Consider the following 70,092-nt stretch of genomic DNA (forward strand, 5'->3'; position numbering starts at 1 on the left):
TTGGGGAACTAGGCACTTCATTTAGCTAGTAAACAACCACCAAAGGTAACCCAAAAACTTCCGCTTCACCCCCTTAGCCAAAATTTCAGATTTGTTGCAGCTTTTGGTTCTTGAAGTTTTAGCTTGTCTTGGTGAAACATGTTGGGTTGCTGATCCTCTAAGCTAATGATTGATGAAGCTAGAGGTGTTTTATGTGCTATATGTGTGAGAACCCGTAAATTGCATTTTCTAGGTTTTCGCATTTTTCATGACTTGTTTTCTGCACTTTCTGTATCCGGAACATTTTCTAAATAATTTTTATGAGTAAATATAGTTTTTAGATGATTTTTCTAGTATCGAATAGATTTTGAGAAATTAAGAGCGTATACCGGACGTGGGACCCACTAGTGTGAGAAGTTCGGAAAAATTCGGCCAATTAGGTTAAGTTTCGGATACTGGTTGAAATTTATCGGGTGTTAAGAGAGAAGTAGAGGTTGAGATGTGATTGATGTGAGAGGGACTTAAAGGATAGAGATGTTTTAAAGGAAGTGACAAGTGTCACCTTAAGAGTGGTTGTAACTTATGACAACTATTCACCTTTTTGACTTATTTGACCAATTGATTAAATATCTCAAAAATTACCACAAAAATCACCATTTCTTACCTCCATTGTGGCCGGCCACCTTGAGCAAGGAAGAAAGAAAAACTCTTCAAAGTTTGGCATCCATCTAGTGCAAATCATCCAAAGCAATCACTTAGACTTGTTTCTACTGCATAAAATCTCTTCTTTAGGTGTTAGTAAGTGGTTTGGTGAAGTGTTTTGGGAAGCTAATGTGACAAACAACTCTTCCTCTCTTGTTTACTAGGTGAGTGGTGATTGAACTTTCTCCTTCACTTAATGAAGCTTAATTAGTGCCTAGTGGTAGTTAAAGTGATGAATTTTGTGGTTTACTTCTTGGTTTTGGATGAATTGATGAAGTTTCAATTTATTGATGAATTTTCTGGTTTAATATGAATGTGATGTTGTGGCTATCCTTGATGATGGGAACTGATGTTTAATGACTCTAGGAGGTGGAAAAAGTGGAAGATTGCAATTAATTTCTGTTTTGGAAGAAATCTGGAAAATTAGGGTTCTTGGTTCTTCATTCTGTCCGAAATTTTTGGTCCTAGATAGAGGCCGAATTGGCCTTACCTCAAAACATGAAAGTTGTAGGGAATGACATTTTAGAGGTGCCTACAAAATTTCAGGTCAATCGGAGTAGTGTAGAGTGAGAAAAGTCGAAATTACTATTGCTGTTCTGGTTTACCCGAAATTGGGATTTGCGACTGTAATTGGTTGTTTTGGCTGGAATTGCTTCTGAATTGGTTGTTGAGGCCTTCTGATGAAATTTATCCCTGTTTCTTAGCTTTCAACTGGTTTTGGAATTTCTGGATTTGGACTTGTAGAGCCTGAGTTATGATGTTTCCGCTAGAATGCGTTTTGGTGAATCTGTTTTACGTTGTTGATGAAGTATCTTGCATTTTTGACCTGTTTGCACTCAAAACTGGGTTGAGTGACCTTCTGTGATGTTGTAGCCCTGTCTTTTAGCTTCGAAATGGTGGGTCTTTCACCCTCATCCGATAATCGTGGTGCATTTGGTTCTATTACCGCAAAGTAAAGTCAAAACCTGTTTTTTTCAGGGCCAAAGTTAATTGCATGTCCGAAATTTCTGGTTTTCTTTAATGTTTGTATATGTTTATGGAACCCTATTGGGGTCATACTTGGCATTGGTTTATGACTCGTTATCGAGTCTCCTTATACTTGTTTGCATGTTTTAGGGCTTGCTTTCATTCCGGTCATTTCCTAGCTAACTTTTGTACTTGTACTACTTTGAGCCTCGTGAACGGCTTTTGGGAAATGAGATGACTTTTGTGTGAGATGTTGGGACTGATTTGAGGAAATAATGAAGCCTTAATGGCTGGAAAAGTAAGAAATTTAGGGGAAGTGCTGCCCGATTTTCTAGGCCGTTTGGTTCTTTTAAGTTGGATTTGCCTTTTGGTAGAAATGAAAGGGCTTTTGGGTTGTTGAACCTAGGTCTTCATGTTATCTTTTTATTCCCAAAAATCATGTTTTGTACCCTTGCATTTGTAATTATTTGGCGAGGCATACGACTAGTAGTCGAGCCTCATGTGCATTTTGTTTACTCGATTATGGATGTGAAACCTTCAATTGGTTTATTTTGATTATTTTAGGGTTTCTTGGCGATTAAGGCCAATCTGAAGTAAAAACTTTTGAAGTTGAATCGGTGAGTGTATCACTCCCCTCCATTGTTGTTTAACTTGATTTCTGCTCTGCAATCTGTTTATTTGTTCGAGACGAGGGTGTACTTTATCACACTCGTTCTCTTGTCTGTTTATATGCCAATTTACTATGCAAAATTTGAATCTGTTATCTGTGTCTGCATCTGTTCGGATTTCTATGACCTATGAGCTCAATCCTGTGGCTAAGTTATTCGAGTCGGGCCGGCAAGGGCCTGGACGATTAGATAACGAACCACGGTAGTCTGTTCGGGGATTTTGGGTATTGAGACCCTTGATTCCGGGTATACTCGAGTATTACCATTTATGTTCGAATACGGTGAGCGGGCCCGGTAAAGGGGTGTTTGGTGGACGGAATTCGGTGCGAAGTGAGGTCTACGGACGCGTTGGTTCTATATACGTTGACGGAGAGTCAACCGGTTTGGATCAAGTATTGCGCTGGAAATTTGGCTCCTGAGAGCCACCTGTATCCTTCTGATTTGAATCATTAGTTACTTTACTTTACATCTGGCATGTGTATCTGATTTGTTAAATGTGAAATGCCATGATTTGCTACTATATGTTTGGTACCTCATTGAGCGCAAGCTCACCCGTTTCTGTTCCTTTTTGTTTTCCTTACAGGAAAATAAATACTTTTGGACTGGATTTGACAAATGGTTGCCGAATTGAACTAGTTAGACATATCTTTTGTATAGCTCATTGATTTAAACCCTAAATATACTTTTGGGTCCGTTTCTCTTTTGGATTTGGCAAACCGTACATGTATCCACTTTTGAATCACTTTGGTATGCCCTTTGGGTTGTATATGCTAACTTTTGAGATGTAAATATTTGCTTGACGTTTGGTTGGGTTTTGTCATGTCGGTTCCTATTCATGGCCGACTCCGATTTCGTTTTGTTTTATTCTGGGATTTTGACTTGTCTATGCGCGTTGTACGGTCCGGAACATATTCGATCGCTCTAATCTGAACCGTTAGTCCTGGCGAGAGCTGGGCAGGCGGTCCACCGAACCCTTTGGTTCGCCTTAGGGTGAGGTGGGGCTGTCACAATATGTATGTTTTGAGGTGGTTAAATGTTGGAAAAAGTTTTTTAGAATGAAGCTGGGGTGCTGCCGAGAGAAGGAAAATTTTTCCAGATTTGTACTTGTTGATGTTTTGCAAATTTCGCTTAGGTAATGAACTGGATTGTTTGTTTGGGGGCTAGACTAGTTAGTGGTGATTGTTAGGGACTTAAAGTATGAATTATAAGTTGGAAATGGTTGATCAAAAAGAAGAGAAAAATTCTGCTCTGCAACCGAACCAGCAGGCCTGTTTTTCTTCCAACTTTGTCCAGATTCTTGAACTGGATTTTGTGAAGTTATTGAGCTATTTAAATCATGTATATGTTCACCTATATGTGTAGAGTAGTTTTGGTGAAAATGCAGCTTTGGTACAATGGGAAATTTCATTGAAAAATCAAAGAGAAATGCCCTTTGAGCTACCCGAAAATTCTGGAAATTTTCCAGATTTTGGTCGAATTTTTGGGGGTTGATTTCGACAAATTTGTGAACTATTTGGGCTGTATACATGTTTACCAATATGTGTAGTATTGTTTGGGGGAAAATGTAGCTTTTGGGTAGTTGAAAAGTTTTGGACAAATTGAAGAGAAAATGGACTTCTTGTACCAAATGCACTTGGAAATTTTTCCAGCTTTGCATGAGACATGTTAAATGATTTTCACGTTAACATGAACCCAATTTGACTTGTGTTTAGTTAAGGGGTGTGTATAGCTCAATTTGGGGCAAAAATCTAGTAGAGTTTACGTCCAAAAAGTGGACCAAAATTTTATTCTTCACGACGCTACCCAAAACAGAAATTTTGTTTGAAATTAGAAATGATTTTGACGTTTGGATTTCGTTTTGGTTAAATGTGGACTAAATTGTCCCGAAAATGTTTTCTAGCATTAACCTTCGTTACTAGGTCCACTTCGAGTCAATAATCTTGAATTTTATTAGACCAAATGTCCTATTTCGAGAAATATGCCAAATTTGGAAATTTTCTTGAAAACTCAAGTTTTTGCCTTCATGAAAATCCTTGAACCAAGTTGGTCAATGGAATTTGGCAAACTTAAGGAGTTTCTATTTTATAAAAATTCCAACGACTAGTTTTACTTGGTTTATATGATTTCCTCTTAAAGGAATTTCCTAAGATATTTTTGGGGAAAATTAGAGGGGAAAATTCTTCTAAATAGTTAAATGTGATTCTTCTCAACTTGTGACACCAAAGTGGTGTTAATTGCTTATATGACTCTAGAACTTGGTTATTGGAATATTTGACGAATTTAGCAAGTTTTTGGTTTTAAAGAAGCCTTAAAATTTAATTTCCCTCGAAATTGTGGATTTCACTTTGAGAAAACAATTAATGCTAGGTTGGGATTTTTGAGTGAAATTAAATGCTAGTTGACTCGAGTTAAATTCGCCAACTCAAAAGTGGAAATTTATGTGAATTATTTGTATGATTTTAGGAGTTGGTGAAGAGCACAATCTCGATCAAAGTTTGGAATTCTAGACACTTCACTTGAGGTGAGTGTCTCTTGCGTGAATCGTGTTTAACTGCTAGTTGAACTACTTGTTAAAAGTACTTGCTAGAGATATCATGAAATGTTATATGCTATGTGATTGCGTGAAATATCACAAGTACAAGTGTTGCAATGTCGATTGGAGCGTGGTCTCGTCGACTAAATAAACCAAACGGATGCACGTACCACGCTCTATTAGGGTGGGAGGTACCTCTCTGCCGTCTTGGTAAAAGTGCTTGCAAAATTCGTGTTGGAGTCGGGCCCGGAAATAAGGGGGAAGTCGTTGCTAGGAGACAAGTAGAGTAGGAAATATTCTACATGGAGGTTAGGTAGTGAAAGTTGACGGAGTGTCAACTACTAAAAATTTCCTGATCAAGCACGTGGACTTTGGCTCCTGAGAGCCCCGTATCCTTTTCTTGTCATGTTACTTCGATATCCTAAATTGTTAATTGCTTACTTGTCCATTTGTACTTGTTAAATTGCCCTATGTGAATTGCATGTTTCGAGGCACCACTGAGCTATTGGCTCATCCCTTCCAATTTGTTTTCCTTGACAGGTTCTGAGTTACATGAAGTCTTGGAGAACTAGAAAAGAAATGTTATATTTTGAATGCCCACTTTTGTATAGGTACTTAGGGAAAACTTTAGTATCTTTTGGATGACTTTTGTGTCTTTGGGAAAATGTGAATCCTGTGGTGCTTCTGTGCCCTGGATTAGGAACTTTAAATTGTAAATTAAGTATTTTAAGCTCGACGTTTTCGTTGGTACTTGGAATTGTATTTTTGGGCTGTATAAGTTGAATTGTATGATTTATTTAACTACTTAACTTGCTCGAGGAGTAAGGTTTATTTTCAATTTATGTTTGGTGATATTAGTTGCTAGAGTGAGTGAGTCCTGGCGAGAGTTAGGCAGGCGACCCGCCAACTCTTTGGTTCGCCTTAGGGGGAAGTGGGGCCGCCACAACCAATCCTAGCACCGTACTTTTCTAACTTTGTAGTTTCGTAATTATGGTCTTCTATCATTTTAATTTTAATACAACTAAAAGCCTTCTAGGTTGAATTTTTATTACAAAGAATTTATGATATTTGTTTTGGAACTTATTCATATCTCTAGAATTTTCAATTGTATTTGACTATTTGGTTTATAGAGGAGCACAAAAAAATTTTACATGATTATCTAATTAACCAACCAATATCGCCAATTTGACAACTAAAGTATGGGAAAGATGTTTACTTTAATCAAACTACATTCATATTGTCTTGTACTTCAACAATCTGGATCAGCTATCTCTCTCATAATGAAGATAAATTGGTAGCATTAATAATTTTAGCTGTCGATATTCATTTGACCTAGTTGCCTTGAAAATGGACAAAAACCATTTATTTATAAAATTGTCTAAATGTGAACAATTATGTATGTAACACTGTAGTACATCAATAAGAAAATTAATTTTCTTTGGATTGAACCTTATTTGCAAAATATTATTTACTTGCATCATAAGTACATTTTTCAATTAGGTTTTTTATCTTTTCAACCCGCTTTTTATCTCGCTTACATCACATTATAAAAAAGTGCTACAATAATTATTCTAAATAATATTTTAAATAATTTCTTTTCCAAACACACTCCATGTTTTTCTTACTCCAAGTGTTACTCTGTCTATTGTCTAATTTTAATGAGAAACCTCAATGGGTTATACATTTTTTGCCCCAGAAACAATTATTCACAAAAAATTAATTACACTACTTGATAGTAATGGAGAATGCCACAGTAAAAGATTCCAACTTTTAGGATTTTGCCAATAAAAAAAAACTTTTGGGATTTTGAAGCTCACTTTTGAAAATCACATTAGATAGAAATTTAAAATTAAGAGAAAATGCAGTTTTAATACCCAAACTTTGATACATGAGTAGTTTTAGTTTCTAAACTTTGAACGAAAACAAATCTAATACCCAGTCTTACAACTTTTGAGCACATTTAGTACATTTGACGGATTTTTTCAAATTATTACCAGAAAAAGTCATGTGATAGTTACATGTCCTGCAACTATTTTATAAAAATGTGAAAAAACATAAAATATTCTTCTCAAACTAAGTCCCAAGTTTAAAGACTAATAATAGCAAATGATTTAGTTGTTTAAAAATAAAATAAATTTAATATAAGAAAACAACTCTTACAAGCAAATCACATATTGAAAACTCCCCATCTTCTTTCCTCTCCTCTTCTTTTTCACATATCCTCAGATGAAAAAAAACCTTTACACCCATATTTCAATTGATGCTTTATGAATTCAGCCGTGAAATCAAAAGAAAATTGGTGAAATTTAGCCTTTCAAATTTGCCTTTTCAGTTTGTGATTTGCCTATAAGAGTTTTTTTCTTACGTTAAATTTGTTTTGTTTTTAAAGGATTGAATCACGTGCTAAACTTGGAATTTAATATCAGAAGGATATTTTAGATTTTTTTTGACATTTTTACAAAATACTTGCCAGACATGTGATTGTCACGTGATTCTTTGCAGTAGCAATTTGGAAAAAAATCCGTCAAAGGTACTAAATGTGCTCAAAAGTTGTAAGATTAGATACAGATTTATTTTCGTTCAAAGTTGGGAGACTAAAATAGCTCGTGTATTAAAGTTTGGGTATTAAAACTGCATTTTTTTCTAAAATTAAAGAAGAAAGTATCATGGTAAAAAGAATACTATATTTGGTAAAAATTAATTGGCTGCTCAAGGCAGCTATCTATGCTTATAATTAGTATTCAATCGCAAGTTAAAAACAAGTGATGAAAAAAAAAATAAACAAAGAGAGAATAGAACAAGTACCATTAATAAATAAAGGAATGCCATTCGCATCTTCCAAAGTAAAAGTTTGGGGTTCAAGTGAGAAAACTAGTATTTCGATGGTGCAAATTGAATTAGTTTTATTTTTCCTTGCCAAATCAGCAATTTTACCTCTTTCGGAGACAAAGAAAAGAAACGTTTGCAATTGTTTTCCTTCTTTCGTGAGTTTGTAGTTCCCAATGTTGACTTTGCAAACAAATCCATCCGTTACAATCCTATAAAAGAACAAAAGGATTCGTCCATTACCGAAGATATTTCCAACTCTTGGTCAACAAGCTTTTCCTGTTGTACCTTATGCCAATCCTATTGTACGTTGGTTTAGCCGTCCACCAACGTTTACCCTTCTGCTCTGACTCAAGCCATTTTGCCAACTCAGCAGTCCAACTTGACTCGTCGTGCTTCATTAGTTGTACTGCCACCTCATCCACTCCAATTGTTAGCCTAATTCACTACTTTATACTTTCAACAATCAATTGTACTTCCCGTTGTTTAAGTCGTACGACCAATTCCACTAATTCCATTTGTCAGTCACACGTTATCATTCATAGCAAAGGGATAGATTGGAAGTTACGGATTAAAATAATATAAATAAAAAATTTTGAATTTAAAATCCTTAATTCATATAAAATAAAATAAAAAAAACATATTGTCGTTTGTTTTACCACATAAATTAACCATTCACTCACACAAAACCTTTCCCACCTACAAAATTTGGAAATTTAGAAAAAAAAAGAGAAAAGAAAAAATTTCTCTCTCCCCTGTCTCTCTATTCACATTACAAAGTGCAAAAGTTAGTCTACACGAAACCAATCCCACCTACAAAATTTAGAAGGTCAAAAAAAAGGGAAAATCCTCTCTCTCTCTCTCTCTCTCTCTCTATTCACATTACAAAAGTAAGTCTACATTTATTTTAGATCTAATGGCTTAACTATCATTGGTTAGATTCCTTGATCAAGTATGAACACGAATATCACACATATTTTATAGTAAGAATTGTTATGAATCCAAAATTTAGTTGTTCACATGTATTTACAGGCAATATATTAATAAAAGCCTTTAGAAAAGGAACAAAGTTTTGATCAAATTTCCAGTAGTTTATTTATACTTTTGCCATATTTACAGGGGGTATACTTCTTGATTTTGTCCACACATTTTCATTAATTATTTACTTAAATCCTATGAGTTTTTGAAGCCTTACCATTTTCAAAGTATATGTGGCAAACAAAATGGTTGTCTTGAATTTAAGGCCTTGTTTCAAATGCAAATTTTAATTTATTTTGACGCATTTATGAATCAGATTTTTATTTCACATATATTATATCTATATATTATATTTTTATACCAAGAAAATATCCATATACTTGCAATCCAAACAATGCTTATGTAATCTAAATTACACAAAATTCAAATTGTGCATTTGGATAATGAACTATTCCCAATATTTTTTAAAACTTTTAATAAATTTTTTAATAGTATAAGTGAGAGGATTGAAACCAGATCCCTCTTTTACCCTCTCTTTTTTTAACCATCCCCAACTTAAATATAGATAAAAATCTATTCCCTTTCCCCTCAACATATAGTTTTGTCCCAAGTGTATTGTACATTCTGCATTACTAATTGTACTTCCTGGCGACATGATCCCTCCCCTTAGCTACTAATATTGTACTCCTTGCAGAGTGATTTGTACCATCATATCTCCCCAAGCAATGCATTAACTGCCGATTTACTTATACCTCCTGCATCGCCAGTTGTACCATCCTTTTCTCACTCTCCTCTCTCTCTCTTCCCAATATTAAAGTCACTCCACTGTTACTTTCTCTCACTATATTTCGCGTTGAAGAGAGAGAAAGTCACCAAATTCTCTCTTTGCTCTTAACCCCCAACGCCTCTCTCTCTCTCTTCTCTCTCTCTCAAAACACCAAACCCCAAAACAAACACCCACACCTCCACTGTGTGTTTTTTTAATATTATTTAAATAATTAAATATTCAAATTGATTGAACATCAGCCGAAATTCTCAAATTGATTCCTTTTCTCTGGAACTGAACAGTAGGAATTTATTGAAATTGGACTTTCAATTCGGTTGCCATGGAGGAGAAGTGGAATTTTTGAGGATTGGTGTAGAATTTGGATTGAAAACCCTAGGAATGGATTATGTGGGGAGGAGAGTGAAGAAAGAGTTCCAAGGATACGGGATTTTTGGTGGAACGGTGAGATCGTTTGATTCAAGTAGAGGCTATTACAGGATCGAGTACGAGGACGGGGATTCCGAGGAGTTGGAAATGTCCGATATGGCTTCACTGCTTGTCCGTGATGAAGTTGATGGTGATGAGGCTGTGGAGGGGCAGGGTAACAAGCGGCGGCGATTGGGGGATTCGGCTGAGTCAGGTAATTGTTGTAGTAGTAGTGGTAGTGGTAGTAATAAGAATGAGTTCGATTTGAATGCTGCTGTTGGGTGTGGGGGGTTGGATTTGAATGTGAATTTTAATTTGAATGAGGGGTTGGATTTGAATTGTGGGGTAAATGAAGGGTTGGATTTGAATAAAGGGGTTAATGTTGATGATGATGGTGGTGGTGGTTGTGGTGTTGGTGCTAATGCTAATTCTAGTGTTGAGGTTAAAGTCGAAAAAAGTAGAGGTGAAATTATTGATTTGAATTTGGATGCGACTGAAAATGAGAATGAGAGTGAGAATTTGAATGGTAATTCAAAAGAGGATGGTTGTTTAAGTGAGAGAAAAGGGCATTGCTTTGACCTTAATTTGGGATTTGAGGAAGAAGGTAAGGGTTTAGAGGAAGAGGTTAAGGGGTTTTTAGGTGGGGACCGTGAGGTGCAGATTAAGGAATGTAGCTGTGAAGGAGCTCAAATTAATGCGCCAAAGGAAGAGGAGGGAAACTGTGGAAATGAAGTCCTCGAGGGGGCTCAATATGAGAATGTAGAAAATAATGGTTGTATTGGGGTTCTGGAAAATGAGTTGACTGAAAGTAATCTTGTAGAAGTTGAGTTGAAGGGGCCTTTGGATATTAATGACGGAGGTTCTAATATGATTGAGTCAAATATTGATGTTGTTCCAGTTGGCACTCCTAAAAAGAGACGTGGTAGGAAGAGGAAAGTTGTTCCAGATATGGATACCAACTCTCCAACTGAAACTGTCTTGAGGAGAAGCACTCGTAGAGCAAGAAAAGCTGCTCTTTTGGATCAAGATAACATTTCTAGTACTGTAGGGGTCCCGGACGCTGTCAATGATCCATCTTCATCTCCAGCAGTTAGTGCCGTCACGGAGGAGAAAGTTGCAGAAGTTGTAGGTCGGGAAGTTTCAGAGGAGCGGATTGTGCTTCCACCAAAGTTGGAGTTGCCTCCTTCTTCAGGGAGTTTGAATCTTGAAGGCATGCCTGTACTTGATATATTTTTTGTATATTCATTTTTGAGGTCATTCAGTACTTTGTTATTTTTGAGCCCCTTTGAGTTGGAGGATTTTTTAGCATGCCTTAGTTGCAATTCTCCAAGTGTATTATTTGAGTCAATTCATGTTTCTCTTTTACATACCTTGAGGAAGCATTTGGAGTCCCTTTCTGAGGAGAGCTCCCAATCTGCATCTAACTGTCTCAGGTACTGTCTTTATTCCTTAAGTTGATCTTATGGCAGTATGATTCTTTTGATGTCCTTTTTTATCCCACTTGTGCTTATTGGGTTCTGTTTAAATCTGAATCCAGGTCCCTTAATTGGGATTTGCTGGATATTATCACATGGCCCGTCTTTGTGGCTGAGTATCTGCTAATGCATTGTTCTGGACTGAAACCTGGGTTTGATATTGGTCACTTGAAGCTATTTGAGAGTGACTACTACAATCAATCTCCATCTGTAAAGATTGAGATACTTCGCTGTCTTTGTGATGATGTGATTGAGGTTGAATCCATAAAATCGGAGCTAAATAGAAGAAGTCTGGCAACCGAGCCTAGTATTGATTTCGATCGGATTATTAAGCCTGAGACTACGAAGAAAAGGAAGGCTGTGGTGGATGTGACAGGCAGTTCCTGTGTCACCCAGGAAGATAATGATATTCTAGACTGGAATAGTGATGAATGCTGCCTATGTAAGATGGATGGAACCTTAATATGCTGTGATGGTTGTCCTGCAGCTTTCCATTCGAGATGCGTGGGGGTTGTGAGTAATGATTTGCCAGAAGGTGATTGGTATTGTCCTGAGTGTGTGATTGGAAAGGATAGACCCTGGACGAAAGTTGGCAAGTCAATCAGAGGAGCAGACTTGTTGGGAATTGATCCTTATGGTCAGCTGTTTTATAGCTGCTGTGGATATATGTTGGTGTAAGTTCCATCTTCGTAATGCCAACACAGAGAAGTTTTTCTTTTACTATTTTTTTTTTAAACTGAATCAGAGGTTTGTTTATTGCACCATTATTGGAGAATCGCTAACTGCTGAGATATGGCATCTTGATACTAATAGGGAAAAAACAAAAATGTCTTTTTTATGTTGACGATTCGGCATGGAATTCGCAAACTAAGCATGCATTCAAGTCGAAGCCTTTTATTAGTTGGCAAATGTTACGGGAACGGAGAGACGTGTGTGTAAAATTGTGGATATGGAGGCAGATGGAAACTAACTGCCTGGTCACGTTGCTAGTCTTTATTCCTTTGTAGTTTTTTAAGATCATCAGTTGTTTTTGGGAAATTTTTTTGGCCTGCTTTGTGCTAGATATCAAATCATAAAAGTTCACTGTTTGCAGAAATTTTAACTGGGAATTAACGATCTATTAATTCTACCTCTTTAGTATTTTTCAACTGATGGTTGAAGCGAGTAAAATAGATTGTTCATGGGAGTTTCCATGTCTATGCTAGATTTCAACCTGAGCAGCCTACATTGGCACGGACTGCTTGGAACTAAAATCTAGTTGGCTGTTCGACTACTTTACTCCATACTCGTACAATTCAGACTCACACACAGACACATAGAAGCACAAAAATAAGCATTTGAGTTTTGGCTTTGGGCATTTTTTCAATTAATTGTGAGCAACTAGCTTTGGGCTTTGGGCATTTAGCTTTTGATTTTATGATTTTAAAAGTTTTTTTAATCGACCATCATAACTTGCTGATAGCATTTTTGGAGCTGAAAATCAGAAGCAGCAAAGTTGGTTCTTTAGGGCTTTGATTCTGCTGAAAAGAATCAGAAGCATTTGAAAACGAGTTTCATATACTTTTGGATGAATCTTGGCCATTCTCAACTTCTGCATTGTTGGCAGATTGACATGATTTAATTTGCAAACCACATGTTCCGCTGGTTCCCTCATGACTTTGTTTTTGCAATTTGTCAAATACGTGCTCAGCTCAGTGTGAATAATTATTCTGGAATGCTAATGTGATCTAGTGAACAGTTTGTACATGTTGACCACCTTGTGCTGAATGATTTGGATGGTTAACATCACTTTACATCTCATAGTAGCGTGTTGAATTGAGAGAGCAGGCATATGGTAAAAGGGCACAAAAAGTTTTCATCGTATCTGATATCCACCGGGTTCAGAGACACCCCTCTAGACTTTTGAATGTGCAAGAATCCTTTATACATCTCTGTAATCTGAGTTGAGATGTGACACTTATAAAATCTCACTATGTAATTTGGAATTCAAGTTAATATGCAATTTTTTTGTATTATTGAGGAAACTGTACAAAAACTTGCGAGCTTAATCTATTTTGGGGCAATGTCCAGTGTTGAGGGATATGCAATTAGTTGACAAAACTGAAGAGATATTTCCTTCTATGTGTTCTTGGAAGAAATGAGTAACTGGCTCAATAAGAATTTGAACAATATTGTCCCTTATATTTGCAGTTATTATATGATGATATAAAGTTGCATTTTAGTTTCCATGTTTAGAATTGTTAAGTTTTCAATTATACAGTAGATATTGTCAGTAGATTATTGGCGTTGCAGAATAGGTTTTGTCCAATGCTACCCTGATTATGGGATCTTAATGGTCTTAATCTGCCAATTAATTTAAGCTGGTTGTGATGCTTTTGGCTCACTGATATGGTCAACAATATGGTTAGTTACACAGGAATGGATAATAAATCACTTCCATGTATTGAGATATTGATTTAGCCGAACAGTTTTCATTTAATCTCATATTTGGAATGAATAGATATGGAAACTCACTCCATTATTAATCCATCTTGTATTGACTCGTTAATGTAAACGATTCTGGGGAAACCTGTGAATGATGATCAATCATGGCGTTTCTTTCATTTGTGAAACTTGTTTTGAATATTGTTATTGCCCTAAATTTTTGGCTCCAATGTACTCACGTTTACTTTTGTTTGTACTTATTGTAGCATTCAGCAATTTTGTCCCCGTTTGAGTAGTATATTAGCCAACAGTTTATTCTTGTCTCAAACTTCATGTCCCAGTTTGACTTGGCTGGTGTGTTGAATTGGACACAAAAATCTATGATATTAAATCTACAGATCTTTTTTGGGGTGGGGGGACGTAATGTGTGCATATGCTGTAGGTGATGTTTTGCAGTTTTAAAAGCTGACTCATGAAATAGTATGTAGATTTTTTTTTTTTCTGTTTAAGTACAATTTTCCAGTAAAGGTACTATTATAGACTTTCCTCCTAAGAAGTGACTTCGCATCTTTGTGATCTGATCTTACATCACTGGTCCTAACAAAGTCTACTTGATTTTGGTTGAAAATGGAAAATATCATGTCTGGGGTTTTCCTCGTGATTGTTACCTTGCTATATGGCTATGTGAGCTATGATCTTCCTGTTTATTGGAGTTTCCACTTTGAAGAATAAAAGATGATAAATGTCAATTAATTAGGTTAAAATATTCATTAACATTTTATGTATTGTTGGAAACATATTACTTTGAGATTGATGAGCTGTATTAGCCTTACTAGTCGTGTCTGGCATGGTCATACTTATCTCATATTGCTGCTTCATATTTCTTGAGATCCCAATAGTTCGTCTTTTTTGGTTGAGGAGAAACATTACCCATCGTTCAATGATCTTCTCTTCAATACAACACTTCTGTTTTCTTGGGAAACTTTTATGCAGATCATCCTTTCATATGCCTTCTAATTATTTTCCGCTTTTTCTTCATTTTGGGATATTTGAACTTTTTTTTTTGGAAGCTAAAAGATGTCATGCATTTTCCTGGAGTTAATTGACCTGATTGTTGGAAACCTTGGTGATTAATTTTTCTAGAATCGGACAGGTTCACGTATAGTCCCTTAGTTATAGCATATTCTGAGGTTGTTAAAAAAGCTATTTCTGCATTGTTTCTTCAGGAGGATAGTGTAGAACAATAGTCACAGGCAGTAGCACTACTCTGAGTCAGCTTCTGAAACTGTTCAACATTGGCCACTTACATTTTTGAATCTTTTTTTTGGCAATTGTATCATGTTCCCATGTTTGGATCTCTCTTAAATCTGCTGATGTCAATGTTTTGTTTTTGTTTTGATTTCTGCCATTTCCGGAAATATGAAATGTTTTTAACGAATATTTTACTGTGCTGCTTTTACTTCAGGTTGGAGAATTGTCACAGTGAAACATCATTTAAGTACTACTCCAGAAATGATTTGCCTGTCATTATTGAAGCAATGAAGTCATCACAAATTGTCTATTGTGCAATAATAAATGCAATTCTTAAGCAGTGGGATTTGCCTTCTGAGGTTGATGGAGCAAAAGAAGAAATGGGATCTCAGATATTTGTGGCTGTAGGCCAGGAAAGACCTATTCCTGCTACTTTTACTCAGCTGTCAACACATTCAGAAACTCATTTAAAAGATGCTATCCTCAATAAAGGAAGAGCTGAAGACAAATCTTTTGTTTCTGTTAATATTGGAGAGGTTTCAGGGTTGGTCACTGTGAAATCTGACATAGTTGACCATGCAGTAAATATGGAAAATCAAATTTTAAGTTCTGAAGGGTCAGCTGAGGTCTTCGAAGCTGTAACTGCTACTCGTAACTTTGAAAGAGCTGGTATGAATTTGCGGAGTAGACGTTCTAAATCTGAGACTCCAGGAAAGGTTGTAAGAGACAGTTCTCTCATAACTACATCTTTGGAGGAAAAAGTCACTGATTCTGCAAAGCATAACTGTCTAGCATCTGCAACAAAACCCAGAATTCTGTCCCAAGGAAATTGCGGGATTAGTTATACAAACTACTATTGTTTTGCTCGAACAGCATCATCAGTAGCAGAAGTTTTGACAAGAAAATCATCAGATAAGAACTCTGAAGCTGCTCTAAAATCAGTAGATGAGATAATATCGGAACAGATGTTAGCCATATCTGATAAGTTTATGGAGTTCTGTTGGCCAAATGTTCCGAATATGAATGCTGACACCAGGAAAGAAAGTTGTGGCTGGTGCTTCTCTTGCAGGGTACCGGAAGATGAAAGGGAGTGCTTGGTTTCCATGTACTGTAATAGTCCTGCTCTGGAAAAATATACAAGTGACATGTTGGGTATTCGTTCAAGAAAAAACAAGAGAAGTCATCTAGTAGATGTTTTGTGCTATCTACTATGCACTGAAGATCGTCTACAAGGACTTCTTTTAGGTCCTTGGTTGAATTCACATTACTCAAATTTTTGGCGTAAGAGTGCAGCCAGAGTAACTGGCATTGCTGCGGTAAAAAGTATGCTGCTCAAGGTAATAAATTTAGTAATTTCTACCCAGCAAAGAATTCTGAATGTTTGACTTGTTATTCTACTGCTCTAATAACTTACAATTTTTTAGTCAAATAGTTTTCACATTTTTTAGTAACTTTATCTGTTTTTCTGCCATCCCTGCTGAAGCTCTGTTGATTATGTAACTTGTTTTACAGGATTTTATGTATCCATTGCTTTGATTAACGTACATGACATGTCTTCCACGCCAAATGCTCATTTTGATCTGAAATGCTAGCGATTTTCTCGTCTTTTAGTGCAATAGTACTTGTTGAAATATGCCTATTATAGTAATATTCTGTGTGCATACTTATGGTATTTGAATTAAAAGCGAGTTTGGCAGGAAACAAGTATTGATGTATGGTAGTTTGTGGGGTGTGGGCATTGTGTATAATATTGCCTGTCAAAATGTCTCTCATGCAATTAATTTTTTTCTCAGCTCATAAATATTACTCAGAGTTTGACTCCTCGTAACTCATGTTGTACCTTTTAATCAATTACCATATGGAAAAACAATTTGCGTAGAACTTTCTTTCAGTTGCATGAGAAAATATTTTGTAGAAGTGAAGGATTGAATTATGGCTATTGTTCATCTTTGAAAATTTTGAACAACATCAAGTATTAAAAACTTTATCATTTGCAAAACCTGGACTTCAAAATTTAGCGTACTGAAAGGTAAACAACCTAATTAAACACGTGCAAAACCCTGCGGTATGAACTGCTCAAAACCTGAAAGCCCATTTAATGTGAATGTCTGCAAAAGCTTAAGCTAGATTTAACAGCTAGTAAGTGCATTGTGTTTAAGTGCTTGCTTTTGAATCGATGTAGTTCTCTACATTCCTTACCTTTTATTATCCTTTGCTTGGTTCAAGCATTTAAGCATTTATACTTTGGCTGAACACCTTATTGGTTGTTTGAAGCATGAAGCATTTATATATCTTAAATAGAGTTTTTTTTGGGGTTGCCAGTTAGAGTCAAATTTGCATCCTCAAGCACTTTCAGCAGATTGGACAAAGCATGTGGATTCTGCTGCTACTGTGGGTTCTTCTGTTCATGTCATAAGGAGCTCTGCACGTGGGTCTTCAAGAAATGGGATTGGTAGGAAGAGAGCCAGGTGTCCAGATCCAGACTCGAACACATCTTCCAGTTCTGCAAGTGGGCTGGGTTTACTTTGGTGGAGAGGTGGAAGGCTTTCCCGGCAGATTTTTAATTGGAAGGTCTTACCTCATTCATTGGCTTCCAAAGCTGCCCGACAAGGTAAATGGTCCTTCTTTTACGAACATTTTCTTTTTTATCTTTTCAATTGATTATCGTAAAGACATTTTGAGTTGGAACTTTTGCAGCTGGAGGTATGAAGATACCTGGCATATTATATCCTGATGGCTCAGAATTTGCAAAGAGAAGCAAAAATGTTGCCTGGCGAGCTGCTGTCGAGTCATGCAGAAGTGTGGAGCAGCTGGCTCTTCAAGTATGTTTGGTCTATCATATAATCTGTCTTGCCTTTTCTTGATCACGCCATAGTCCTCAGTTCAAATGGATCTACTTTTCTACTTAAAACTTATCTGATGTCCGAATGTCGTATTAACTCTTCTCCAAGCTTGCCTGATACAATATTTATTTATTTTTTTAATGCTGAGGTCATGTTCTGAATGCCTGCTTTTCCTTAAAAGTCCTAAATAAGAGTTGTTTATGGTCTCCTGTTCTATATCTATAGTAGAACAATATCACCGGACCTCAACTTTTTATCTTTTGCTTCCAGGTCAGGGAGCTGGATGCAAACATTAAATGGGATGATATTGAAAATACGAACCTTTCCTTGAAGGTGGAGAAGGATTCAAAAAAACCGGTCAGATCATTTAAAAAAGTAATAGTTCGGAGGAAGTGCTCTGAAGGGACAATTGTCAAGTATCTTCTTGACTTTGGCAAAAGAAGGTTTATTCCAGATATTGTTGTCAGACATGGATCCAAGGTTGAAGATAGCTCTAGCGAAAGGAAGAAGTATTGGTTGGAAGAATCTCATCTTCCCTTGCATCTCTTGAAAGCTTTTGAACTAAAAAGAATAGCTCGCAGGTCAAGTAAGATTTCTGCGAAACTTAAAGTGCGCAGGAGATTAATGAAGCACCCTTTCAAGAAAAAGGGTTTTTCATACCTTTTCTCAAAAGCAGAAAGATCTGAGAACTATCACTGTGGGCATTGTAACAAAGATGTGCTCATCAGGTATTGTTAGAGATTTTTATTTTCATTTATTATTGTTATAATTTTTTTTAAAAGCAGAAATTTGATAATTTTGACATTCTGTGCATTTTTGAGTACTTTTACATGTTTCAAGCATAAAAACTTGGACATTACTGTGAACAGCATACGCCCAGACTTGTTGCTTCAACTTAAGGTGCACAGTGGAGGATTGAATTTGAAGCAAAACCAACCTATCAGTTTTAGGCTTAAAACTGCTATTTTTTCTGTTGTGTCAGTTATGCAACAATAAGTTGGTCCAAACACTACAAATTTTAGGTAAACTTATTACGAAGTGTGGTGGAATGTCACTAATTCATATAGAGGCCGAAAAGCCTGCTTAATATCTAATACGGTGATAAAATTTGAAATCTTCCCCTGCCCTTTTATCGAATTTTCTCTTGTCCATTTGTCAAATCTTGCAAACGCGTCTGAGATTATGCTGACAAATAAGATTTGTTTGTCCGTACCCGTATGGAAAATGATCTAGTATTGAATTTGTATTTTAGTATCTTCTTGTGCTTTGCATGTATAGTGTAGAATGTAGGTCTTTGCAATATTTTCCACTATTAAATGTTGGGTTTAAACATGGGAAGCATGAGGCTTGAGTAAGTATACTATTTCCCTCTCCTTAACTAAGATGTCAATGGTTTGTGTTTGAGGGGAGAGTTTGATAAGCACAAATTTTGTTGCAGTATCCTGGGTATGCTCCATTATCACTTTATTTTATGACTTGATATGGTGAAATAGGTCTTTTACATTGATATGTGTAAATCAACATTAATACAGATGTAGTTGACCATGGAGATGAGTTTGATTCTTACACATTTTACCGGTGAAAGAAAATTTATTCTTATTCTGTCATGCAAAATTTTCCACAGGTTGTTCTAGTAGAAATATTACGCAGGATATTACCAAAGTTTTTCAATTAGAAAAATAGCAGTTTAATAAGTGGTTTTAGACAAAATGAGGGTACTTTTTGAATTGTTTTTTCTGTGGAATTATAAATTTTAATAGTGAGTTTATTACCTGACGGGGTACATTCGTTCTGAGGGTTTTTTAAGCCACTTGATCCCTATCATCAGAAGGCTAAATGCTTCAAGTTAGACTTTATGCTGTTTCATGGGACCAAATAGTATGCAAAGAACGTTACTTAGGTTTGCATAGCTGATACTTCAAGCTGGACAATCTACACATGTTGTACATTGAGATAACGAGTTTTTGGTTTTCTTCAATTTGGTTCTTCAAAATGTTATGTTGTTGTTCATACCTTGTTAAATTAGCTTTGGAAGGAATCTATGCAGTCATTTTTGAGATTTCTTGGATGTATGATCTGTGCCAACTATATATATGGAGCATAGAGAATCATGTTACATTTTTTTTGTCTCTCATATTATATTTTTTCCTTTCAAGTTATTCTGCATTCTTCATATCTTGATTTACTGGCTCATAGATTGTATTAATCGATGCAGGGAAGCTGTGAGCTGTCAGTATTGCAAAGGTAACCACTCTGGGCTTAAGATTTGATGCTTTTGTCTATGCATGTTTCTGTTGAAAATGATTGTTAAAATTGAAGGTATCCATATATCGAAAATAGAAACTTGTGTTCATATTGATATTTTCTGTAAAAAGCTGGTCTTTGCATGTGATTCTGCTTTGTTTCAGTGCGAACACATCTTCAGATCTTTGTTTCTATTTGTGAACGCATCTTTGGATATAGTGACAGTTAGGAATTAAAGTTAGTGACTTACTTTTGGGTTGTAAATTATGCAATGGGTTTGACCTCTTACTAGTCTTCCAAATTTGGTCTTGACGTTGAGCAGAATCTTATGCATTTGATATCAGATAGGTATTTGTCCAACTCTAAACAAACATCAGAAGCACTTTTGCTTTTTTCCTTGATCTACTACTTCCATTAACACTCCACTCTTCCTTATTTTGCCTTGCCAACTAAACCCCGTGAACAGCAGTCATGTTCTGATTGTTGTGATATTAGGTGATTGAGTGGGACTTGTAAACCAATTAATTACACACTTCAAAATAAATGAAGCACCCCTGATCTTTTCCATGTTCCAAGTACAAAAGGACTTTCCTTACCTGTTGGAATAGATTGAGAGTTTAATTCTGATGAATGTCATTTGGCTTTTCTTAAAGTTAGATAGGACTTTAGCTGCTTGACTGTTTTACTTTCACTGGATTATGTTGCTCACCATTAGCTTCGTCCATTCACAATTGAAGTCTTTTGTACTTAAATGTGCAGATGGTGAACAATCATTTCTTCCTTCTCCAAAAGAGATAATAATGCTGAATCTTCTCCTTGCTTCATATTGGATTTTCTCTGTTAAAAAGTGATTTCTTTTATGACTTTCTTCTGGAGTGCATAATTTATTGTCAATCCAATTCAAAGTTTGTGAAACCCCAGTTTTCATAAATGTTTGTTCTTCCTCCCATAGCTTGTCGTGCTGGTTGAGCTCTTCGTAGTGTCATGGCTTTTTTTTTTTTTTGTGTGTGTGTGTGCGTGTGCGTGTGGGCCTTTACCTGCAGATACTGTATTGCATGTGCTTTTTTCAATCATATTGAGCTTTCTGTTTGTAATAATATCAGGTTTCTTCCATAAAAGGCATGTGAGGAAGTCAGCTGGAGCCGTTACTGCTGAGTGCACATACACCTGTCATAAATGCCAGGATCAAAAGAATGTGAAAAATGATGCCAAGAAGGAAAGGCTAGAGACGAAAAAGAGGAGGAAGGCATCAAAACAGCTAATGCCATTGCAATCAAAGATTAGGAAAAATGCTGGCAAAGACAAACAGCTGAGACAAATTGCAAAGAACAAAAATGGCCCTGTGGTTATACCTTTGCGACGCTCTCCTAGAAAAGCTAAGTGCGTGTCACTGCAAAATAAGAAGATTAGAGCACACAAGAGGGGGAAGCAAAACAAAGCAACTACAGGTGCATCAAAGAAACGATTGAAAAGTACTTGGCAGAAGAAGAGAATGCAACGTCATCCAATTTATTGGCTTAATGGTCTGCATTTATCAAAAAAGCCAAATGATGAAAGGTTCTTACTTTTTAAGAGTAAAAACCTGCTTGTCCTTTCTGGGGATTCAACTGCCATGGTTGACAAGCCAAGATGTATTCTTTGCTGTGAGCAGGAATTTTCTCCTATGCTGAATTATATTGCTTGTGAACTTTGTGGAGGTAAATAGATCATCATGTTCTTATATGTGTGTGTGTGTGTGTGTTTTCTGTTTTCTACGTTTCTCCAATCTGGTTATCAGTTAGTCCTGCAATCCATCATGGATTTTAAAAGCATTATCTTAGAGAAGGATTAGTCAGCTCATACTATTGTCTTCCACTGTCAATGAAAAATTCTGCTGGTTAAGATCTTATTGCCAATAGAAACATTTTACAATATAAGAATGGAGAATAAAAAAGTGAGCAGTTTATAGTACAATCAGACTACGATTTAGTAAGTTGAGCATTCTAGTACATGCAATATGCAAGATATTAAACACCATTACAAATTAGGTTTTGGTTCTCAGGTACTTCATACATTTTTTTTCCTGTTTTTAACCTTTATGCTTCTACCTATTTCTTATAATGCTTTTGCTGCTTCTGTCTAAAACACGCTGCAGATTGGTTTCATGGAGATGCTTTGGATCTTAAAATGGAACAAGTCGGTAGACTTATTGGATTTAAGTGTCACAATTGCCTTAAAAGGAACCCTCCTTGCTGCCCCCATTTGGGTGCAACAAAAACTGAGGGGGCTAAATTGGTTGGATTGGACTATAATGAAGGGATAGACAGCATTTCTAAAGAAACTAATGGTCCTTCAAGTGAAGCATTTCTAGAAGAGAACATTCAATTGTATGAAGAATCAAAAAAATTGTCTTTGGCCAGTGATCTTGATGAGAAACAACCCTTGGGGACCACTTTTTGTCCAAATCAGATGCTCAAGTCAGATGCCGAAAATGGACAGTTATCTCCTAATTCAGTACAGAAAGCAGCAGTTCCTGAGTTTTCAAATGAAGATAGTGGCCATCCTGATCAATCTATGGCATCAAAAGAAGATGATTCATGGCAGAAGGATGCAATCATTTTTGAGAAACCTCATGGGGAATCAACAACCCCTGTTGGAATAGAATCCCTCTCATGCAAGTCAAGTGAGGATGTTTCGGAAAAGGATTTAACTTCTTTGATGCCTAACCATATGAAGAATGGTTTAGTAAATCAACAGCCATTTTGTCATGCAGTGGTAGATAAAGCTTTTGACTCAATTGACTACCACCCAATGTAATTTTGCATCAGGCGCAATTAGTTGGGGAAGACAGAAAGTAGATTGATGTTGTAGTATATACTTGATTCATAGGATTTTATTGAAAGCAATAGAGATGAAAGCCATTGAGAATTCACCAATCTAATTGAGTTTAGCTGAATTTAGATAATTGACTCAAATTTAGAACAAAAAGCAATTGATTTGAAGATTCCTCCTTTTCATTGCATATTTTTACTTAATCGTGAAGCTGACAGCTACATCTACACAAAACTGCCATTCTTTACTGTGAAGCCATGCTGCATGCTACACAATATCTCTGTTCTATAAATGGCTGATCCTCTGCTATTGTTGAGCACGCAATATTGTTCTTCTTTTGGATTGGCAACAAAGTTTCTTTGTTGTTTTTCTTTTTTCTGTCAAAGTAGATCCAACGGCTTTATCTCATTTGGTCCAGGTATAATTTTGGCTGTTTATTTATACCTATTGTCCTAGTAAACTGAAGCAACTGTGTCTGACCAGGTGCAGCTTCAGTGTCTGGCTTGGAGTAGAGCTAGCCTTAAACATATATTGTCCATTGATATCTGTGAAATTTCTGGGGGCAATTTCTGCTTGATGCCTAGTATGCATGGAGATGTTAGAATGGCATTGGATAAATTGGTGTTAATCATTTCTTATCCAGCTTTATGGTAGAATGTGTAATCCTACAAGGTGTATTTTTTTTCTTATCAATTGCAATATTTGAATATGGTACTCTTTAACCTTCTTGGTTCAAGTACTTTACAGGATTCCACTGTTGAAGCTTTTTTTGTGCCATGAATACTGATCCATGGGTAGTTTTGGGCTAAACTTTGTGCTCTGTTTTTCAAATGATAAAGTTACTTTTAATGCTGATGCATTACTACTATTGTTGTCTAATATGATATTGCAGAGCTTGTCAACCACTGCTACAGACCCCCTCAGTGCACAATTATGGACCAGACTACCCCAACCCATGAAAGGAAAATGCAAAATTTCATGTTTCAGTAATTTATCAAAGTTCTATGAAAGTTGGGCGATGACACCTGATTCAGGACCAGTGTAAGTTCTTGGCTGCTAGATGTTGAATTTAGCTCACAGATGTAGCTTGATTATTAACTGTCTTAATTCAGTCAAATCTGCAATTGTATTATTTTAAAGTATTGCCTCATGAAAACAGTGCTTTTCTTTCGTCAAACTTAATTCTTTTAGATCTGTAATGACTGTCTCCTCCTGTTCGTAATTCTATTTCTTAAGCAGTTTTTATTCTTCTCTGCCACAGGAAAATGAGATCTCAGTTGCAGCCCCATCGTTTTTGCTGCTTGTTTCTCATGGAACTGTATAACATGTTTATATGATTTTCTGGCATGCATATAATGAATCTTTACACCTTCGATACAACACACGTGTAAGATGAAAAATATTGAGCCTTGAATATTGCAAAATATTCTAATCATACTTGCATATTCACCATTCTCAGCAAGATATGTGGTAGAAATCTTGGATGCATGACTTTTATGGCAGATGCTTATTCTCTACTGATTCATCAGTTGCAGAAGGATTTGAGAGCAACCACTCACTCTTGAATTCTGCCTGCAAGAGTTTTCAGATGCTTTAAATTGGTTAATTTTCATCTCAAACTTGATGTTGCGTTCCTAGCAAAATTACAATTTGCATAACCAAGTAAAGTAGGTTTCCAATAATGTCATCACTGCCATAGATCCTGCTGCTTTGGCTTCTTACAAGACAACTTATGTTTCTCATTTCGCACATTCAAAATGCATTATGTTGTCTCTTTCCACTTTATGACTTTCGTTTCTGGCATAAAAAAGTCTCTTCTGGGAATGGGAAGCAATTTCAAACGAGCCCTACAACATCGAAGCAGGATTCTGTGAGAAACTGTGGCTGTGAGTGGCCAAGAGGACTGACTTGCAGATCTGGGCCTAGCAGGTAATGCACAGATTTCCGAGTCATTTCCTTGGTGTAGGCTCCAGCATAAAAAGACATTGAACAGCTATGTACCTTCTAGAGTGAGGACGGAAACCAGACAAATGATAGAGCTGACTCCACCTGGATTTTGAAAACTGAGAAGAGGATATTTGGTTGCACATTTGAAGTACTATCATTTTCTTTTACTTATTCTGCATCTGCTGCCTGTCTTTTTGTTACAGTCCCTGACAAGCTTGTTCTTCTAATGTTTCATCAAGGATGCATTAGATATCCAAGAAACCGATCATATGGTTAAAAAATGATTAGTCGTATGAAAGTGCTCTGGTGGGAACTTTAAAGAAGTTTTTTCTTGATTTTGGCAAGAAAAGTCTGTCACTGCTGCATGGAAGAACTTTTAGCTGGAAGTCTCTTGTGTCTTCTTGCATCAGATGATAGATTCTAAGGGGGCGAAGAAAAAGGAATAATATGATGGAATTTGTGATTTCATGGTACTTTGCTGGTGCAGGATACTGATGAAGAATCAATTCGAGTTAAAAAGGGGGTCGAACTCTCAAGACCCTTTCTCTGACAGTTGGAGTAGTCCCATATTGTTGATTTGTTGACCTTAATAATGTAGATCATAGGTTAAGGGTCACGCTTCCCACATCTTATTCTTCCTTGAGTTTCTGAAAAATGGTTAGTTTCAGAAAGTGGAGTATTAACCTGTAGAAGTTTCATGGATGCTAAGTGTTTATTTCGTCTAGCAATTTGTGGGAATTCAAGTAGCTATTGTTTATTCTGGTACTGAAGGTTGGCAAGAAGTTTTGGCCATGTAACCTTTCACTGTTCTATCATTTATTCCTATCTATTGAAGATTTATCTTTGTTTGTATACTAAATGAAGTAATTGATAGTCCCCGTCAGGATGGCTTGCAGTTCTCAATTGAGCCAATAATCGTGTATTCAAATCCAAAGATCAGCATATTAGAAAGGTTACTGGTTGGGCTACATATGGAACTTGATCATCTCTGGCAGCTAAAATCATAAGCTTGCTCTGGCAAACTTAATCGTGACCATATCACTCCTGGGAGGCTGCTGCAATCCATCCCATGACAAAGCCCTTTTTGCCCGACAAGAATGGCTACAATTACCAAACTGAGTAGCAGATAAGATGTTTCAGTAACTCTGCTTGCAGCTCAATGAAATTCTCAAGTACACCATTGGTTTGATAGTGGCTGCTTATGGCTCTGTGGGACGGTAAAATGGAAGAAAAGGCTAAGTAGGAATTTGACGTTCCTTGCAAAAGAGAAGGGTTTGTATTGAATGCAATCCTTCAGCTGACGGCATTCGGCAACCAATGTGATATAACAGTGATTTAGAGTTGATAAAGATTCAATGAGAAATTTGATAAGACATGAAGTTTTATGTTCCTTGAATTTTGAGCGGATATACTGCAAAATTTCTTCAGCATGTCTTCATATGACAGAATTTCATCTAGCTTTTTCTCTAGGCTCCTTTGTCAATGCTGAGATTTTCTTCTTCGTATTTTGCCATGCTCAGATTATACCTTAAAGAGGCCAACGTACATTTCTGGTCCAAAATGTGTAACTGAATCAACTAAACAACATGATCTATAAATAATTATTGGAGACCTTTCGGGTGAAGTCATAAGAAGTTCAATTTTATTAACGTATTTTTCACAAAAAAAGAATATTATTTTGAAAAGAGAGAAAAAAAAAGTTATTTCGATTTTAAATTTAAATTTAAATTATGTAGCATGCATCTAATTGTAATATTATATATACTGTCAGTGTATAAAAAATTATTAAACACACACACACACACCCACCTTAGTTCAATGATGTGTAACGTAGCAAAAACTCTGATGTTCATTGCGAACTTGGACAACCACTCAACCACCACGTGTTAGAAAGAAGTTTAAACCTATCTCACGGGGCTTTTGAAATTTAAGATATCATTAACTTGGAAAATTGGTTACAGATTACATTCAATAATCAAAACGACAAACATGGTTCAAAAGGAAAGTAAAAAATTATTGTTGTGGTTAGTTAATTTCTATCAAATGCTATAGATGAATGTTCTAAATTAAGAGCTCTTTAAAACTGTTAGGGCGTCCTTCGTTGTAGCAGAGATAACAGCATCTGATGCATTAGGCAAATAATAGTACTTTCCTGGACACAAAAAATCAGATTATCTATGAGAAATCTCTCTCCCAGATAACTGAAATTTGAAGGGTTTTGGGAGACAAACCTTGAGCAACTCTAGCAATTTCTTTGGCAAACCCTGTTGAAACAAACTTATTTTCTGTGTCAATGACAAGAAGAGACATTCCTGACTTGTATATTTTACCAGCAACCTCAAGAATCTCATCCTGGAAAGGACTTCAATTAGTTTGCAAAATATGTTGGAATTTTCGATGCATGAAATTAATAGATATGCAACAACTTAAGGATGTGTACGTCCCTTCATTTTAATGAAGATACCATTCTCTTTCTTTTCGTTTAATTTTTTTGGGCAACTGTTATGCATTCACTTAAAGAGGAATCACAAGTTCTACAGGCCTCTCTATGTAATTTTAGCAGTGCCTTCAATTTCTGCTCCCAAGTAATCTAAAACTTAAAAAAAAAACCACAAATTTGTGTAGGAAATGTTCAAATGACCAATTACTGTACCAATATGATCATTTTATCTTCTGCTTAGCATGAATTTTACCTTCAGATCTTGAGTAGAGGGTCTAGGAGCATCTGCAGAAGCACCTTCAGGATCCGTGGACCGCTTCAGTGATATATTGGCTCTACCGTCAGTTATTGCAACGATCATTATACGCCCAACATCACCACTTTTCTCTGCATTCATTCCAACTCTGACAGCCTAAGCAGATTGAAAGTAAAACTCATGCCTCTTTGTTGTTTAGACTCAACAGAGAACCGAGACTTGAAAAAATTGAGAAAAATTAACAATGGAAAAAAGAAAGAAACGGGTGGCAATAATAGAAAGTCATAGCTACCAGTTCCTTCAAAAGAAACTAAGAGCACAAAATTTGTAGAATAATTAACTTTGTATTATTTTAGCAACAGGGTTTAATCAATGCAAAATTCTGCTAAACTTCATTATTTTGGCCTGGCATAACTACATTTGGGCCAAAAAACTTTTAAAATTTTTCATACCGTAGTAAGCCCATGAGCTAAGGGAGAACCCCCACCACAGGGCAGTCTCTCAAGTCGTTTCCTAGCCATTGCTATTGACCTGGAAGGAGGCAAGAGAACTTCTGCAGCATCTCCACGGAAGGGGATGATACAAACCTATTCAAGGTTAACACCAGAAATGTAATGAAATTAGCTTTTCCCCCAGATATAGCAAGTTTTATTTTCAGAAAATTGTACCAATAGATATGTCCTAATAAACCAACAACAACAACATCTACCTCTTCAAAAACTATGATCTATTTAAAACCGGCCAAAAATAAAAAAATAGAAATCACCTCAAAGCTTGAGGTTATTTGTTTTGAGAAATTTCCATTATCCTTCACTACCAAAAATTTGAGGCTTTCCCGCTATCTAGATAGGACCAGATAGACTGAATCTGTGACTTTGTTTTCATGATTTTATTATGCTTAGTTCCTTATTGGGATCCCTTAGAAGAATGATGATCTGACATGTCAAACTGTTAATCAGTCTTTAGTTAGAAGTTCATACAGAATAATATGAAACCATTGATCTATCTTTCAATTCAGAAGCCAAATACAATAAATAACTTCATATAGAAATATATAGGTAACTTATGTAGATCAATTACTTGTTTTCTTACCGTTAAGTAGACTGAACAAATCAAACAAACTATAAATCTGTGATTCACTCGTATCTCAAAAATAGGAGCTAAAACTATTTGCAAAATGAGAGGAATCAAGATGAATCATGTAGTGTGGTTGATAATACATGCAACCAGTCACAGACATTACAAGGAGATATCTAAGCAATCAAATAAAAAACGAATAAACTCAATGCAAAATGCACCTGATCTCTGCTAGTATAACTTTCTGCTAGTAGTTTAAGGGCCGCACCCTTGGCATTCTGCATGCGATTTAATGCCATGCTCCCACTAGCATCAACCACAAATATCACCTATAGGAACAAGGTTCCAAAAGAATTAATAAAAAGACTATCCGCTATAACCCATGAAAAAGGAACTCGTTGTCATGCAATCGAAATGGCATTTACTGATCACCCCATTGCTATGCAACAGAATTTGGAACATTTTATGACTTTTTCCTTTAACTTAGTTCCATTTAGTTACTTCAATAACTACCTAAGAGCTCATGAGTCACTAGTATCAAGGCAGGCTCAAGAAATAGCTAGATCAGGAGGAAGAGCTTGACATATGGAACACATAAATGATGCATGTAGAACAAAACTCTACCAGAGCTCCTGCTTTGCGCGCCATTCTTTTTGCTCTCATGTCAGATTTCTCCACGAAAACTCTTTTGCTGTTTTGAATGTTCCTTTCCCTTCGCAACTTCTGATATGGTGCCGCAGCTCGGAGGGTGGCATCAACAGCCAGTCTTCTTACAGGACCCTGCTTAAAAGACCAAGAACTTGATTAGGAAATATAAAAATTACAAAAATCTTGCGGGGACAAGAAACGATTTAGGGTTGACCAATTGCGCAGACAACAATATTTCATCTAGAGGAATTCCAGAAACACCATATGGTAAATTTAGTTGCCCGTGGAAGAATAACATAGAGGAAAGTTGACCTTAGGAATCATTGGCTTTATATATCGGCCTCTATCCTCAGAAAATATAACATTCTTGGCTCGCCCAGCTTTGCCTCGACGTCTCTGTGCTTGTTGTGCAAAGAGAAGAAGTTTCTCATCTACCAAACCCCCCTCTGCATCAAATATAAACTCTTCAGGTATTTGCTCCTGCTGCTGTTCGTTTTCTTCATCATTTTCATCCTGGTTTTAAAGGAACAATAAAATTGTTCAAAAAGATCTTCAGCAAAAGATAATGGGAAGTGAGAATGAAGCTAATCTCCATCACTGAGCAACCAAAAATAAATTCATAATGATTATTCAAAGACCTCCTTATCTTCTTCTTCATTTTGCTCTTCAGCTGAATCTTGATTTTGGGGAGGAGGAGGAGGAGGAGGCTGCTGGTTTTGCTGATCAGCTGGGCTTTCATTGATGATTGAACGCGGAAGGATGACCAATTCTACCTGTATCACACAGATTATAGAAGGAAATGTCAACTGGCAAATCAAAACATTTGTGACCAATCTGAAAACATCAGAATATAGTAGCTCAATACATCCATTTCCCCACGCATAAACAAACTTAAGAAGTTTTCAACTTAAGAAGGAATTAGTAACAATGTTACACGCATGGTGCTGAACATTTCCAAAATGCAGAAATACCACTCTCTTAAAAGGAAAATACTTGTGTAGGCTTGGTCTATGGACACACTTGTAAACCACGTAGCGTATGCTATGCAATAGCCACATGGATCTGATGATGCAATAGCCATGTGGGTATCATGATGTATGATAATGTAAGAAAAGGGATGCTGAGTGATATGTGATGATGCAAGAAAATCCATGTGGCTATTGCATGTACCTTGTGGTCTATAAGTGAACACACAGACCAACCTACACAAGTATTTGCCCTCTTGAAATGGCTGAAGCCTGACAATTGGCTACAGATTTCTTCCAATGGATGGCACAATAATAAGCAAAACAACTCTGATAAATGTGATAACTTGCAAGAACAGTTTATGATCCACAATCCGCTTAAATTGCTTAATGGCAATTCAAAGAAAAGCAGCTTTTGAATGAAAGAAAGTTCACAAGTAACGCAAACATAATAGTAGCAAATGCACCAATGGCAATTTTGCCAGGTGCAGAGGCAAAAGAAACAGCAAATTGAAAAGACAAAATTAAGTTTATAGATCACTTGAGTTTTCAAAGTTTAGATGAGGGAATCTAAAGAAATAGTATCAGAAATATAAGGAAAGAAGAAACAGACTACTTAACAGCTTTCTTCAGGTCATCCACATTCACTTTGTCACGCCCCTCCAGTGCAGCTAAGCATTTAGCAACACGAGCAGCATACAGTTCACCTCTGTGGCCCTGTAATGACAGAAATTCATGTTGATTGTATTAAACCACTCTTCCTTTCATATAAAATCTTACAGTTTATTCTTATGGTTCATTCTTGCAGTATATTTTAGATATCCTGAGTAGCTTGGGAAAAAGAAGAAAGAAAATTTCAGGTGGAGTGAGACATCATCAAATTATAAATGTGGACCGATCCTGGATCTCATTCTATTTTTTGTTTTAAGCTCCACAATATATTTAACTCATGGATTGCAAGAATCTGATTCAACAAGTGGGATCAAAGCCTGTCTATTTCACTGATTCAACACTCCAGGTTACAAAAAAGTTCACTTAATGTAGATAACTAAAAGCAGATGCTGCGACTCATTCCTCACACTCCATGCCAAAGAAAAACAAAGACAAAGGAGAGAAAATTTGTAACCCGACAAATAATATCTAGGAAACCAAAAGGTGAATGAAAAAAAGTAGAGAAAGTAGCATTGACCAAGACAATAAGGTGCTCAATACTTTTTCATCTTCCCATGCAGACTATAATACTGCTATACTTTCATAGTGTACAGATTAGTGAAAACCTGGTGCACGGAAACTTTTTAACATTTTTATCTAGAGCATCTTCAATTCAAATTAGGTAGAGTTTCATTTAAGAACCTGACAACCACCTCGGAGTGCTTCCATAACCAAGTATTTTAGCTGCTCTCTGCTCATAGTAACATCTTTCAAGTACTCCCTTGCCAAAATTATCTGCATAGCATTTATCATCATAAGACTGTACAACTGAACCAAGGATGAAGCTCATTTCCAATGAATAAGACATCATAACAGCAAATATTCTCTTCCGCTGTATCATTTGCCATCATTACTTGAAATACTTGCACAATGAATTTAAAACATACCTGAGTTTTGGCAAACTCCATTTCTTCTTCGACCATCTTAAAAACTTCATTACTACGCTCTTGGAACTTTGTAGCAATTTCAACAGCTGCAACACGATTTTCAAAATTCATTGGAAGATCTGCACTGCAGAAGAATGGTGTCATTAGTAGACAGAGTTGGTTGCAACACGTGTACAAGTAGAACAAGGGAGAAACTGGATCTAATAATCAATATTTGTAAGCAGAAAAGGTCCAGCAAATACAAAGTTCCATTTTAACAAGTTGAACCAGAATTTAAAAGACCTCAGATTTGTATCATGCTCTCTCCAAAGCCAACTAGGGATGTCTATGTATAAAAAAGTTAATATGCAGTCCTGACAATATGTACCTTAAATTTATTGCTATGCGATCCAGCAAATGTTCACGTACAGAACCCTCCTCTGGATTATAAGTTGCTATTAAAAGCGGTTTGCATGGGTGCCGGAAACTGATTCCCTCTCTTTCTACTATATTAACGCCCTCTGTCAACACATTAAGAAGCAAATTGCTAATACCCTCATCCAAAAGATTTATCTCATCAACATATAGGACTCCTCTATGAGCTTCAGCAAGAAGACCCGGCTGAAAAACAGTTGTTCCAGATTTCACGGACTCTTCGATGTCAACGGATCCTACTAGTCTATCTTCCGTGACTCCAAGTGGAATCTGTGGCAGACATGCAAGTTATAGTGTTAACAAAGAAAAAGAAACAAAATAATTATAATAATGATGATGATGATGATGATAAGCATGGAATTCTAATAAAGCTCCTGGAGTAAGACTAGCTACCTGAACAAAAGGTGACCTGATTATCTGGGTCTTGATGTTACCAGCAGGGTCATATTCAACTTTATCAGAAAATCCATCTTCCCACCTTCAATAAGCAAATACATTACCTTTTACTACTTCGAAAGGATACTGTGAGTCACAATTGAAAACTGTGATTATCACAGATAAAGTGAATCATATGAAATGCTTCTTTTGAAAAAGTACAAAGAATAAGCATGGATGACCCCAGTCCTAGAGCACAAAATTTTATCACTATGGTCTACACAAGAATCAGAACATGTAGTCCGATAAAAAATGTTGCATTATAAGATGTAGTCGGATAAAGTAAATCATATGAAATGTTTCTCTTGAAATGTTTCTCTTGAAAAAGGACAAGGAATAAGCATGGATGACCCCAGTCCTAGAGCACAAAATTATATCACTATGGTCTACACAACAATCAGAACATGTAGTCCAATAAAAACTGTTGCATTATAACGTCTTCTTATCAAAACATCTTCATTACCAGACCATTATCAAGCCAGAAAAAAAGAGAATTGTTGAAATCTATCATTCTGAAGGAACAATCTTCTATTGCTGTTCTAGTTTTCATGAAGATCACAAGTTTGGAGAACCAAGAGGATGTGGAACCCATAAACATGTAATCTAAGGCTCTAATCAACTTCAAAGAAGAAGCACCGCCAACTGGGAAAGCTAAAAGTTTAGTTCAGTGCAGTTTGTTTTGGGTCACTGAGAGAGAGAGAGATTCTGAGCAAGGGATGCAATGCAAACTAATGAGATTTTGTCAATTCCTTGAATGTTAGTTAACTTTTTAAGCATCTTTTGGAAAGTGAGGATCCTAAAAGGTATCTCCTTTCATGGTAGGCATTGGGTATGAATCAAGATTTTCATCTAGAAGTCTTCTGTTCATATCAATCTATTAAACTATCAACTTAGTGCACAAAATGTTTAATAACTATGCCATAACTTCATCCTATACTCATTCTGGTTATGTTCTTAGTTGTTTCTAGAATTATTTAACACTCGTAGACAACTAAGAATGAGAATTCTTCACTGCTCCATTAATTTTATTTGGACAGGTGGGTTAAGGCAGGGAGATTATCAATATATGTTCTTTGAATGCTTTTATGTGGGGATATCTATTAGCAATAAAACAGGAACAACACCCTTTAAGCTAGAAATGGAGATAATCTTAACTGTAACCAGAATCGCCAAAATGGTCCTGTGAGAAGTTTGTAGAAAGAATAGCATATTGCCCTTAAACACAGATCAAGTGCATGGTAGTACTTTATGTATTTTCCTGTTTGGACAAAAGCATGATTGGACATGTAAGTTTGCCAAGTTCACATTGTTTTCCTGGAACTCTTACAATTTAGGTTTACCCAACTTATAAAGGCTGCAGATCTGTCATACGTAGTGATCCCAATTCGACTCAACATATTCATCTTCAAAAACTTTAAAGTTAAAAGATATGGGCAAAGCATGAACATGTTTCGATTGCTGGATCACCAAATACCATCCAAGACACAAATGAATTACAAGATTGATTCAGATACATTGCGTGTATAAAGAAAATTGAAGAGGCAAAATGGAACAGCTTGAAGGAAGAAGCCTCTGAAATAGTCCTTTATAATTTTTTTTTTTAAAGTTGGGTTCAAATAATAAGCTATGTTTCATTTTGGTGGTAAGTGGAAACATGCAACAGATACAGATTGGGTTGTACGTAGTAACCGTACTCTTCAGGGCAGGCAGGATCAGCATTTGCTATTGAACCAACAACTACTTCAATTGGTGGTAAAATTGCATGTAGCCCACGTGCCATGACTGTTTTTGCAGTTCCTCGTCTCCCAGAGATTGCAATCCCTCCTATTCCACGATCAATAGCCCCAAGCAAAAGAGCAGTTTTAATAGCATCCTGTTATAATTTTGAACTTAGAAACTCTGCAGAAACATGGTTATGGTAGATGGAAACAAAATATAGGACAACATGGATAATGCAAATCATGCAAAATAAGGAGTGAACTTGACAAAAAAGATACATATAGAGAAGATATATGAAAAATTTATAAGATCATTTTAGCAACACTAGCTTCAAATGGCTCTATCATAGCAAATTTAAATCACACCCCATAATACTTTTCCATTTATCCCAAAATGAATGTCTTTCTCCTCAGAAGTTTTGGATCACACCAACATTCCCTAGAAGACCTACTTTAATTTGCATTATCTCAATTCCACGCATAAACTGAAAAAAACCACAAATTTGTTGCAAAGTTTTATAATACCAAAACGTTTAACCTCAGAGAATGAGCAATGTACATACATAGTATACTAAAATGTGTTCACTTCACCAGATAAAGCATCGACATTTAATTTGATACAGAAAAAGAATGATCAAGAGTTACATCCTGAACAATTTTTTAGCTCATCTTTTCTACTATATTGCCAAACTTATATTCTGATGCATAAGAACAGCGATGAGGACGAACCAAACAAACGGATACTCCAACAGAACTCAGCTCGATAAGAATTGGTTCGATATTGGTTCAGAAACTAAACAAACCAGGCCAGAATAGAATTTAGTGTTTATCAAATATTCAAGCTCATATAACATTAAATTATTCTCCTTGGAATTAATCAAAATTGTTCCACTTAATAATTAGACTAGTTTATAAATCCACCATTTTACCAATGCATCCATAATTTCAAAATTTATCAAGCATTAACTTTCAATTGATAACAAACTAACTATTTTGGCCTCAGATGACACTGAAAATTTACTAAATTCACCTGTCCAACAACAGCAGCCAAAGGAAAATACCGTCTGCCATAAGAATCCTCATCCGTGGAAGACTGGTGCTGCTCCCGCACCTCCTTTGCTACAGAAACGGCGCCGTTCCCGGAATCTAGAGTAGCAGTGGCATTGATTTTGAGGAAATATTTTCTCCGACTTGGCCGTAGCGTCTTTAGAAAAGAACAGGGCAAAAATGCAGAATTCGATCGAAAATTCGAGAGAGATGACGAAAATGTTGGGAAACGATAATCATAAGTAGCTACTGCTGAATTGTAGCTACACGAAAATGCCATTGAAGCATCAAAATTTACACGCACAACACACACTAGGAGAGAGAGAGAGAGAGAGAGTTGGAGCTTTTGGAAGAAATGCTTTCTTATCCGTTGGTTTTGGGTTAAGTCACAAGTGATATCAAATTCCTTCTTCGCTATTATTTTCAATTAATTACATATTACCCCTTGAGTGTGAGTGCTATTTGAATTTCACCCCTAAACAATCTCGAGGAAACAATCTGCTGAATCCCTAAACTATTCACTTTGTTTGGTATTGACCCCTCAACTATAAATCGTATGAAATAAGCCCTGAACAAATATATATATATATATATATATATATATATATATATATATATATATATATATATATATAAGTGTGTGTGTATATCAATTTTAAAGATTTTTGTTAATTTTAAGCGTTAGTGGTGTTGGAATGAAGAGCAAAACCAACTCAACCAAAAAAAAAAGTCTACTTTTTTTAGAGACCACATCAATGCTATGGAAATAATTTAGAGAGTAGAACAATATTGTGACATTAGTTTAGAGGTTAAAGTAGTGCTTTGTGAATAGTATAAAAGCCACAACAATACTATAACATTACTTTAGAAGTCAAAAGTTAACTTATTTTTATTTGACAATACTATAACAATATTGCCCCTCATTTCATTGTTACTAATACTCAAAATTGACAAAAGTTTTTAAACTTGATATTTTTGTTTCAAGGCATATTCGGGTTGACAGAAGTCCTTAAACTTGGCATTTTTCTTTTGTTTAGGGGCTTATTTTTGATAAAAGTCCTTAAACTTGATATTTTTGTTTAAAGGCTTATTCCTGAAGTACTTAAGCTTGACATTTTTTTTTGTCTGAGGGCTTATGTCTGACAATTTATAATTGAGGGATCAAAATCCAGTAAAGCTGATAGTTTAAGGGGCTGACGGATTGTTTCCTCTAAAATCCCGGTGCATATTTCCACGGTGCATATCCCGGCAGCACCTTCTGCTCTCCAGTCCCATGTCACCTTCGGCTACTTTTCTCCTCCTCCCCAATCCCACCTCTCCAGCTCTTTTTTCTCCTGCTCCGAGCAAGATTTACAGAACCCAACAAAATTTTCCTCAAATCCCATCATTTTTCAAGAGAGCCTGCACTTTATCGACCAATTCTCTACAGTTTTCCAATGGGAATGTCGCCGGAGTGGAAGAAGATGATGAACTTGTTATAGGCGATTGTGTAGTCTTCGAAGAGGGTATATTTGATGACCCTTTTCTCCAAGATGAAAATTTTAACTCCAAAGAAAACCCAAGAGGGAAAGGAAAAAATTCGAAAGAAATCGAGCCTGAGAACTTAGTTCCTGAAAAATGGGCGGAAATGCAGAGGGAAATTAATATTAGTAAGAAAGAAAGGCGAAAGATTGCACAGGAAGTGGAATTTGGGCGAAAAGTGGAGAAGAAGAGGGCGGGTTTGAGGCCTATAGAAGGTGGGAATGTGGGAAATGTGAATGTGGAGAAGTTTATGAAGTATAGGGATCAAAAATTGAAACAATTGAATCCCATTGTGCTTGATAAACCAGAGTTTTTGCGCAATGAAAGAGTGGAGAAGGGTGATGATGAGGTGAGGGGAAGTGGACAGGGGAACTCTGTTGTGAGGGAATCGAGTAGTAGGGTGGCACCGAGGAATCCGAGGATGGCAGTTTATGGTGTTGGATTGGAGGATATTTCAGAGTTTTTCAGAAGTGGGAATTATGATCCTGATGCTGCTAAAAGAACTGAAGGTATATATACTTGTTCTTATGCGAATCATACTTGTTCAAATTGTCATTCTTCAATTTGTAATGAGGTGATATTTTAATTATCTTTCCACCATATAGATCATGTTAGAGTTTTTATGACTGTAAAATGATTTTTGCAATCTTAGATGATATATTCTCTTGCACTATACCACTATTGTGCGTTTCTTTAAGCCTGACATAATCGCGTATATACATTACTCGTATTATTTGTGTTGCAGAACCTTTTTCCAAAGTAACCGTGTAGCGTAACATGGTTTTATGAGACTAGATTATGTTCTTTTTCATTGTCAATAGAACATGCGAATGTTATGTTTTGTTATGTATTTTGTGTCTAGTCAATCTGAGAGTTAGATATTGGAGTGTTTGACATTGAAGGAGTTCCAAGTTAAGATTTTGTATAGTTTTGAGACTTCAGCACAAATGTAAACCTTGTGAATTATCTTAATCAGTGTCTGTATAAGTGATAGCTAGTTTCGTGTATCTCTGACGTGTCACTTTTTTCCGGTTCCATACTGGTCGAATTCAAATTGGACTATTATTGTAACACTTAGAGTGACTTCTGAATATTACTTACTTCAACTCTCCTGTTAAATTTCCACATGTTGAGGCAATTCGTGAATATAAATGCGAATTTGTTGAAAATCTTCACCATCAATTGTTTCTTTTCTTGAGATGATCTTAGATATGTCTGTATATCTTTCTGTACCACAATCTTGATGTATATAGCTGCACATATATCCTTTTCATGAGGTATTGTAACTTTGATCTAAGAATGTTCCTTGTTCTATGTAAGGTACCATTGCTAGTGTCATTCTGACGAATGTCCTCTCTTTTTCTCTTTAAACATTTTCTGTATTCTCTGTATAGTGTATTTCACTGTTTTGGTTTCACTATATGTTATTTGTCATTGTTGATTGTGTAGGTCCTCGTAAGTTATTCACCAAGGATGAAAAGGTTCTTTTAAATAGGCGGGTTCCTGATCTAGCAGTTGCTTCCTCGGTAAGTTATATAACTACATTTGATATTCAGTTTCTCATACTAGTTGAAATTCTTTTTCTTGCTTGTAACTTCAGAAAACTGCTATTAAGCTCCCCCAGTATTGAATATTATGTACTTCTAATGCTGATTTTGGGAAAATTGAATATAATTTCCATCAACTATACACTGTTTTGAATACAACATGAGGAGCTAAGTATCTTCTTAATTTTAGTAATTTGCTTTTCCTTGGCCAAATTTTCTTGTGTGGCAATTTAGGTCTACCTTATCTGATCACATAAAGTTTTGTGTTTTTGCAATATTCGACAGGTAAAGTGGCAACCATTGCATACTCTTGCTGCCTCTGGAGAATTTCACCTCGTCAATACTTTGTTAAAACACAATGTTGATATCAATGCCATGGACAAGGTACCCTGGTTGACAACCTTCATTATATTATTGCAGTTTAAATGCTTTTGAGGCATCAACCCGTGGACGTCTTTGTTGACTCCTTGTAGATGTTGGGTCTGAGCTTGTCTTCTATCTTTTAACAGGACGGATTGATTGCGATTCACAAAGCAATTCTTGGCAAAAAGCAGGCTATTTTCAACTATCTATTGAGAGAATCTACAAATCCATTTGTTCGTGATAGAGTAAGCTACATATGCTGTTTCCAAAAACTTCTTCTTAATATCATTCAGATAAATTTTGTCTTCTATGTTTATTTTGATGTTGTGAAAGTTATGCTGAATTCTTTTTTGCTCCAGAAAGTAATAAAAATCTAACATGTGTGAACTTCATGTTGGTGATGCTAGTAAACATCCTGAACCGAAAAAACCTTCCTTTAAGTTCATGGATTTAGTAATTGATCATTAATAACTTTGGGATCAAGATTCTATCACTTTCCTTTTATGATTTCTTTATCTTCTCCTTGTAGTTGTCATTTTTTCATGCTTAAGCGGGAGAATAGAACATGCATAAGCATTCAAGCAACTTATCTCCAGTGAAAAAAAATAAAAAAAAATAATAAGGGACCTCTAGTGCATTGTGGTACTAAATACTTGAGGCTTGAATTTCATCTTATTAGCAATTAATGTTAGCATAAGCTTTCATTTTTCAATTATGTGTGTTTTTTTTTTTTTTGGCATTTGGCATGTGGTTTACCTATTGTTCTTTTGAAATCTTTGGCTGGCAACAGGAGGGTGCCACCTTGATGCATTATGCTGTTCGAACAGCTTCAAGTCAAATGATAAAGATCCTTCTTTTGTATAACGTTGACATCAACCTCCAAGACAATGTATGGCTAATGTTCTCTACATAAAGCTCTTGCTACGTTTTGTTCAGTTTTCTAAATTTGGGCTGATATTGTTCTGTTCCCTTTTAGGATGGCTGGGCACCATTGCATTTAGCTGTTCAATCTCGCAGAACAGATGTAGTAAGGCTTTTATTGATCAAGGGAGCTGACAAGACGTTAAGGAACAAGGTAGCAAAGTGCAGACTGTTTAATTTTCATTTATTTTGTTTTCTAGTCAAACTTGATTGCTGTGTTTGTGTGAGTTTTGATAGGTTTATCATGCTCCCAAATGGTGCTGTCTTTCTTGAGATCTAATTGATGAGCTAATGCTTACCTCCTGATTGTGTTGTCTTAATCCTGCACTGACCAATTGTGTACACGAAACAATTTGTACTTGCGTAAATAAACAAAGTGCCTAGTGCTCCTACTGAGCAGAATCTTGCCACTAAATTGATAACCATCTACATACACTCCAGCACCTTTCGGTGTCCTTGGAACAAATTAACCTTTCCATCCGTAGGTAAGACCTCTGTAAATGACCTTGATCATGCATGTCATTGACTTGAAGTATTATTTTCCTTTTCAGGGTTTGGTTATTAATTGTAGCATGAATTATGTAAGGGTTGCTTATGTCTTTTGTATGCGGCACAATTTCTAAATTTAGCTTCATGTTGCAGGACGGTTTAACTCCTCTTGACCTTTGCCTGTATTCTGGTAGAGACACAAGGACGTATGAGCTAATCAAGCTACTGAAACAACTTCCAAGAAGCCCTTCTGGATAATAGAACTAGAAACGAGCTCGCAATGTTTCAACTTGCCTGCAATTTTCAGAATCAAGGTTAAGGCTCGATTTAGATTGCATTTTTTGGGAGAGTTCTTGGAAAGTTTTGACAGTAGCACTTTGTTGTAAAAAGTATGCACGCTAAAAAGAAGATTCAAGAGTATTTTGCAAAAATTTTTCGACGACTAGTTCTTGCAGATAGGATTTCTTTTGTACATGTGCCCTAAAGCTGCTTCAATTAGGTAAAAGCATGTATTGCATTTGCTATTTTGCTCTGTAATCATCATGTTGTAGATCTATAAAATCAACACATTTGCCTTAGAAATCCCTCTGTTCATTCATATTTCAATCCTTCGTGCTTTTCTTTAATGCTAGTGTGGCTTAGGTGGCTTATGTGTTGTCTTTTTGTTTTTTCCTCTCAATGTCCAAAATTTGGGTAGACTCGATTTTCAAAAATCCAATGGCCTAGATACTACTTGGTGAGATTGTATGATACAATTTGGGTTATTGGTTCTTTGAAAACCGGATCTATCCAAATGCGAGGTTCTTTCAATTTTCTCTCAGCTTTTTATAGTTCTACCTCACGCCCATGTCAGGAATTAATTAATTACATATCTTCTATATCATTATGTGGCTTATTCTTTAGATCCAGCCTTGGAACTTCCCACTTGTATATCGAGCCCAGACTAGGATCAATTTAGGTTTGAGTATTCCTGTGACATGAAATGCGTGATCACTTCTCGTTCAATTCCTGGACCTGTCCATCTCTCATGATTAGGGCTGTTCATGGACTGGGTTAGCCTAGCTGAATGAGGCTTGTGTTTAATAGGATCGGGCAGAGCGTAGATCTAAAAAATAAATTCAAATTAAATGTGAGCAGTTTGGACTTTATTAAGCTCAATCCAATCATGGAGCGCGCCTACTCATTGAAAATGATATATTTAAATTGACATTTCATCAAAATAGTATGACAAGTAGAATGATTAACCCTTATACTACTAAGTTAATACAAGATGAGAAATACTCGAATCCTCAGTATCTAAGTACACATATGTAAGGATTCCTCCGCACACTTAACGTGCTAGGGTCGGGTTGGGGCGTCGGGCTCGGGCCGTAGGGGATTAGTCGGGCCCCGTAAGAATTGACTCGGACACCCTTGTGTCGACAAAAAAAAAAAAAAGTACACATATGTAAGGTTCAATATAAGCCTTTACTCAAAGTTATATAGTTTGCTTTGATATCAATAATATTTCTAACGTTTATTTTTTAAAAAAAATGGAAGTCCTAGTTTAAAATGTCCTAATATGATATAATATAATGTTGTTGAAAATGCTTTCCTAGTTTAATATAAAATTACTGAACTCCTAAATGGAGACTCTGACTTCACCACTCATCACCGACTTACATGCTCACATATCTGACAAAATTCATGATGGAATATTAAATAGAAGACAGTATTAGCACATAAAATTTTCCTTATTTGTGAAGATTTTTTTTAACGTCTAAATTTGTATATACAGCCGAATTTCTCAATAACTGAAAGCGTAAACCTGTATCACATAATGGGGAAACTTTAGGGTGCTTGGTCAACATGTTTTGACTGGTAGTATGCATCTGCGACCAAATTTGTTCAATCTTTTGTTTGTAGGTACAAATCATACACTCTTTCTAAAACTTGAGGTGACAAGAATATTTTTCTCTAATTGTCAAACTCTTCTCAACACCTCTTTTTAAGTACGTTCAATTCACAATATTACTTTGTCTTTATTTCTCAATATTGCCTATTTTTTTAGTACATTCTATTAATTATCCTCTACTTGATTACACACTTAAAACCAATTTCTTACAATATCGAAAATTAAACATCATTTTTACATCCCAAAAGAAAATAAAAGTGAAGCTGTAAACCTAGTCAGGGGGAAAAAATTAAATCCTTTTGTAAGTTTCTCTTTAGAATAGAAAAAAGGGCTAACAAAAACCAAAAGAAAAAAAAAACAGCAATTGATAATATAAATGAGGTATGGACTCCCCTTTTAACTTTCTTCTTGTATGTATTAGCCCATCTGCTTGGTTCCCATTGATGGCTAAATATCCAGAGATAGATTTTCATCCATTTTTTTTTTTGCATTTATTTGTACAAAAAAAAGAACAAAAATCAAGAATTCGTAAAGGGCAGGGAAAATTTTTTTGTGCTGATGGCACTCACACGGGATCCTCAGTGCCACTTTTCAAGTGGCAATTCAGTGTCATTTCTATATTTATGCCAAGTATCCTGTTTATTTAATTTGTCACGTGTTATTTATTTAAATTTCTTCTATCACCACGTGATAAGTGGGATTGGCACTGGATTTGGTATTGAGTAGTGGCATAGAAGATTCTAACTGGGTGGCACTGCGTATCTGCAAATGTAGACAAGAGCAAATGCAATTCAACCTTGTTCATTTAATTATGAGAAAAATGCAGTTTTGGTACCTAAACTTTGACACATGAGCGGTTTTAGTCCCCAAATTTTGGACGAAAACAAATTTGGTATCTGAATTTTCAAATTTTGAGCACATTTAGTACCCTTGACAATTTTTTCCTAAATTGTTATCGAAAAAAGTCATGTGACAGTCACATGTCCGGCCACTATTGTATAAAAAATGTCAAAAAATGTCAAATGCGATTCTAATACTAAGTTTTAAGTTTAAGGACTAATAATGTAATAAAAAAAATCCATGGACTAAATAACATCACATGATTCATTTAAAAAATAAAAGAAGAAGGAAACGATGTAAAACTCTGCCGAACTCATTTCTATCTGTATTCCATCCTCTCTCTCTCTCTCTCTCTCTCCAAAAGAAAACCTAAGAACCAAACTTCAACAAAAATTCAAGTTAGGCATGGCGTGATCCAGCATATGTCGAAGACATCAATTTCTTATTCCCGGTTCGTCAAAAAGCATGAATGCAATAGATTCTACTTTCAAAAGGCTAGAATCAAGACAATAAAGATTGATCTTGATACTTGTGTTCTTATAGTTGCTTTTGGTCTTGGTGGCAATCAATTGACTCATGTGATTTTATTTAGTTCTTAGGTTTTTTTATTACATTATTAGTCCTTAAACTTAATACTTAGTATTAGAATGTCATTTGACATTTTTTTGACATTTTTATACAATAATGGCTGGACATATGACTGTCACATGACTTTTTCCGATAGCAATTTGGGAAAAGATCGTTAAGGGTACTAAATGTGCTCAAAATTTGAAAGTTCGGGTATCAAATTTGTTTTCGTGCAAAATTTGGGGACTAAAACCGCTCATGTGTCAAAGTTTGGGTACCAAAACTGCATTTTTCTCTTTAATTATTATGGAAATACCAAAATTTATATTTTTTAAAGGGTAAATATGCAATATAATATACAAATACCTGATTTTATTAATACATTCTTTATTTTTTGATTTGGACAGAATGCAGAAGATGTCTTTAAAATTTACAAATGTCTAATTTGAATAGTAACGTTTTTTTCTTTGGTGATAAATTGGTCATCAAACTATAATAAATTTGATATTTTGCTTATTTCGTCCAATCTCATCCTTCAGCTCTCTTATTTTAGGGTTGTGAATGTAAAATATTTATTTGCTCAATTCACTGTATTTTTGGTATTTGTTTCTTCAAAATACCCATTTTTTTTAATCAATATGTCACATTTATGTTTAGAAATCCGTATTTGGCTAAAACAAATGCATTAAATGGAATGCTCTTAAAATAAATAACTGCATTAGATCTCAAATGACTGATGAACATAGACAGAATTGGAAGAATGTGACATTTTTGTAGTGGTTGGAAACCTAATTTGTTGTGAAAAGAAATGTTCGATGACCGAAATAACGTCTAAAAAAAGCTTATTGACAGTTAATGCATTGTGATTCCTATGATTATGTTTGAATAGTGATTTGAACCCATTTGTTAAACAATTAATCTAAAAAATTCCTTCTGCACCAAAGAAAGGAATTTAGAAACAATTATTCATGGAATGCTCAGTTAATAGCTAGCTAGGTAGCTGGATTTATGAAGCACCAAAGGCGCAACGGATCTTCTGTTTCACACCCTGTGCCACTCTCTGTCCCACTTTTTATTATATTGCTATTTCTCCTACATAAATATCACGTTTTAGTTCTTTTTTGTTTCCTTAAGATCCAATAACTATTAATTGAGTAAAAAATAAATATAGTAGCTTCAAAAAAGCAACATGTAATAGAAAATTAAAAAATACAGCAAAAAATTCATAAAAAATCTCATTTTTTTTATGCATTTTGGTTTTTTGAGTTTGTTAAATGTTGTGTATTACTCAATTAATAGTTATTGGATTTTAAGGAAACAAAAAAGAACTAAAACGTGATGTTTATATGGGAGAAATAGTAATATAATAAAAAGTGAGACAGAGAGTGGCACATGATGTGAGACAGAAGATTCATTGCGAACCAAAGGTCTATTGGTTCATCTGTTCATCCTGAATATTGTCTGACCATTTGACCCCTCTAACTTCTTGATCTTTTTTTCTTTTTTGGGTTGATTCTTTTGCTAAAATGGTAAGACCTCATTTTTGGATTGAAACATATAAAGTAATCCTATATTTGGTTCACACGTTTTCAGTTGGTGAATAAGAAAAGTACAAGAATGAGAAAAGATGCATTGAACAGCTAATTTTACTCCATAGCTAGTTACCTATAAAATGGAAGCATTGCATTGGAGAAAGAAACCACAGACATCTAGCTAGCTATACACCCCAAAAATGAACGGTGCATTAGTGCTATATCTCAGTCTTATCTGCCTAATGGCGTCTGCAACACAAAGTCATGGTGGACATGGACATGGGAATGATCCTCTTGTAAATTTCCTTAAGGCTCGTAGCTTAAAAAGATCGGTCAATCATGCGAATGAGGAGTTGGGGAACGAGTATTCGCCAGTTTACATTGGCCCGCAAGAGGGTTTGAAGGCAGCTGACAAGATCACGACATTGCCAGGTGAACCAAATGGAGTGAATTTTGATCAATATTCAGGGTATATCACTGTGGATCCAAGGGCTGGTCGAGTTCTATTCTACTATTTTGCTGAGTCTCAAAATTCATCTACCAAGCCTCTTGTGCTCTGGCTAAATGGAGGTACAGTTTTGCCGCCATTATTCTTTGTAGTTTTTTTTTTTTTAAGGTAGAAATTTCATGAAATGAACTTCTTAAATGGTGAGATTTGGCTACAGGACCTGGTTGCTCTTCACTCGGGGCTGGAGCTATGACCGAACTCGGACCGTTTCGAGTTAGTAAAGGCGGAAAAACGCTGTGGAAAAACCCGAATGCCTGGAACAATGGTAAGAATTCATAATTTGTAAAACAGGCGTGAATTTGATTTGATAAGGCTTAGGATAAGCTCCAACCAATGAATTTTGTGTTCTACAAACAGTGGCAAATGTACTTTTCCTGGAATCTCCTGCCGGTGTTGGATTTTCTTACTCAAACACATCGTCGGATTACATTACCGGAGACACAAAAACTGCTGCTGATTCTTATATATTTCTGGTCAATTGGTTAGAAAGATTCCCAGAGTACAAAACCAGAGATTTCTTGATAACTGGAGAAAGTTATGCTGGCCATTACGTGCCTCAACTTGCTCAATTGATCCTCCATATTAAGAAGATAACTAACCAAACTGTTATTAACTTGAAAGGAGTTGCTGTAAGTCTTAAATTTCTTGAATCATCAATTGTTTTTATTTAATTTAACCAGCTTATCTTACACATTAATGATGACTATACTTTGTCCACGGTTTTCAGATTGGTAATGGATACTACGATATTGAAGCACAAGCCAGTGGATCTTATGATTATTACTGGACACATGCCCTAATATCTGATGAAATCCATCAGGGTATAGTTTCCAATTGCAATTTTTCCTCAGCAGATCCACCTACAGAGGCTTGTCAAGCATACCAAAGCCAAGCAAATTCAGCTATAGGCAATATCGATTATGACAATATTTATGCTCCCTTGTGTTCTTCAAATACTCCTCCATGGGTACTAAAACTTGATTCGACACACTACAATTTTTATTCCTTTCTGATTTTCTCCTTTAAATGAAAACCAAATTGAACTTTCATACTCATAAATATCTCTCTGATTGAAACAGATAAATGAGTATGATCCATGCTCATTTAATTATGCTTACACTTACCTGAATACTCCTGCTGTGCAAAAGTCACTTCATGCTAATACAACTGGAATCCCAGGACCTTGGGAGACCTGCAAGTACGTACCATACAACGTTTTGTTATTCTACTCCAGTAGCATATAGGATATCCACAACTGGATACTTAATTTTGCACTTTCCTTTTCATTTTATTTAGCTAAGTTTTTTTTTCTTCTTCTTTTTCTTTTAAACTTAATTGTATACACAGTGGCTACATAGGCTTTAATTGGGATGATGAGCCAGACACAGTGCTACCTGTCATCAAGGAGCTCACTTCAAGTGGCATTAGCGTTTGGCTGTACAGGTAAGGAAGCACAAAATTTATGGTAAGATGTAAAATCATGAATACCTGACTCTCGTCCTGCCTATCTAGTTAGTGTCTGTTTGAAAATTTGAACATTTTCAATTGCAGTGGAGACACAGATAGTGTATGTTCTGTGACAACAACTAGGTACGCCTTGAACAAACTCGGGTTATCGGTGAAAACTCCTTGGTATGCTTGGTACACTCAAGGCGAGGTAAAAAAAACAATCAAATGCATATCATACATTTTCTTGTTTGCTTTTCCCTTTCTTTGGTAACAAGAATGAAGAATCCTATGTTTAGTTCTTGTCCAAGTAAAACCAAATTTGACCCTCTTTTCTATACTTGTTCAGGTTGGTGGTTATGCAGTGGAATATGAAAACTTGACCTTTGTGACAGTAAGGGGAGCTGGACATTTTGTTCCAAGTTATCAGCCTGCCCGGGCGCTAACTTTGTTCTCATCCTTCTTGGATGGAAAGCTTCCACCTTCCAACTAGAGCTAATTAAACCAGTGTATGATCAATAGTGAAATGGAATTTGACTTGAGATATACCCATGAAATTATTCACCTTTTACTGATCAGTTGTGTATATATATGATCTTGTCTATTTTCTTAAATCAAAGTTATCAATCCTTAAACTTGCTAGCTATATTTCTGTAATTACTATAATTAATTACCATGAATTTGGTTCCTACCAAAAAGTCTTCTTATCTTTTTTTTTTGAAGGGAAAAAACCTTTTTAATTGATCAACATTTAAGATTGTACAAGGGTCCAAAAAATACCAAACTACATCAATATCTTAACATGTTTACTGTCATGTTTGTCCTTGAAAAGTAATCTCAACTGTTCTTGACCGAAGCATGTGACATGATTAAGAGCTTAACAGCAAAATCTGTAAATCCCAAAGAGGATTTATATTTGATACCTCATTTGTCATCCTCATGCAACTATCTTTCCACTTCTTGAAAAGATGCTAAATTTTGCGTATAATCATTTATAAAATCAGATCATGACAATTTGTTCCAAATCAACCGGGTCGAGCGTCAATTTTTCATGCTCTTTTGGTGAGCATGACAAGTTGTATAATGAATGCACAGAATATATATGGTCATTCGCGATGACTAATTAGTTTACCGAATCATTCTAAACTCATTCTCTTCGTCATGAATGATCTGTTTACCCCAAAATAGTCTGAATCAATGAAAAAATTCCAATTCATTGGACCTTTCCATACAATCAAAAAGAAAAGGTCAAGGGTGCCATATTCTAGGGCCCAAATCATATAATTGAATAAATCTTCCTCTATCTCAGATCAGCTCTGCATTACATCGAAGAGATTCAAACAGTCAAGGAAGCTGCTAAAGAGCTCTCCCAGAGCTCTCTAGCAGCCTCTGAGACCGGTTCGAGCCAAAGAAATAATGTCACCCAATCATTATCAAATTGACTACAATCTTTTTTCAGAGCACCTTCTACTTCTAATAGCCACGAACTACATCCAAATCACTCTCAACGAGTCTATAAGAAGTGATCCCATATTTTTCATCAGGTTCGGGTTTAGATCCGAATAAAGACCAGAAATCTTGAATGACTGATCTGACAGAATAACTCAAAAGAAAAAAAAGTATCATTAATTTTTTTCACGCTCATTCCAAGTTCGAAGTGCCGTTACAAATAAGAATCTCCTCCGTTACATGATTTCAATAGTGCGAAGAGTATTAGCAGAAGCTGTAAAGTTCTAACCAATTTTCGGCTATACTATTGTGATTCACATTATGCATTTGCCACATGATTCGCTTGATCCTTCTAAAGCATGAGGTGACCATACTCCTTCACTTAATTATCCTCTATCTTCATGGTATTCCAATTTTATCTAATTGATTTTTTTTCCTCAAAAAATACAAGATTACTTAAATTTACTCTGGACAACAAAGTTTTCCAAGCATCTTCAATTCATTTTGTGAAGTGAATTTGTACGTGATCCACAACTTTTTTTTATGTAAAATTTGATAGTTTAAAGATGAATTGTAAATACTCTATGCATAGTTTTACATCCATGTTAAATTATATGTTGAAAGTTTATAATCATGTTATAGGAAAATTGTTCAATTTTTAATATAACATACGGGGTTTTGTTAAATTCAAATTAAACATATCCGAACCATCAATTACACCATGCAACTTCATCCATGCAAAGACCATATACAGCAGATTCACATACCAATTACAATACCAAGGCAATGGGCCAACCCAATAGTTTTTTAGCGCAAATCATGATGAGCCCCAGCATACTTTAACCAAGTCATTAGTAATTCCAACATATTATCAGTCGGTCAATATTTTTCATATTTTACCAATATGGGACGCAAGACATGGAATATATTTAAAAAAAAAAAAAAGAACTTGATGCAAAATGCCAAGCTGATAGCTAGCTGAATTTATGAACCTCCAAAGGCGTTTTTGTGTTCAACTGCTCATTCTAAATGTTATCTGACTATTTGACCCCTCTCACTTCATGGTCTTCTATTCTCTTTATTTAGGTTGATTTTATTGGCAGGATGGCAAGATCTCATTCTTGGCATGAAACCTATAAAATATCTCACCTTTTGGTTCACACGTTTTTAGCTGGTGAATACAACAATTAACAAGAATGGGAAAGAAATCACAAAAGTGAAGCCTTCCATTAGAGAAAGAAATCACAGATATCTAGCTAGCTATACATCCCAAAAATGAAAGGTGCAATACTGTTATATCTCACTCTTGTCTGCCTAGTGGCATCTGCTACACAATGTTTCGCTGGACTTGGACATGAATATAGATGTGATGATCCTCTTGTGCAATTCGTTAAGGCTCGTGGCTTAAGAAAACCGATCAATCATGTGAGAGAGGATTCGGTAAATGAGTATTCGCTTGTTTATGTTGGCCTCCAAGATGGTTTGAAGGCAGCAGATAAGATGACAACTTTGCCAGGTGAACCAAATGATGTAAAATTTGATCAATATTCAGGGTATTATCATTGTTGATCATGAGACTGGTAGAGCTCTTTTCAACTATTTTGCTGAGTCTCAAAACTCTTCTACCAAGCCCCTTGTGCTATGGTTAAATGGAGGTAAATTTTCGTCCCTATTCTTCGTAACTATTGGTTCATAGGTATACATTTCATGAAAAGAACTTATTAGACGGCGAGATTAATTCAACTATAGGACCTGGCTGCTCCTCACTCCGGTACCGCGTCCACCGCCTCTCCCTAGGTCTAAGTGGCAAGAAGTGGTTAGTGGTATGCTGTATGGAGATGAGAGTAATGGAGCGGATTGACCAATATGAGTGCGTTATCACGGAGAGATTGGAGAGGCATGATCGGCGTCTTCGTGCTTTAGAGGACCATTTCCAAATCTGCCGTTCACCTACGCCAACTCCGACTTCCATACCTAGTGAAGCTCAAGCCGCATTCATTCCTGAACCAAGAGGTGAAGATGAGCAAGAAGCTCATGGCGAAGTCGGGGGAGAAGAAGCTTCGGAACTCGGCGGCCCCTCAACTTAATTTACTTTGTTTTTATTTTTGTTTAGTTTTTACCTTTCTTTTGTTTTGGATTATCTTTTGTTTACTCTCCTCGACTGTCCTTTGTTCAAATGTTTTTGTTTTGTCTTAATCTCGTACTGCTATATACCCTCTTCTGCAGTTAAGTCGATTTTGGGATGTTCGTGATGTTCGTGGTGTTCGACCGGATCAACACTTCATTATAGGGGAGTACTGGTTTCTTTTCCCTCCCTTCACATTGAGGACAATGTGAATTTTAAGTGTGGGGGAATTAGGGGTTTCAATGTTTTGGTTATTTTGTGGCTTGTAGTGCATGTTTTTACTTGGTTGTGGTTGTGAAATGTGGAATTGATTGTGGAAATTTGTATGATGTGAAATACTTGTTGAAATGTGGGTTGTTGGCAGGGAATTTCGACTATTTATAGGGGAAACTCTGCAGAAATTTTTTCAAAATCTTTTCCAAAATTGCACTATGGCCCAAGAAACCGTGATGGATTGTCAAATTTCCCTAATAGTTGAACAAATTCAAATATGCTTTTGAAGAATGCATTTCTTTCATGACTTGTAATTAGTATTATGTGATTATGATAAGTGCATTTTAGAAAGTATACTTAATAAAGTGGGAATAATTATGCATTTATTTCTATCTTTAATGAGTTCTCTCCCTTCACTTTGATTACAAATAGGTGATTGATATAGTCTATTGGTAATGTTTTTTCATTTCCATGATAAAAGAGGGTTATATATATGTGTGTGTGTGTGTGTGTGTGTGTGTGTTCTAGAAAAAAAAGAAAAAAAAAAGAGAGAGCAATAAAGTTGCACCGACTACTTAAGTACTGAGTAACCGGGAATTTTCATCTAAAAATGTCGATTTTTGCATAAAAAGGTACTTGGGGTTAAAAGGTGTTGTGACCTTGATGTGTAAGTGCGGAGTAACCGGAGATTTTCATCTAAAAGTGTCGACTTTCGCGTAAAAAGGCATTTGCAATGTTCAGGTGTTGGTATTTTGTATATCTTTATGATACCCTCCTGTAGTAAAATTTTGAAAAAAAATAAAAAAAATGGATATAAAGGAAATTATTACCTTATGACTATATGAGTCGGTTATTTGTGAAGACAAGTTAGGGTGAGAGAATGATTTGAATGTGGTTAAATTTATGTATAATTGTTTCCCTTTTATTGAGTATTATGAGTATTGAGCGCATTTTGAAGAATTGCATCGTGATTAATAGTCAACTTGTGAGAAGTGAATTTAAGAAAGCATATTTTCTATTGGGCACTTGAATTGTTGCTTGAGTGGTTTATTGTATTACTTGGGGACAAGCAATGATTCAAGTGTGGGGGAATTTGATAAGTGAATATTTCGTATATGTTTCGTACAGTTTTGCACGAGCTTTTGTCATATTTTTAGAAGTTCATAGCTATATTTAAGTTCTTTTTGGTGCAAATTGCTTCAAGTGTTATTTAGTGATCGGAACTTACAAAATGAGTAGATTAATGCATAAACATGTGATATTTTGTAGGTTATCGGTGCATGAAACACTTACATAAGATAAAGAAGAGGTAAAGTGCTAGTTGGAGTGTGACGACCCCACCTCCCCCTAGGGCGTACCCTAGAGTTTAGCGAGTTGCCTGTCCAACTCTCGGCAGGACTCACTCATGTAAAGCTCGTGAAAATAACTTACAAACGTAGAAAATTAAAGAATACAATCCCTTCAGCTTAATATATACAACGGTACTCAGATCCAACTAGAAGGTTCATACATGCCCAAATACATTAACGGGTTTACAATTCAAGTACACACAACCCTAGTCGGGTGCTAGCGTGAGTACAATTTAAAATTTTAAAATAACTAGACTACGCTAGTCTGTACATATCTCACGCCTCGCTCGTACCCCCTGTAAGGAAAATAAATGGAGTGGAATGAGTTAAAAGCCCAGTGAGGTTCCAAATAGCAAGTTGACCATTATTTAAAAGTACAAGTATCAACGTAGCAAAAGAACGAGCATAACAAGTTCATAAAAGTGAACAATACACTTCAAGTAGCAAATTTTAAAATGAACGAGTGAAAAAAAAAATCTTTTCTAAAAGAAACAATAACATTACGAATAACAATCTAGGTGTAAGGATACCGATGGCTCTCAGGAGCCAAATTTTCATTGCTTCATCAGAGCTTGATCAAGTATTAGTTGACATTCCGTCAACTTTCAAGTAAAGTAACCAGTCCAGTTGAACTTCACTTAACTCCAATCCGTCCACCATTCAACCCCCTTACTGGGCCCGAACACCAACTAAATATTGGTGGTAATACTCGAGTATACCAATTAGTCGAGGAGATAACACTCCACTCGACATCACTAACTACTCATGGTTCATTATCTAATCGACCAAGCCCTTGCCGGCTCGACTCGATTAACTAGCCAGTGGAGTTTGGGTCCCCAAGATGTCGATGAGATAACACTCCAATCGACTTAATCAAAATAAAAGTACGGAGACGGAAATGAAAGGCACTTCCAACTCGGATTGGGTGTGGTACATACTACCGCTCCGCACTTACAACTCAAGTACAAGTATATCAAGTTAATTGTAACAATAAACAAGTATATACCATATTAGGACAAGTGCGATAAAGTACACTCTTGCTTGATCAAACAAATCACATATCATTTATTTACATTGATCAAGTATTGAAAACAAGTGTCCAGTTCAACCAGGTATTTGGAAGCACTCACCAAAATGTAGTGCTTTTCAAAAATCACGTTCAGATCCAACTCCTTGGTTGGAGTCCAAATCTGCGATAAAATATCATTGACGAATGAAAAACTCTCTAGAGTTCGAAACATAGGAGTTTCGCTTCAAGAAAATCAAATAAATGCAACTTGTTTAAGTAGTATTCAAGATACTTATCAAATCCCAAAAAATTTATGCTCACTCGTTTAGTTTCGTTAAGGAAGCAGTTAAAACTTTAGAACTCCCGTTGGAGGGAAAGAGGGGAGACACATGAAGATTTTGGCTAAGGTGGACGTTACTAGACCACTAGTTCGAGGAACAAAAGTTAACAGTAAAGAGCAAACAGTGTGGGTTGAGTTCAGATACGAACGATGCCCGGATTTCTGCTATAGGTGTGGCATCATTGGGCATAGTGACAGGACATGTAATGTGGGGGGAATGGATAGAATAGCAGAACGTGAGGAACAATATGGAGCTTGGATGAGAGCTAGAAATATAATGGTGTCCCCTTTAAAGGGACGAGTGGAAGTAGAAAAGGTAATAGAAAGAAGGAAGGGCGAAAATGGGAACACAAGCTGCCAAGTGAAAACATGAACAAAAGAGAAGGAAGCCACTATAACAATAGGTGGACGAAATCATGTGGAGTTGGAGGGTAAGGAAAAAGAGGGGAAGGAACAAAGAATGAGGAGGCAGAATGAAGAAAGGTGGGATGAGATATTAAAGGACCAGAGGAGTGTGGATAGGGAGAACCAAAAGGGGGGAAACATGGTCATGGTCTCAGCTGAGGGGAAAGATAAGAAGAAACAAATGGAAAATAAAGAACTTAACAGAGGGAACCAACCGTCACAAACTTCAGAGAATGAGGAAATGGAGGTGGAGACCACAAATGAGAAAAGTGCAAAAAAGATGATAGAAGCAGAAAATAATGACTGGTCAGACGCAAGGAAAGAGAGGAAAGCAGAAGTAATTGATGAGATTGGCAACAAAAAGGAAAAAAGGAGTTCATTCAGAAGAAAAGGGAGGCCGTCTAGGACCCCTCTCCAAGCAATTACAAACATAGATGAAATGAGGGAACTAGGACGAAAAAGGAAGGTAGCAGGTCTGCTTCAAGGGACACAACCAATGGAGGAGGATGAGGCTAATATCCCAAAGGTAAAAGTCATGAAATTGGACTTAATCAAGGACAGAACAACTGGGAGACTGGAGGCTAACCCCCGTATGCCTCCACAGTGTAAATGAAGGCTGTGGTTTGGAATTGTCAAGGTGCAGGAGGCCCCTTAACAATTCCCCAGCTGAAGAAAGTTTTAAACTTCCACTCTTCTAATGTGGTGTTCTTATGTGAAATAAAGAATCAGGAAAAGTTCATGAGAAAGGTGCAAAGGAGAATTAGTTTTGAAAATAGTCATTTTGTTAACTCAGATGGAAGAGCAGGGGGGCTTGCGTTATTCTGAAACAATGAGGTGAAGATAGACTAGATAAGAAACACAGAATGGTACATTATTGCTCGAGTAGAGGATAAGGAAACAAATAGCCACTAGTGGTTAGTGGGTGTATATGCAAGCATAGACAGTAACACTCGGAAAGAGCAATGAAAATATTTAGAGGATAGGATGAAGGAATGGGAGGAGGCCTGGATAATTATGGGAGATTTTAATGACTTGAGATCGAATGAGAAGAAGTGGGGAGGAAAAGATAGAGCTGAAGGCAGTTTTAGAGAGTTCAACAGGTTTATTAGAGCCAATAATCTGATTGATCTAGGATATCAAGGAGTGCCGTGGACATGGAGCAATAGCTGGGATGGGGATGGTGAGGTGAAGGAAATGTTGGACAGGTGCCTATGTAGTACAGAATGGGTGCAACGATATGAGAAGGCACGGTGCAATCATGGTGAAACAGAAGCATCAGATCATCTCATGCTAATAGTTGACACTAATTCAGATACCAAAAGGAAGAAGAGGAGGTTCTACTTTGATCAAAGATGGACCAAAAATCTAGAAACAAAGGAGGTGATTCAAGGAGCATGGAGAAAAGATCACCTTGGATCCAGAATGTTCAAAGTGACCAGGAAAATAAAGGAATGTCGCATTGCTATTCTGGAATGGAGGAAAAAAGTGCAAGGTAATTCCAAAGTAAGAATCAAGGAGTTAAAGGAGAAACTGATTAAGGTGAGAGAAGGAAATGATGGTGGTAAATGCGGACAAGTTGCTGAGCTAAAATCCCAGCTGAGTAAATCATATAAGGAGGAAGAGCTGTATTGGAGCCAAAAATCAAGGAGCAAATGGCTCAAGGAAGGGGATAGAAATACAGTTTTCTTCCATTCAACGGTAATGGCAAAAAAGAGGAGAAACACTATTAGTACTCTGCAGAAAAATGATGGGACATGGTGCAAGGATGAACAAGAGATAGAGGAGGAACTTAGTGAATATTATAAAGACCTCTTCACCACCACAAGTCCGGACAACTTTGAGGATATCCTTACAGAGATACCAAACACTATTTGTAGCCAAATGAATGAGCAGCTGATAAGACCAGTGGAGGAAAATGAGATAAGGTAAGCTTTGTTCTCCATGTATCCAAACAAAGCATCAAGGACGGATGGTATGTCTCTTCTCTTTTTTCAACACTACTGGAATATTATCAAAGTGGATTTAGTGGCAGCTATTAATAGCTTTTTCCATATGGGTTACATTCTCAAAGTTGTAAATGAAACTATTATCTCTTTGATTCCAAAATTGAGGGTCCCAAATCTATTGTAAATTATAGACCAATCAGTTTGTGCACTGTCATGTATAAAATCATTTCCAAAATCATAGCAAATAGGCTGAAAATGGTTTTGTAACACTGCATTAGTAACTCTCAGTCAGCTTTTATCCCAGGCAGACAAATTCTTGATAATGTAGTGGTAGCTCATGAAATTCTTCACTTTTTGAAAAATAGGAGGAAGGGAAGGGTAGGATACATGGCTCTAAAACTTGACATGTCAAAAGTTTACGACAGAGTGGAATGGAAATTTGTGGGAAGACTAATGATGGAAATGGGTTTCTGTCCAATCTTTGTCAGATGGATCATGACTTGTTTGTCTACAGTATCTTACTCCTTCAATCTAAATGGCCAAAAAGTAGGTTATATCCAACCGAGTAGAGGGATTAGACAATGTGACCCCTTATCACCATACCTGTTCATTATTTGTGCTGAAGGGTTGTCCAGTCTTATTCACAAAGCAGTGGCGGAGAAGGAACTCACAGGAATCAAATATGCAAGGATAGTCCGACCATTTCTCACCTATTTTTTGCAGATGATTCTCTACTATGCTGCCAAGCAAACAAACAGGAGCCGTGGAAGGTCAAAAGCATTCTGGAAAGATATGGCAAAGCATCAGGATAGGTGGTAAATTTTGAGAAATCAACTATTTTCTACAGTAAAAATACCCATGACCAGAGGAAGAAAGTGGTGAAGGACGAATTGGAAAATATGAAAGAGGCAAGGAATAGAACATACTTGGGGCTTCCGATGGCAATTGGAAGATCTAAGACAAAAGTGTTTGGATTTGTGAAGAGCAAAATCAACAACAAGCTTCAAGGTTGGAAACAAAGCTACTGAGTCAAAGGCGCAAGGAAATACTCATCAAATCAGTAATTGTGGCAATGCCAACATATGTGATGGCTTGCTTTAGACTCCCTAGAGGCTTATGTAGACAAATCACAGCTAAAATTGCAACGTTCTGGTGGGGAAAATGTGAGCAAGAAACCTGTGTACATTGGGCAAGCTTTCAGAAGCTTTCAGAAGTTAAGGGAAGAGGAGGAATAAGATTTAGAGATTTAGAAGCTTTCAACACGGCCTTGCTGGCAAAGCAAATTTGGAGATTCTTAACAGCTCCAAATTTGCTAGTAAGCAAGGTAATGAAGGCAAAATACATGAAAGACCCAAACTGGATGGAAAAAAATCCCTCAAACTCAGCTTCCTGGAGTTGGAAGAGTATACACAGTGCAAAATCACTACTATTAGCTGGACTTTGGAAAAGAATTGGGGATGGCAGGTCGGTAAGTATATGGAAAGACAGATGGATAACTAGATCTGAAAAAGGCATGGTGTCCGGCACAAAACCTGAGGATTACACGTTGGAATGGGTAAACGAGTTGATAGAAGTGGGGAGATGGAAAACTGAACAACTCCAGAAATGGTTCGGTAACAAGGATGCTGAATTCATAAAAGATATCCCAACTAGCATAGGAAGAAGAAAGGGTAAGCTGATCTGGTGCTACTCCAAATCTGGAATGTACACCGTTAAGACTGGCTATGCAGTAGCAAGACAATTTGAGGCCAAACAATGTGAACTGAGAGGACATGATGCTGAGACAAGTTGGGAGATAAGAAAGCACAGTCTGTGGAAGAAGCTATGGCATATGAAAGTGAACGCAAAGCTCAAACATTTCATGTGGAAATATTTGCAGAATTGTTTACCGGTCAATGAGGTGCTGTCAAAAAAACTGGGAAAGGGAGAAGGAAGATGTGGCTGCTGTAGGAAAGCTGAGGAAACAATTGAACATTTGTTCTTCTCCTGTGAAAATGCAGCAGAAGTATGGAAAATGGCTCCAGTCAGATGGGATGGATTACAGGACAAGCAACATAATCTATGGCTTTAATTGGTGGGAGAAAGTTACTCAAACACTCTCGATGGAACAAGGACAGGATAGAGTTAACCTCACCATCAACATCCCGTGGCAAATCTGGAAAGCCAGAAACAAAAAGTTTTTGAACATGCAAACCAGTAACCATTCAAAACTGTACGAAAAGCACAAGCTGAGTAGTTAGAGTTTGACCAAGAGAGGGAGCCTGAACAGGAGGGGATTACAGGTCAGATCAGTACCGAACTCCATTCAAGAAGGGAGATGCCAAGGGAAGAAGTGGTAAGATTGTATACGGATGTAGCCATATCAGCCAAAAGGATTAGGACTAGACAAGGGATAATAGCAAGGAACTGGAAAGGAATGCTACTGAGAGCTAAAGGAATTGTCACCCAGGGAAAGGGAACAGCAAGTAAAGAAGAAGCACTTGCCATAAGGAATGCATTACTAATGGCTAAACAAGCTAGATGGACAAAAATTATAGTCCATACAGACTGCAAATCAGTAGTTGAGCAAATTAACAGATGCAGTGAGAATGACTCTAACATTGCAACTATTTTAGAAGATGTACAGGATATTAGATCAGGTTTCGACAGATGCTCTTTTGTGTTTATTCCTAGAACAGAAAATAAAATCAGCCATGTACTAGCACAGTTTGCAGTAAAGCTAGTACATGACATTGAATGGGAACATGATTTCCCAATCAGGCTGGTTGATTTAGTAAAGAAGGACAGCAGGGTAGTATCCCTTTTTTTGTAACTAATCCTTGTAATATCAAGTGTTAATATCTATAAATTGTTATCGTTTATTGGAAAAAAAAATGTATGCCAAAATTGTATCATACCAGTTGATTTGATACAATTATTATGTTAGGTTGGTAAATAGGAACAAGTACACTAACGAGAAAAAATTCAATCATTGTTCTTAGAGCTACCTATAAAATGGAAGCATCGTATCCGAGAAAGAAACTACAGATATCTAGCTAGCCGTACATCCCAAAAATGAAAGGTGCATTGGTATTATATCTCACTCTTATCTGCCTAGTTACATCTGCTACACAATGTTATGGTGAACATGGCTATTATGGATATTATCTGCCTTGTAAATTCCCTTAAGGCTCGTAGCTTAAAAAGATCGGTCAATCATGTGAATGAGGAGTTGGGGAACGAGTATCCGTCGGTTGACATTGGAGCCCAAGATGGTCTGAAGGCAGCTGACAAGATCACAGCGTTGCCAGGCGAACCAAATGGCATGAATTTTGATCAATATTCAGGGTATGTAACTGTTGATCCTAGGGTTGGTCGAGCTCTCTTCTACTATTTTGCTGAGTCTTAAAATCCATCTACCAAGCCTCTAGTGCTCTGGCTAAATGGAGGTACAAATTCACTGCCATTATTCTTTGTAGGTTCTGGTTTTGAAGGTAGAAATTTCATGAACTTCTTAAACAGTGAGCTTTGACTACAGGTCCTGGTTGCTCTTCACTCGGGGCAGGAGCTATGAACGAACTCAGACCATTTCGAGTTGGTAAAGGTGGAAAAATGCTGTGGAAAAACCCATATGCCTGGAACAGTGGTAGGAATTGATAATTTGTGAAACAGCTGTGAATTTATCTTATAAGACTTAGGATAAGCACCACCAATGAATTTTGTGTTCTACAAACAGTGGCAAATATAATTTTCCTGGAATCTCCTGCTGGTGTTGGATTTTCTTACTCAAACACATCGTCGGATTACATCACCGGAGAGACAAAAACTGCTGCAGACGCTTACACATTTCTATACAATTGGTTAGAAAGATTCCCAGATTACAAAACCAAGGACTTCTTGATGACTGGAGAAAGTTATGCCGGCCATTACGTGCCTCAACTTGCTCAATTGATCCTCTATAACAAAAGATTACTAACCAGACTGTTATTAATTTGAAAGGACTGGATGTAGGTTTTCTATTTCTTGAATCATCAATTGTTTTTATTTAATTTAACTAGATTACCTTACACATTAAATGATGATTATACTTTGTCCATGGAATTCAGATTGGGAATGGAGACTATGATATTGAAACATAAAACAGGGCGACTTATGATTATTACTGGACACATGCCCTAATATCCGATGAAATCCATCGGGGTATAGTTTCCAATTGCAATTTTTCCTCAGCAGATCCTCCTACAGAGGCTTGTCAAGCTTACCAAAGCCAAACATCTTCAGCAAAAGGCCATATTGATAGTAACAATATTTATACTCCCTTGTGTTCTTCTTCTTCGAATACTCCTCCTTCGGTACAAAAAACTTGATTGGATACACTACCACTTTTCTTCCTTTTTGATTTTCTGGTCTAAATGAAAACGAAATTAAACTAACATACTTTCTAGTATATCTCTGATTGAAGTAGATAGATGAGTATGATCCATGCTCGGATAATTATGTTTACACTTGCCTAAATACTCCTGCCGTGCAAAAATCACTTCATGCTAATACCACCGGAATCCCTGGACCTTGGAAAAACTACAAATACGTATAATATGATGTTTTGTTATTCTATTTCCAGTAGTATACGGGAAATCCACAATGGATACTTACTTTTACACTTTCCTTTTCATTTTATTAAACTAAGTTTTTAAAAGAAAAAAAAAACTTAATTCAACACACAATGGCTACATAGGCCATAATTGGGATGACGAGATAGACACAGTGTTACCTGTAATCAAGGAGCTCATTTCAAGTGGCATTAGCCTTTGGCCATACAGGTAAGGAAGTGAAAATTTTGAGTTGTAAAATCATCAATGCCTGAGGACCTTCCTATCCAGTTAGCGTTTGATTAAAATTTGAACATTTTGAATCGCAGTGGGGACATAAATAGTGTTTGTTCTGTGACAACAACTAGATATGCTTTCCACCTTCCAAGTAGAACTGATTAAACCAAAGTGTATGATCAATCATGAAATGGAATATGACTTGAGATATAACTATGAATTATTCACCTTGTATTGATCAGTTGTGTATATGATCTCGTCTATTTTCTCAAATCAAAATTATTGATCCTTAAAACTTACTCTATTTTTGTAAGCACTAAAGTTAATCATCATGAATTTGCTTCTTGCCAAAAAGTTCCCTTATCATGTGAATTGTCATGCTTATCCTTGAAAGGTAATCTCAACTGTTCTTAACCCAAGAATATGACTTGATCAACAGTTTAATAGCAAAATCTTGGCCACTCGGATGTAAATCCTAAAGGGGATTTATATTTTATACTTCATCTGTCATCGCCATTAGAGGTGTCAGAATGGATGACTTGGATGGGTTTGAATGGGTTAAAATAGATAATGGATATAAGTAAGTCAACTCATTTATACCCATTTAATTAGATGTGTATAAAAGGTTGATGTAATTTCTACCATTAGGACAAGACGAGGGTTTCTTTCTAGAGAACTACGGCAACTAGGTTTTCTGTTTGGAACTGTGGCTCCATGGCGGCCGTGACTGCCCCCCCACCGCATAGGGGGGTCACACGGGCTCTCCTCTGTCCTTCACGAAAAAGTGCCTCTCGACATTGTTTGCGCAACTCCCTTCGCTGGAGGTGCGACAGGTTCAGGCCACGATGGCTACTCATCGGAGGGAACCTGCAGTCATGTTTGATGCGGCAGATATCTCCACCATTGCGTCTGCGTTCCGTTTCTCCTTAGTCGACAAATTCTCGAGAGGTCGGCCGCTGCTTTCAGATTTGCGTAAGTTCTTCTTTTCCCTTAACTTGAAGGATTCTGTGTCAGTGGGGCTGTTGGATTTCAGGCATGTCCTGATTCAATTTAAAAACGAGGCAGATTTTCTTCGGGTATAGGTTAGGAATATATGATTTGTGCACGGTTGCTCGATGAGAGTTTTTAAGTGGTCCTCCAAATTCCATGTGGATCGTGAATCCTCCCTGGTTCCGGTGTGGTTTAGTTTACCTAAGTTACCTATCCATCTGTTCGACAAACAATGCCTATTCAATATTGTTTCCTGTCTTGGCACCCCTTTGTTTGTAGATTCTGTTACGTCTTCATTTTCTCAGCCGAATGTTGCTCGTGTCTGTGTCAAGGTCGACCTATTAAAACCGCTACCTGCGAGGGTTTGGGTCGACATGGGGGATGGGGATGGCTTTTGGCAGCCTCTGAACCCAGAAAATTTGCCCAAGTATTGTAGTTTTTGCTATCGTCAGGGCCATGGTAAGGAGAACTGCCATGTGAAGCACCCTGAACTTCGGCCACCGTCGGTGGAGAAGAACCAGAACCCTAGTTAGGGCGAGGGTCGAGCGGAAAAGGGGTTGCAGGAGGTGAGAGCGTCTCTTCTGGGCTGCTCGGAGAAGGGGTTGCAGGTGTTGTAACCTCCCCTTCCAGTGGCTCCTGCTGTGGATATTACTGCTATAGACGGTTCTGGTTTGATCGCGATGGAGGAGCCACGGGAGCAGTTGGTTTCGACTCCAGGCGGCGATGAAACTGACCTGGAGCCCGCGGATCACGTGAATCAGGTGCCTACGAACCCAGCGTCGCCTCAGGATGAGCTGACTATTTGCCTACCTGGAGTGGTGGAGGAGGCTATAAGGGCGGCGACGGATCGACTAATACATGTTATCGCTGACCAGGTTGCTGCCGAGTCAGATGATGGCGAATCAAATGCTGGCAACAAGAATGCGGCCTCTGTCCTAGCTGCTGAGGTCGTTCCAGCAGCGGAGGCTGAGGAGGTAGTGGCGGATGACCTGGGGGAACAAGTTCAGGAGGAGGTGAGCACACAACAGTAATCCATGGTTGCTACTTTGAACCTATCTCCACGCAAGGCTGACGCGTTTTGTGCTCCGCCACTGGAGGATAGGCAGAAGCTTTTGGATGGTCTGATCACTCGTCATCGCTCAAAGAGAAATGGTGGTTCACCTTCGCGAACTCCTACTACGCAGCGCCATGATTAAGTCACTCTTCTAGAATGCTCGAGGGGTGGACAACGCTCTTACGATAGCTCGTCTAGGTAAGTTGAAACGTATGCACCACATCTCGTTGATAGCTCTCCGTGAGCCGTTGGTAGGTCATGAGCATTTGGATGTTGTACCCCGAAAACTGGGTTTCCTATTTGGTGTTTCGAATGATGAAAGCAGAATATGGCTATTCTTTGATGCTGAGTACGAATGTGACATTATTGTGGCCTCTCCTCAGTTTTTGGCAGTAAAGATTACCCATAGCTACTTGCGATGTCCCTTTCTAGCGACTTTTATCCATGCATCGTGTGCCCTTGAGGAACGGGGGCTGTTCTGGCAGCAGTTACTTCGGGCGAGTCAAATGGGAGTCCCGACAATCTTTCTGGGGGATTTCAACGTCATTGCTAGCATAGAAGAGAAAAAAGGAGGGCAGCCGTTTTGGTTTGGTGAGGCGGAGTCGTTCTTAAATTTCACTGAGGGTGCGGCCTTAACGGATTTGGGTTTCTCTGGCACCAAGTTTACTTGGTGCAATAACGTCGGGGGAGGACCCGGATATGGAAGCGTCTGGATTGAGCTCTAGTGAATCAGATGTGGTTTGATTTGGCGGTTAACACTTCAGTGACGCACTTGGCTAGGGTGGTTTCGGATCATTCTCCATTGCTGGTAACTTGCTCCCTTGCTGTAGGCAGTGGCCCTCGTAGCTTCCGATTTCTGGAGGTATGGAGGTCCCATGGGGAGTTTATTAACGTAGTCCGCAGAGCTTGGGATTTGGAGTGTGAGGGTCGCTCGGTCAGAGTTTTATTATCGAAGTTGAAGGCGGTAAAGGTTGCATTGCGGGTGTGGAATAAGGAGGTATTTGAAAATATTACCGATCGCGTCCGGGAAGGAAAAGAGCGGGTCCTTGCATTGGAAGGGTCCTTGCAGACGAACCCATCGGAGGAAGGTGAACGTCTGCTTACCCAGGCGCAGTGTGACCTCAAGGAGGCTCTGTTGCGGGAAGCTAGATATTGGCGCCAGAAAGCTTGTGTTCGGTGGCTCAAAGAAGGGGATGCTAACACTAGGTTTTTTCATACACAGGTTAAGCAACGACGCGTGCGTAGTTATATACACCGTATAAAGGATATGAATGGCAGGTGGGTGGAAGAGCAGTCCCAAATAGAATTCATGGCGATTGAGTACTTCTCTGAAGTGTTGGTGCAACCAACACATGTTCCAGTGGATCACTCCCTCCTAGACATTATCCCCTCTGTGGTATCGAAGCATGACAATAAGGCTCTTCAACAGTTGCCTACTGAAGACGAGATTCAAAGAGTGATACTCCAGATGAATGGGGACAGTTGTTCGGGGCCTGATGGGTTTACCGGATCTTTCTTTACTACGTGTTGCGACGCTGTGAAGAGGGATGTGTGTAGAGCGGTCAGGGATTTTTTTGTGGGGGCGGAGTTACCTTGGGGGTTCACAGCTACGTGTTGGCTTTGATTCCGAAAGTACCAAGTGCGTCTTATTTTTCGGAGTTTAGGCCTATTAGTTTGTGTAATTTTGTGAATAAAATTTTCTCTAAATTGCTGGCACTGCGTCTGGAGGCTATTCTGCCTAAGATAATCTCGCCCCAATAGAGTGGGTTTGTCAAGGGCAGGCAGATATATGATCATATCCTGCTGGCTCTAGAAATGTGTTTGGGGTTGGGAAGGAAGGTTAGGGGTGCTAATGTCACTTGGAAATTGGATATGGCCAAAACTTATGACTGGGTCTCCTAGTGTTTCGTAATACATGTTATGCGCAGATTTGGGTTTGGGGAACAATGGATAGACATAATCTGGCGGTTGATCTCTTCTTGCCATTTCTCCGTGTTGGTGAATAGGAAACCCTGTCGTTTTTTTCTCTCATCTCGGGGATTACGGCAAGGGGACCCTCAATCTCCGGCCTTGTTCATCATTGCGGTTGAGGTACTCTCGAGGGGTTTGAACGCCCTGGTGGGGAATCGGCAGTTTTCGTCGTATCTGGTTGCTCGAGGTTGCCCCCCGTTGACACACCTAGTTTATGCTGATAAGATCATTATATTTTGCAATGGGACTACACGCTCACTGACATGTGTGATGGACGTACTAGATAAATACCAGAGGACCTCTGGGCAACTGGTGAACGCGTCTAAGAGTTGCTTCCTGGTGGGCAACAAAGTGTCTCTTGCACGTCGCAGCGTGATCTCGTGAGTTACGGGTTTCTCCGCCAAGGATCTGCTAGTCACCTACTTGGGTTGCCCGCTGTATGTTGAGAGACTGGTGAAAGGGTTGTTCACTGGCTTACTGGATAAAGTCTCATAGCAGTTAACAGCTTGGCGAGGTCGGTGGTTATCCATGAGTGCTCGGGCTCTACTCATTAAGCATGTTTTGACCTCTATCTCGATTCATCTCTTGGCAGTGCTGGTGCCTCCGAGGGGGGTAGTTGTTGAGTTGAAGAGGATGTTTGCCAGGTTTTTTGGGGGGAGTCAGAATTCGGGCTTAAAAGGCATTGGACGGCATGGTCGCAGTTGTGCCGCCCTGTGGAGGAAGGAGGGGTAGGCTTCCGGTCTTTAGAAACGATTATTGATGCTTTTTCTTGTAAGTTTTAGTGGTTATTTAGGGCTGGCCAGTCACTATGGGCTCAGTTTATGTGGAGCAAGTATGTTGGAGGTTTACATCCTAATCAGGTGGCTATTTCGCCTAAGTTCTCCGCTAGTTGTGCTCAGATGTTTGGGGTTCGGTGTTCCATGGAGATATGGTTGCAGTGGGATTTGTCTGGAGGGGAGTTTTCTTTCTGGTGGGACAATTGGAGTGGGCTTGGTCTGTTGGCATGGAGGTTCCTAGAGTTAGAGTCTGATGCAAAGATTAATTGATTTTGGAGGGAGAATTAATGGGATCTTTTGGCCCTGGCATCCCTTCCTTCGGAGCTTGCAGCGGCGGCGGCTGAAACCTTTTTTTGTTTTGGTACAGGTCCGGACAGGCCTATTTGGAAGTTAGAACCCTCGGGAGGTTTCTCTATAAAGTCGGCCTATCAGTTAGTTCGGGCAGCTGGAGCCCGAGTTTGGTCCTTTGCGTGTATCTGACACTCTGCAATTCCTCCAAAGTTGTCTTTCTTCATGTGGCGATTGCTACAGGGACGGCTGCCCGTGGATGCAGTGTTGGCAAAGTTTTAGGTTCATGGCCCTTCTAAGTGCCATTACTGCTCGCGGCCTCAGTCAGAAATGTTGCAACATGTTTTTGCTACTAGTGACTTGGCAGACAAACTTTGGGTTTTTTTGAACAATAGCTCAGCATCTCTTCATCCTCAGTATGTAATGTTAGGTTCCGGTGTTTTAGATGGTGGTTCACCCCGGTCAGAGAAAGGGCATTGCGTTGGCTATACCAAACGCTGCCCTTACTTATTCTATGGTTTCTATGGTGGGTAAGGAACACGGCCCGTTTTGACGGTCGGAGTATCTCGGTTGGACAGGTTCGGGGATGGGTCATTCAGGAGTTGCGGTTGCTAGTCCAAGTGTATTTCCTGGCCATGTCGCAATGGTCATTTTCGTGGACGAAGCTCCTTGACTCTATGTTTGCGGTGCGGAGGCCACTAACCTCGACCTTGGTGCATTGGGTGTGTTCGGAGGATCGGTTTTGTAAGTTAAATACGGATGACTTTGCCACATCTCGTGGGGGGAGCTGATAGGGTGTTAATTGTTAGTAATTTTATTATTAATTTTCCCCTTTATCCTTGCCAAATAATGTTTTAAATTGTTGATATATACTTATTTTTGGTATTTGGACCTATCTACAGGAAGTGGAGTTGACCAGTGCTAAAAGGGAAATTTTACTGAGAAAAATCCTCCACACGTTAAGCCTCCAGCGGATTTACAAGTTGGGCCCACATAGTGTTACAAGGGAACTCCATTTTCGGTTACTGATGGGTAGTTCTTACTATGGGGAGTTGACTTGTAGTAGGAGTCCTCCTACCAAACGGAAAGTAGAGAAGAATTCGGTTTGGGACTCTTGTTTTCGGCGGGGACCACGGACTAGATTGGGTTGTGCCATTTCCTTTTGGCTTTTTAAGAGGACAAACGTACAGGAGGTTAGGGAATCAATAGTTTTAGCTTAGGCTTTTAGCATAGTTTTAGTTTTCTTTTCTTGGCTCTTTTGATGGCCTGGACCTCAGTGAAATTACTTGGAGATTTTCTCATGAGGCGTGGCCAAGTTTGTCTAGTCAAGAACAACGGAGGATTTGGTTCTACTAAATTTGTGAGATCGAATTAGTTTTTATTTATTTTCATTATTCACTGGTATTCGTCTATCTTCTGCTTTATGTTCATATGGTTGTTTTATTATTCGATTATCCAGGGCCCGAATTCTAGATTAATTCAATAACCTGAAGCCAATTAGGGTAGTTAAATCCGTAATTGTTTAATTATTCTAAACTAGTGGCAACTGGCATGATTGGGTTTGTGTCAGGGAGATAGACAGGCTAACTTAAAGAGACCCTCGTAGCGTGTTGATTGGTTAGAATTACGCTCTTCTAATTATTCATGCAATTAGGGAATTGAACTTCTATGGTCGTACCTAGGGTTGTTTGCTGATTAGAGAAATAGTCAACGGTCGTACCTTGGCTATCGACAAATTGAGGAAGAGTTGGTTGTTTATCGCGTGTATGACAACTATAACTAATTTATCAGATAGTAACTGGAATAATCCTTGCATCTGTGATCGAATTAAGTGAACCATCTCCGAAGTTGTCTCTTGGCTAGAGTTCGTCCTTTATTATTTTTATTGTGATAATTAGTTATTTGAGTTGTAGTTATTTTATTTTATTTTAATTTATTTCAAGTAATTTAGTTACTCTCATTTTCAAAAAACCCCTCATATTTCGGACTCTAAAAGAAATAAATTATCCCCAGTCCCTGTGGATTCGACCCTGCTTATCACTATCTACAGAAATTATATTTTATTTAAGCAGGTATTTATTATTACACAGGTTCGGCACCTGTCAATTTTTGGCGCCGTTGCCGGGGACTGGTGCCTGTGTAATTTGTTTCTTTTTGAGTTCATTTTATTTTCATTTCCATTTTTTTTCCTCTCTTATTATTTTTTTTTCTTTAATTTTTTTTTCTTTACTAGTTTATGTCTGCTAACACTCCGTATTTTGGTGATAGACTGGATTTTGTTTCCAGGGATGGCAATGAGGCTTGTTTTTTTGCTAAGTTTGCATATTCAGAGGCACTAAACTCTATTAGAGAAAGAATGGCTGCTGCAACCTGTAAAATTTGTTATGCCAGGGATCATTCAACCGGTATGTGCCCCGAATATCAAGATAATCTGAGTGTCCCACTCAATAATTATGGAGATTTTTCACCCTGGTCTCAAACGTGGTATAACCCTAATCCAAACGGGTATGATCAAGGATGGTGGGATAACTCCAGTTATAATTATACAACAGGGCCAATGAATTTTCAGCAGTATGAGTCTCAAGAATCATCATCCATGTCAGGTATGTCTCTTGAAGAAATAGTTGAATTAATAGCTACTAACATATATCAAATTCAACAGGAGACACATCAAATTCAACAGGAGACATATCAAATTCAACAAGAGACATATCAACTTCAACAGGAGACAATGAATTTTCATCAAGCAACAATAGATTTTCATCAGGAGACTCAAGCGAGAACGCGTAACCTAGCAAATCAAATGGATCAATTGACATCTAAGGTAACGCCATTGGCTTCTCGAATGAATGAAGAATTGCCCTCACAAACTATTATCGACCATGAGGAAGATGAGAGTGCAATTATCCTGACGAATGACATGGTACTGCAAGAGTCTCAAAAAGAAGAATCTAAAGATGCAGATGAAAAGAAAGTTGAAGCACAAGAATTGAGACCCCAACATCAAATGGTTCAAGTGAATGAATCCAGTGAACAATCTCCAAATGCGGTGACATCTCCTCCATTCCTTGATCAATATTTTCCTGACTCTTATTCTTTAATTCCTGTTGATGAGATTGATTTTATTATACCAGACGATTTTGAATTTCATGCCAGGAATAAGTTAAGAGTCATGATGGCAAAATATCTCGAACCAATAAGTGCTCTTGATGGAGGAGTGAGTGAAGATTTAAGGTCATTACTTGGTTGTTTGGCGCCATCTACTGGTCCATGGAAGACCGTAGCTCGTGTGCTCAAGAATTACTCTATTTACGAGGGCTATCAGGATTACATAGAAGATGAAGCACTGAAACGAGCTACGCGATTTTATCCTCCATGAATAAACAAGACAATGTCTAGCCAAAGACATTAAAGAAAGGCGCTGCTTGGGAGGCAACCCAAGGCTATTTGTTTTAGTTTTTGAACATTTTTGGAGTTTTTGTTAAGTGTTAGTGTCAATTAATAGTTTGATGTTTGGTGACAGGAAATTGGCAGTTGAGCGTGCCCACGCCAGGTGGTCACGCCTGACGGAACTCAATTTCCGAGGAATGATCTGAAGACTCTATGGCAGTTGAGCGTGCCTACGCCAAGTGGTCACGCCTGACGAAACTCAATTTCCGAGAATTGATCTGAAGACTCTATAGCAGTTGAGCGGGCACGCTAAAGAATCAAAAATTTTCGACGGATGCTCAAAAGAATAGGGGCAGTTAGGCGTGCCCACACCTAAGCCAGGGGCCCAAAAAAAAAATATATATTTCCAAAGGGCACGAAGCCCTACTCTTTTCTTCTTCTTCTTTCTTTTCTTTTTCTTTCTTCTTCCCTTTCTTTCTTTTTCTTCTTGCTTCTTCCTCATCCGCCACCACCCACTTCGAACGCCGCCGCTCGCCCACCCTCGCGGCCGAGCAGCGCAGCTCGTCTCTCTCCGCCACTACCCACCGCGCGCCACTGCCTCTCTCGCTCCCTCCACTGCTGTCCGCCGCTGCCTTGGCTCTCCCCACGAGGCGCGCAGCTCATGACCACCGCAACCTCTCCTTCTCCCCTCACTCTCCCTCTCGAGCTCACACTCTACCGCGCCTCGCCGTCGATAAGTTCGCCACCCACCACATCAGCTCGACCTCTACCTCCACTAGCTCACGGCCAACACCATCAGCAGCATCCTCCTCTGCTCCGCACACCGCGCGTAGCCCACGGACGACCAGCGCCGCCCTCTTTTCTCCCTTACTCACCCTCGCGCGCCACCTCTCGCTCAGCCCACGTCGTTCGTCCGC

At 37.6% G+C, this 70,092-nt stretch overlaps 7 protein-coding genes across 8 annotated transcripts; 6 read left to right on the plus strand and 1 right to left on the minus strand.

Moving 5' to 3' along the window:
- The first annotated feature begins 9,510 nt into the window (after positions 1-9,510).
- On the plus strand, positions 9,511-22,996 carry LOC113693629 (DDT domain-containing protein PTM-like). The gene is made up of 9 exons (XM_072054939.1): positions 9,511-11,277; positions 11,382-11,993; positions 15,209-16,331; positions 17,317-17,605; positions 17,692-17,816; positions 18,108-18,565; positions 20,053-20,081; positions 21,185-21,778; positions 22,216-22,996. The coding sequence occupies exons 1-9, from the start codon at positions 9,818-9,820 to the stop codon at positions 22,875-22,877; spliced, it is 5,352 nt and encodes a 1,783-aa protein (XP_071911040.1). The 5' UTR covers positions 9,511-9,817; the 3' UTR covers positions 22,878-22,996.
- Positions 22,997-26,757: 3,761 nt separating this feature from the next.
- Positions 26,758-35,801, minus strand: LOC113702787 (magnesium-chelatase subunit ChlD, chloroplastic). Of its 2 annotated transcripts, XM_027223929.2 has the most exons (15): positions 35,421-35,801; positions 34,367-34,545; positions 32,631-32,715; positions 32,191-32,507; positions 31,824-31,947; positions 31,579-31,671; positions 30,847-30,942; positions 29,899-30,033; positions 29,573-29,773; positions 29,237-29,392; positions 28,834-28,941; positions 27,988-28,122; positions 27,533-27,691; positions 27,071-27,191; positions 26,758-26,991 (listed from the first exon to the last, which is right to left on the minus strand). In XM_027223929.2, the coding sequence occupies exons 1-15, from the start codon at positions 35,715-35,717 to the stop codon at positions 26,906-26,908; spliced, it is 2,292 nt and encodes a 763-aa protein (XP_027079730.1). In that variant the 5' UTR covers positions 35,718-35,801; the 3' UTR covers positions 26,758-26,905. The 2 variants fall into 2 exon arrangements, 1 of the variants encoding a protein (XP_027079730.1); XR_011816875.1 differs by lacking the exon at positions 26,758-26,991 and having other exon boundaries at positions 27,072-27,191; positions 27,533-27,666.
- Positions 35,802-36,583: 782 nt separating this feature from the next.
- LOC113702794 (ankyrin repeat domain-containing protein, chloroplastic) lies at positions 36,584-40,860 on the plus strand. The gene is made up of 7 exons (XM_027223942.2): positions 36,584-37,467; positions 38,408-38,484; positions 38,791-38,889; positions 39,015-39,113; positions 39,659-39,757; positions 39,845-39,943; positions 40,432-40,860. The coding sequence occupies exons 1-7, from the start codon at positions 36,711-36,713 to the stop codon at positions 40,534-40,536; spliced, it is 1,335 nt and encodes a 444-aa protein (XP_027079743.1). The 5' UTR covers positions 36,584-36,710; the 3' UTR covers positions 40,537-40,860.
- Positions 40,861-45,282: 4,422 nt separating this feature from the next.
- LOC113693635 (serine carboxypeptidase 1) lies at positions 45,283-47,707 on the plus strand. The gene is made up of 8 exons (XM_027212204.2): positions 45,283-45,681; positions 45,777-45,884; positions 45,977-46,248; positions 46,347-46,586; positions 46,699-46,817; positions 46,967-47,062; positions 47,171-47,276; positions 47,415-47,707. The coding sequence occupies exons 1-8, from the start codon at positions 45,312-45,314 to the stop codon at positions 47,556-47,558; spliced, it is 1,455 nt and encodes a 484-aa protein (XP_027068005.2). The 5' UTR covers positions 45,283-45,311; the 3' UTR covers positions 47,559-47,707.
- Positions 47,708-54,939: 7,232 nt separating this feature from the next.
- Positions 54,940-56,720, plus strand: LOC140016827 (uncharacterized). The gene is made up of 2 exons (XM_072070817.1): positions 54,940-55,880; positions 56,180-56,720. The coding sequence occupies exons 1-2, from the start codon at positions 54,940-54,942 to the stop codon at positions 56,718-56,720; spliced, it is 1,482 nt and encodes a 493-aa protein (XP_071926918.1).
- A 253-nt stretch (positions 56,721-56,973) lies between these two features.
- On the plus strand, positions 56,974-57,972 carry LOC140016832 (uncharacterized). Its single transcript, XM_072070823.1, has one exon. The coding sequence runs from the start codon at positions 56,974-56,976 to the stop codon at positions 57,970-57,972; it is 999 nt and encodes a 332-aa protein (XP_071926924.1).
- A 5,511-nt stretch (positions 57,973-63,483) lies between these two features.
- On the plus strand, positions 63,484-65,767 carry LOC140016834 (uncharacterized). Its single transcript, XM_072070836.1, has 3 exons — positions 63,484-64,363; positions 65,314-65,449; positions 65,515-65,767. The coding sequence occupies exons 1-3, from the start codon at positions 63,484-63,486 to the stop codon at positions 65,765-65,767; spliced, it is 1,269 nt and encodes a 422-aa protein (XP_071926937.1).
- Positions 65,768-70,092: the final 4,325 nt, after the last annotated feature.

Source organism: Coffea arabica, chromosome 1e (assembly GCF_036785885.1).
Source record: "Coffea arabica cultivar ET-39 chromosome 1e, Coffea Arabica ET-39 HiFi, whole genome shotgun sequence".
NCBI classification, from domain to species: Eukaryota; Viridiplantae; Streptophyta; class Magnoliopsida; order Gentianales; family Rubiaceae; genus Coffea; species Coffea arabica.

Bases quoted from the DNA above. Each gene is read 5' to 3' on its own strand.
- LOC140016832 (XM_072070823.1), top strand. From the start codon at position 56,974: ATGCCAACATATGTGATGGCTTGCTTTAGACTCCCTAGAGGCTTATGT.
- LOC113693629 (XM_072054939.1), top strand. From the start codon at position 9,818: ATGGATTATGTGGGGAGGAGAGTGAAGAAAGAGTTCCAAGGATACGGG. The intron at 16,332-17,316 runs GTAATAAATTTA...TGGGGTTGCCAG, and splicing joins TAAAAAGTATGCTGCTCAAG to TTAGAGTCAAATTTGCATCC. The intron at 18,566-20,052 runs GTATTGTTAGAG...TAATCGATGCAG, and splicing joins AACAAAGATGTGCTCATCAG to GGAAGCTGTGAGCTGTCAGT.
- LOC140016827 (XM_072070817.1), top strand. From the start codon at position 54,940: ATGAAGGAATGGGAGGAGGCCTGGATAATTATGGGAGATTTTAATGAC. The intron at 55,881-56,179 runs GTAAGCTTTGTT...ACACTGCATTAG, and splicing joins GTGGAGGAAAATGAGATAAG to TAACTCTCAGTCAGCTTTTA.
- LOC113693635 (XM_027212204.2), top strand. From the start codon at position 45,312: ATGAACGGTGCATTAGTGCTATATCTCAGTCTTATCTGCCTAATGGCG. The intron at 45,682-45,776 runs GTACAGTTTTGC...ATTTGGCTACAG, and splicing joins TGTGCTCTGGCTAAATGGAG to GACCTGGTTGCTCTTCACTC. The intron at 46,249-46,346 runs GTAAGTCTTAAA...CACGGTTTTCAG, and splicing joins TTAACTTGAAAGGAGTTGCT to ATTGGTAATGGATACTACGA.
- LOC140016834 (XM_072070836.1), top strand. From the start codon at position 63,484: ATGTGGTTTGATTTGGCGGTTAACACTTCAGTGACGCACTTGGCTAGG. The intron at 64,364-65,313 runs GTTGGCTTTGAT...ATCTCTTGGCAG, and splicing joins TTGGGGGTTCACAGCTACGT to TGCTGGTGCCTCCGAGGGGG. The intron at 65,450-65,514 runs GTAGGCTTCCGG...GTGGTTATTTAG, and splicing joins GCCCTGTGGAGGAAGGAGGG to GGCTGGCCAGTCACTATGGG.
- LOC113702794 (XM_027223942.2), top strand. From the start codon at position 36,711: ATGTCACCTTCGGCTACTTTTCTCCTCCTCCCCAATCCCACCTCTCCA. The intron at 37,468-38,407 runs GTATATATACTT...TTGATTGTGTAG, and splicing joins TGCTGCTAAAAGAACTGAAG to GTCCTCGTAAGTTATTCACC. The intron at 39,944-40,431 runs GTAGCAAAGTGC...TTCATGTTGCAG, and splicing joins ACAAGACGTTAAGGAACAAG to GACGGTTTAACTCCTCTTGA.
- LOC113702787 (XM_027223929.2), bottom strand. From the start codon at position 35,717: ATGGCATTTTCGTGTAGCTACAATTCAGCAGTAGCTACTTATGATTAT. The intron at 30,943-31,578 runs GTTCTTAAATGA...CTGTCATTACAG, and splicing joins CACTCCGAGGTGGTTGTCAG to GGCCACAGAGGTGAACTGTA. The intron at 28,942-29,236 runs GTAGAGTTTTGT...TTGTTCCTATAG, and splicing joins CGCGCAAAGCAGGAGCTCTG to GTGATATTTGTGGTTGATGC.